This window comes from Pinus tabuliformis, chromosome X, assembly GCF_031772625.1.
Source record: "Pinus tabuliformis cultivar Carrire ecotype Pingquan chromosome X, CPIR1, whole genome shotgun sequence".
Classification (NCBI taxonomy): domain Eukaryota; kingdom Viridiplantae; phylum Streptophyta; class Pinopsida; order Pinales; family Pinaceae; genus Pinus; species Pinus tabuliformis.
Window position 1 is genome coordinate 1,020,450,823 of NC_142308.1, and position 72,089 is coordinate 1,020,522,911.

At 34.7% G+C, this 72,089-nt stretch overlaps 1 protein-coding gene across 1 annotated transcript; it reads left to right on the forward strand.

The window, feature by feature from the left end:
• The first annotated feature begins 2,392 nt into the window (after positions 1-2,392).
• Positions 2,393-28,493, forward strand: LOC149143207 (ABC transporter G family member 32-like). The gene is made up of 24 exons (XM_089449687.1): positions 2,393-3,125; positions 3,490-3,610; positions 3,742-3,830; positions 4,029-4,113; positions 4,231-4,390; positions 7,464-7,540; positions 7,626-7,682; positions 7,889-7,979; positions 8,401-8,702; positions 9,678-9,959; positions 10,163-10,476; positions 17,680-17,840; positions 17,925-18,028; positions 18,156-18,306; positions 18,386-18,517; positions 19,876-19,988; positions 20,077-20,409; positions 20,596-20,886; positions 21,939-22,022; positions 23,821-23,954; positions 24,052-24,279; positions 24,389-24,560; positions 27,181-27,435; positions 27,873-28,493. The coding sequence occupies exons 1-24, from the start codon at positions 2,761-2,763 to the stop codon at positions 28,140-28,142; spliced, it is 4,371 nt and encodes a 1,456-aa protein (XP_089305813.1). The 5' UTR covers positions 2,393-2,760; the 3' UTR covers positions 28,143-28,493.
• The last annotated feature ends 43,596 nt before the right edge of the window (positions 28,494-72,089 follow it).

Genomic DNA, 72,089 nt, shown 5'->3' on the forward strand with positions numbered 1-72,089 from the left:
ATTTTCCAGGGCCAAGATGTTAAAACACGTAGCAAAATGTCCCGACACGTATCAGATGCAAAGAAGGCCTTTGTAAGAGGTTCAACTGTGGATCCAGCTATGGTCTTAACCGCTTTCGGGATTGTCCAATGTGCTGCTTCGTTTTGGACACCTTTCAGTCATACCTTTTCCAGCTGTCTCAACAGTGTTCCAGGCACTGGTCTTGGCACTGGTCACAACACTGGTCTCGGCACTGGTCTTGGACCTCATGAAAATGAACTTATTGGTTAATTTTAACTGAGAGTTCATCTATTATTTTAGTTATCTCACCTACCTTTCCAAATATGATGTATGAGGATGAAATATGATGTATAAAGGTGGATGTATGAGGATGAGACTAAAGAAAAAAAATTGAAAAATTATATATATATATATATATATATATATATATATAATTTATTTGTATTTAAAAAAACATTGGAAAAATAGTAGGGTGAAGGAAATAATAGAGAAAATATTAAAAATTGATAAAAATGAAAAAGTGGAGAAAAATAATAAACAAAACATTAAGAATGTGAAGATGTGAAAAATAATAGAGAAAAGTTTTATGTTTTGGCTATTATTTTCCCACCTTCACTTTCACCCTTTCCTCTTTATTATTTCCCTTATAATTATCAACTCTTTATTATTTCCCTTATAATTATCAAAATAACCTTTTTGATATACCACATACCCTCCAACACAACTCATTTATCTTATTTCATATTATTTTTATTACATTTAAATAGTTTTATTTAATTACATATAGATTTATATAAAATAAATTTAACAAATTAACCAATTTATTAATTAAATGTCTAATTCTTCCCTAAATATTTAGTAACATATTTAGTTTATATAAATAGTTTAAACATCTTGCCTCAATAATTAATTAATTAATTAATAATAATACTTTAAATTTTTATCTAGTATTTCATATATATGTGATTTATATATAAGGATAATACTTATATGATGATATATTCATAAACATAATAATCAAACTCATTATTTAACTTATTATATTTTTATCTAGTATTTCATATATATGTGATTTATATATAAGGATAATACTTATATGATGATATATTCATAAACATAATAATCAAACTCATTATTTAACTTATTATATTTTTAATTGATTCTTTATAAGATTCTTTACAACATTATGGTTTTAGTTGTAATTAGATGAAGATAAATAAGCACATTAATAGATTATTTCATTATTTGAATTAATATTTATATTTTTATCCTAATAATTACCATCAATATGAATTTATTGAGTTGTAAATATAATACTTAATTTCTTTTAAATAAAAACTTAATATTTAAGAAAATAGTAAATTATTTTACCTTTAATGTTCTTATTTCATATTATTTTAATTAAATTTAAATAGTTTTATTTAATTACATATAGATTTATATAAAATAAATTTAACAAATTAACCAATTTATTAATTAAATGCTTAATTCTTCCCTAAATCTTGGTTGGGTCAAAAATAGTGTCTTGACAAGGCCTGGTTCTTCATCTTGTCTTGACGATGAACCACACTCGTTGGTTCGAAGACAAATGAATTTCGATGTGATTATCACCGAAAATCTGTCTCAAAAATTGGATATGGATCACAGAAAGCTCAATTCAAAAATTAAAACCTTTTTGATACACCACATACCCTTGCATACAACTCATTTATCTAAATTATATTAATTCCATTATAATAGACATTTAATTTTTTTTTTTCTAGTTAAGACTAACCTAAGTACCCACGGGGGATTTGAACCAGTGACCTATCGCAAGGAGTGCCTTAACAGTGCACCCATTCACCGTCAATCCAAAACCCAGTGGACATAATAGACATTTAAATTATACACAACTTTAAATTATATTAATTCAATTATAAATAATTTTAATTCAATGATAACAACAAATTTAAATTATATTAATTCATATAAATTAAGGAAAAATTAGAACCTTTCATTTTTCAACCAACCATGAGCAAAATAAAATTAATATTGCGTTGGCCTACCTTATTAATCAGGCTTGTCTTCCTTGAGATGGTCCAATGGAGAATGAAATGGTGGACCAAATGAAATGAGGTAATAATCACAGGAACAAAGCAGATATAATCCCAAAAGAAATAAAGTGAGGAAGCATTATCAAGGTGGTTGATCTAATTAATATAAATCAGCAAGCTTTCTGTACATCGTCATCACCCAACGGTATAGGTGATTACATTCAAACTCACATGTGTTTTCAAAGAAAAAATCCATGCTGTGATTTCATGGTGACATTGAAAGAAGTGTACGGAGTGCTTTCACATATTTATGGAGAGAGCAGGAAGGGTTGTGAGAGGGAGCGGCTTTTAATAGTGCCGTTGGTTTACAGATGAGATATTTGACATTAGTTGGTTGCGATAGCAAGTGAAAGGACTCAGAGGGGTAAAATCCAGAGGATTGGTTGGTGGAGAAATGCAGCTCATCTGCCATAATAAATGGCATGTATGTTTTCTTTACAGCGAGGAGTTGATCCAGTTCCACATGTGTCTGCCTGCACAGATTTATGATGAGCACAACCACTCTCATTCTCCTTGTGTTTTCAGATTGCGGTCTCTGAGAAGCCCTGCTTTCAGTCCCGTGAGGCCCCAGGGAGAAGATGATGCTGTAGAGTAGAGTACATTAGATCTGAGATTGTGTGGGGAAGAGGGTGATAATAGATATTCTGTTGTCTGCCTTCTTCACAGAATGCAGGCCTCTGGTCACAGAACGCAGGCCTCTGGAGAACTGAGGAGATCAGGGAGTATATATTCCGCTGGGCTGTGGGGATCTGGCACAAGTATTGGCAATGACATGCATGCTGTTTTTTCTATACCCTCGTCGCGCCGAGGCGAGGAGGAAGACCAGGCGCTCACTTGGGCTGCCCTTGAGAGGCTCCCCACTTACGATCGAGTTCGGAGGGGCATTATTCATAATGTTCTGGGTGAGCAAAGTGAGGTGGATGTCACCAATCTTAGCTTCCATGATCGCCAGCTATTGCTCGACAGGCTCTTCAATATGGCCGACGACAATTCTGAGCAGTTTTTGTTCAAGATGAGGGAGCGAATCGACAAGTAAGTTGTTACAGACAGTGGATCTGTTAAGCTTTTGTTAAGCTTTTGAGTGTTAGTTTAATGGTAGGTTGTAATAGTTTATTTAGATATTTATTTGTATGGTAGATTTTGGGAATTTTTAAAAATGTGACAAAATCAAATGAGAATAATAGTTTGATACAGTTTTTGTTAGTTAGATTTTCAAATATTTTTAAATTTATTATAGAATTAAATTCAGAGTAATGATGAAGTTGGATTATTGTTTGATCTCGCAATAATTAGATTTTAAAATATTTTTGAAATCTACATCAAATTAAAGTAATTTGCAATTTTTTATCAATATTCCTGTATTATTGGTTGAAAAGTCCCTGAATGCTGAATGCAGAGTAGGTCTGGGGTTGCCGAGGATCGAAGTGCGTTTTCAAGAGTTGAGTGTGGAGGCTGATGTCTATATAGGAAGCAGAGCACTGCCCACCATACCCAACTATATATTCAATATGTCAGAGGTATATACTATATACTGACCACCTATGAATCTCAACCTCCATTGTTGCTGTGATTGTTCTTGGATTATGGAATCCAGTCCATGTATTAACAGTGAATTGGCAATGGCCATGGCAATATCTTTATCAACTAGGCATTAATGAGGTCGCTTCGTATCTTCCCGGGCAGGAAGAGACGACTGTCCATTCTGGACAACGTCAGTGGCATCATCAAACCCGGCAGGTAGGGTCATCCACAGTGGAAAATTTGTGATGAAAAAATGGCCATGACATGAATTTATCCGGTGCCTGTCTGTATACGTGATTAAAGGAATAGTCATTTAATGTTTTTTCTGTATGGTACACTCGATTAAAATAATTTATTATTAAAAGCACTTTAATGTTCCTACCTGTCGACTGATTTCCATTCAATGCTTCCCAGAATGACTCTTCTCCTGGGGCCGCCTGGTTCGGGGAAATCAACTTTACTCTTGACTTTGGCTGGAAGACTCGACTCGGATCTGCGAGTAAACAATTTAAATTTCTTCTTTTAAAGTTTGTTTGAATGCTGTCTGCATTCATTGTATGAAGTTGAGTTGTCACGTTACAGTTATTGAGGTCTTCTGTTTTTGAAACCTGTGCAGATGTTAGGGAGGGTGACCTACAATGGACACGATTTACAGGAGTTCGTGCCTCAGAGAACGGCGGCCTATGTTAGCCAGCGGGATTTGCATATCGCAGAACTGACTGTCAGAGAAACTCTAGACTTCTCAGGGCGCTGCCAGGGAGTTGGTACAAGATACGGTAATTAACCAGTTATTTGACTTAAATTGAGAGGACAGGGTTTGTTATTAAATTAGACCGTGAAGGGTGAAATTTGAGTCTGCAATTTTATCTCAATATATCATGATAGTTTTTAACTAGAATTTATTGCACAAATTAAGTGTTGGTGAAGTTGGTGGCCCATAATTTTGGTGTAAATATGAAAATTTGATTCCGATTTTACTTGCGACACTTCCTTAGGCCGTAGTTTAACCAGTAAGAGGAATTGCTCAAAAAGTTATGGACATTACTGTTATATTTAGAGAAAATTTGGCAAGGATTTTTGTAAATTTGAGTTATAGTTGTTAAACTTCAAAATTTTAGGTGTTCTAGACGTTTTTGATGGTGCTAAATCCATTTCCACCATCAAAAACACGATTCAAACACTCTCTCTACAAGAATTTTTGAAATTTTTTTTGCCCATATTCCGGCCACTTTTAACTGTCCAGGCAATTCCTGCGCCTCGTTAGACGACTCCATTCTTAGTCTATGAAGAATGGTGATACTTATTGTTTAGTTTATAAAATCATTAATGCTATTAGATTATATATTGTCACTTTTAAATTTATACTTGTTTAAATCTAATTTTTGATATATACAACCCAATCACATTAATGAATCTATGACTTCATAAAAAAATTAAATTTACACCTAATAAAAAAGACTTCAAACAACTTTACCATCAAACTCTGAAATTTGGATGAATGGGGATAAAATTTGTTTGGTGGAGTTGTTAATTCCAGAATAAATTAACAAATAAATTTTTTATAAAATAATTATTTTAATAAATCTAAGAAAAATGTTTGTTTTTTAAAATAAATCTGAGAAAAAATGTGTTTTTTTAATAGATCTAAGAAAAATATAATGAGTCAGTTTCAGGATGACTTTTGCCAATGTCTACCCCATGCTATTAGCTATTTTATAATAAATCTAAGAAAAAAACAACTTTACCATCAAACTCTGAAATTTGGATGAATGGGGATAAAATTTGTTTGGTGGAGTTGTTAATTGCAGAATAAATTAACAAATAATTTTTTTATAAAATAATTATTTTAATAAATCTGAGAAAAATGTTTGTTTTTTTAAATAAATCTGAGAAAAAATGTGTTTTTTTAATAGATCTAAGAAAAATATAATGAGTCAGTTTCATGATGACTTTTGCCAATGTCTACCCCATGCTATTAGCTATTTTATAATAAATCTAAGAAAAATGTGATGAGTCAGTTTCATGATGACTTTTGCCAATGTCTACCCCATGCTGCTGATTCACTCTCATACAACTTTTGCCCATGTCTACCTACGTCATGCTGACCAATCTGGTGATACATCTATAAAACTTGGCAGGAATTAAAGTCTGTCGAGTGTACATTTGGGCATTTAGTGGCAACGAAATAATGTCTTTTTCAAGTGTAAATTTGGGTATCTGGATGTGGAATAAAGTTCATGGTTAACTTTACTTTATGAAATAAAGTTTAGTTAACTTTACTTTATATTGGGTATACACATAAAGTTAATAGTTAAGTATACTTTATACTGGTTAGTGTATAAGGATATGATGAGGGAAAATAAAGTGTAAATTTGGGTCTCTATCTGTAGGAAATAAAATTTCTCAATTGTAAATTTGGATATCTAGTTGATATGGATTAAAGTTAAAGTTAATAATTAATTCCATATTTGGATATATGATTGATATGGAATAAAGTTAATAGTTAAGAATAAAGTTCACGATTAACTTTATATTTGTTAGAGTAAAGAGATATGGTGAGAGAGGAACAAAAAGTAGAGCTACAGTAAGTTTTGGATATCTAGTGGATATAAATTAAAGTTAATAATAATTTTATTTTAGGTGAGTTATTTAATGATATTGAAGTAATAGTTTAAATTTTTTTAAATTTTGGATTTAAATATTTTTCCTATAATTTTAAACCATAAAAGTTTTATAATTTAGATGTTACAAAGTTTTTTTTTGGGTGTGAATATTTTTATATATTCAAAAATATATAATAAACCAAAAAAAATAATAATTTTATTAAAAAAATTATTATTAAATTTTTAAAGGAAAAAAATTTAAATTGTAAAATAATAATATAGATGTTCTAAATCTGAAATCAGAAATATAACATTTTATTTTAATTTTGATTTAACCAAAACTAAATTTAAATAAATTTGTTTATTATTAAAAAAAGGGAAAATCTCTAAATTGAAAGTAAGAAAAATTTAAAATTTTAAATCATAATTTTCTTGGAAACACTGCCCTACGCATGGCAAGAGTTAACGAGCCTGCCATAGGGCACTAAATGTTCGCTTAGCTGCAAGCTCGATAGCCCGATAACACACACTCGCGATGACTAGATAAATAAAAGAATGACGGTATTATCGCGCTATCGAGCTTGCAGCTTAAACAGACATTTAATGTCCTATGACAAACTCGTTAACTCTTGCCTACGCCTACCTCCTCAAAAGTTCAACTTCCCCGCCGAAAAGGAAACAATCTGTGACCTGCTTATACCGCCAGATGTGCGCTTATCATCCGTGATTCATTTACTAGCCGATGAATTAAATCCCATAAAAGTGGTAGTTGGTTGACATCCACCCAGCCGGCGTTGTCTAACGAGTTCATAAGTTGGTTCAAACACCACTTTTTTTAATAATGTTAGAATGTAAAAGTAGATTCAGTACCATTAAGAATATTCAATATTTTTAGGTGCTTATCATAAAGTTTGACCTCTATAATTAGGATTCTACTAAATTTTAGTTAATTTTTTTAAATTATACCCTCGTTTAGTTTAGGTGCACACCAAAACAAGTTTCAGCTGATAACAAATTTTAATTTAAACCATTAAAATATAAAATAGCAAACAAAAACTATTCAGCGATAAAATTTAGAATTACTTTTACTTTACATTAAATGTAGAAAAAGTGATTTCCTACCCTCTCCAACTACAGCAAGGCTCTACGGATTTTTAACTTGCTCACAACTCCTTAATGTACTCAATTTGCTTTATGAATTTGCTTCTGTAAAAACGTCTTCCAACTCGATAGTGCATTGCTGCAGACATGCTGGTGGAACTGTCGAGGAGAGAGAAGCGTGCCGGAATTATACCTGATGAGGATATTGACGTATTTATGAAGGTAAAAGACCGGGAATTATTCTCTTACTGTTACTTGATTTCACTGTAATTTCAATATGTTAATCAGATTTTTTTATTTCCATCAGGCCGCTGCTCTAGGAGATGAAAAGGCTTATCGTATTGTTACTGATTACGTCCTCAAGGTAAAATTTACCCAGTTTGGCATACAGTCATACACTCGGAAGAAACCAAAATTTCATTTAAAAAATTTCACATGGAAACCATGGAGACTTAATAAATCTTGTTGTAAAATAACCAAAATTTTTAAAGTAAACATATCAATTTCAAACAAGCTTTCAGCAAGATTGAGAGCTAAAACATTTAGTGTTACTATCTTTTGCTTCAATAGATACTGGGGCTCGATATCTGTGCTGATACGATGGTGGGAGACGATATGCTTAGAGGAATCTCAGGAGGTCAATTGAAACGTTTGACCACGGGTAAGTTTATAATTGAATTGGGAATTCTGTGAAGTTTATTTTGATGTTTTTTTTAATATTTTTATTATGTTTAATATATTATTCGGATAAGGTTGGAAAGTTTAACAAAGCATCTAATTATCGTCTATTCAATATCCGTGGATATTTTGATTTTAGATATTGAATGTGAGATTTTGTTGAATTTATATTTATATGAATTTTAAAAATATTAAATGTCGAGGTGTTACTTGGAAGACAATGGAAATCAAGTCTTTTTTGGAAAAATAATTAAACTATCAAATTAAAAAAATAGTAAGCGATTTAAAAATGACTAACTAATTTTAACTTTCTAAATTAAATTTTTGGAAATCTGAGTTACAGAGATGGATTACAACCATAGACATCAAACTTTTGGGTCCCTAACGATGAAAGTGTTCCACAGGAGAATTGCTAGTGGGTCCGGCGAGGGTTCTGTTCATGGACGATATATCTACGGGTTTAGACAGCTCCACAACTTTCCAGATTATTAGGTACCTGCGTCAATCCGTGCATGCGTTAGATGGCACCACCGTCATCTCGCTCTTGCAGCCTGCTCCCGAAACATTCGAATTGTTTGATGACATTATTCTTCTATCGGAAGGTCAAATTGTGTATCAAGGACCTCGAGAAGACGTGCTCGGCTTCTTTGAATCTCTCGGCTTTAAATGTCCAGAGAGAAAAGGCGTAGCAGATTTCTTACAGGAAGTAAGTATAGAGTTCATCTATATATAAGAATGTGATTTTTTCTATTTACATTGAGGAATTATTTAGTAAGAGGATTTATAAAAAATTACAGAATGGTATTATTTTTACAGACGTTCACAAATTATTTGGTAAGAGGATTTATAAAAGGGTTTAAATCTCATGAGTGGATTGGATTATATTGTCTGTAGATAAATTTCTGGACAAAAAGGGTCACCACATGATCACAATTCCTAGGTGAATAGTTGAAAAAAAGATTTAGAAAAGACGGAAATTTGGAAGTTATTTGTCTCTTCATAATGTAGATATTATCTGTGGTTGAAATTGTTATTATATTTTAAATATAGTTGGTTTACATTGTCATCAGGAGTAGGAATTATTATCCTATTATTTTTAAATCTAGTTTGTTTTATTAAGTTTAGTAGTATATTTAATTAGTTTATAAATTTTTAGAATTTAAGAAATAATGTTTTTTTTGAATTTATGAAAGTATAATTTGTTTGGGCCTGAAGTATGCTCTAAAACTGATTGTTTCTCATTAGTTAAGAGCTAGTCTTTCTAGGACTTAAGGAAACAGTTTAACAGCCCAAGACCCAGAGGTATCTGGCAGGAATGAAAGCCTGCCCCATTACCGACCATCAGCTGGTTATTTCAGGTGGTGTGGTTTTCCTTGAATAACAATGATGAGTCAGACTGCATTCCTGGATAGCAGGTAGAGATAATTGTCTCACTGCTGATTTGACAGCTGAATTATAATAGATTTTCCCAACTATAAAGAAAACATGATTTGTTTATTTATGAACCTAATTTGTTTATTTATAAAATGTTATTATTAAAATTGTGTGAGATAATTGAATTCCAGATTCTATACCTGAAAATTTTATTTTTTCTTCCAACATTAAAATTCGCCAGCTTAATCTAACCTAATTGAAAATAGAGCACTCAATTAAAAAACTTCCTCTGTTTCATCTTTAACAGGTAACTTCAAGGAAGGACCAGCAACAATATTGGGCTAACCTTCAAGAATCATATCGATATGTTCCCATTAATGAATTCGTTAAAGCTTTTCGCAGTTTTCATACAGGTAGGAGACTTGCAGAGGAATTGGCAGTTCCTTATGATAAAAGGGACAGTCACCCAGCAGCTCTGACAACATCAAGGTACGGTGTCGACAATGCCGAACTGTTGAGAGCAAGCTTTTGGAGAGAATTGCTTCTCATCAAGCGAAATTCATTTGTTCATATTTTCAAACTTATACAGGTAATCACTTATATTTCCTTTGCATTTTAGATTTCGAGTTCTTTTTAATCTTTAACCTTTAAGAATTGCCTATCCTCAGTTTTGTAACCCTAATTTAGACAGTGTAACCCTAATTTATACTGTAAGAGCAAAAATTCGTTATTAACCTTGAGACCTAGATGAATTAAATTCTGAAGGCGCACAATGTCTTCTTTTTGTGACAGCTCTGCTTCGTTGCAGTGTGTACAATGACGGTTTTCTTCCGAACAAAGATGCATCATACAGTGGACGGTTCAGGCCTTTACTTGGGCGCACTTTACTTCGGCATCCTCACCTGTATGTTTAATGGATTTACAGAGACTGCCATGACCATTGCGAAACTTCCCGTTTTATATAAACAGAGAGATCTGTTCTTTTACCCCTGTTGGGTATATGCGATCCCAACATGGGCATTTAGTATTCCAACTTCAGTAGTGGAATCTGGCATTTGGGTCTTCGTAACCTATTATGTCATCGGTTTCGATTCAGATGCTCAAAGGTGAGAACTATTCCATATGTGCATTTTCTAAATTTTATTCACTTTGTATTATTGTCACAGTCTACATAATTTTTTTTATAAATTCATTCACTTCGGAGTCACTGCTATCTTCACATCACTAATATTTTAAATGAGAATGACGGATTAATTATATCATTAAGATTAAGTAGACATTCTCACGATAAGGTAGTTATGATGAACTACATTATAGGTCAACTAAATCTTAATGATCCTATTAATCTGAAAGACATTCTCATTTACAATATGAATCACAAAAGTCTAAGATCTATCACTAATATTCCTTTATATAAAGAGAGTATGGCATTGAGGAATGATGCATTTTCATCCAGGGAATTTTTGTTCCAAATATTGTTTACTAAAATTTTAATTATTATTTATGTATAATCATGTTTCATAAATACTGATTTTGTTGGCTTTATGACAAATTGGCATTTTGGAAAAAGATTTGGTATATTTTTATTTTTAATTTAATAAGAGTGTAGAATTTATTATTTTGTTATTAATTTTATTCATGTAAAATGTATATGATAAAAATAACAATATATAGTACCACTATATTAGTAAATGTTAGTAAATGTGGTTGATATACGCAAAAGGGTTATATATTAATTGTTATTATCAGTGTTACACGGGGATGCGTCCCCCAGGGTTGGGTGCATGCACCCCACGCACCCGGGACAGAGGACCTCTGGGGAAACGTTCCCCACGTCCCTCTTTTGGGGAGACGCGGGGGGGCATTTCCGCAGTGTGGGGGACGCAACTCCCTAAAAGGGGGATGCATGGGCCTCCTCCCTCAAAATGGGGTATGCGTCCCCCCTTAAATTTGCTTGTAAACAATGATTGACAACAGGGAAAACCTAGTATTTGACCATATTTGCTTGTAAACAATGTTTATGACAGGGAAAACCTAGTATTTGACCATATTTCCCTACTGATGCTATGCAATTCATGGAAATGTTAAATTCTTCATCCTTTTACTTAAATTTTTAACATTACCATGAAATGACTCAGGATGTTTGAGAGTGGTTTTGACCTCATTGGATTTCATATGTAGAAAGTAGAATTTTAGATCTCACTCAAAATCTAGCAGACTTAACAGTTTTTCAGGAATTCAGGATTCGATGGAGTGCAATGTATCCATTGCATTTTTTCATGTACAAGGGTATGGAATTAGTATTTAATCAAGAGCACCAAGCCCTCTGTGTACTTTAGAGTGACTTTTAGACTCATCACTCCATTGTTTTTGAGTTTTAGTTATATCAATTTACTATTACAGTCTTTAGATTTCAGTATCTATTATAGTATATTTTGCTTAGTACTAATTAGATTCTAGAATGATAAATAATGAATTTTAATTTTAAATCAATTTAGAATCTAGAATGATGAATAATGAATTTAATTTTTTAAATCAATGTAGATTCTAGAATGGTGAATAATGAATAATGAATATGGATCAGAGTATTTCATTATTGAATCTCGTGGTTTATGGATGAATCATGTATGTATTAGTAAGGATGATGAGTATGTATCAATGTATTTCATTATTTAATTCAATTATGAATGTATCATTCTATTTATGCTTTTATTATTGAATATGAATTTGAAATATATATATATATATATATATAAAAGGTAAAAAAATTATATACCCGACGTCCCCCCTAAATTTCCCTAAAATTTGAGGGGACTCCCACACGTCCCACTTGTGCGTCTCCCCGCACCCGTGTCTCCCCGTCTCGGAGTCTTGGTGGAACATTGGTTATTATCAATTAATATTATTGTTATTATTAAATAATTAAATAATACATTAATATTAAACTATTTAATAACATTATTAATTAATAATAGTTAATTAATTCATATAATAATTTAATAATGAAGGTGTCTATATTATTCCCTGTTCCTGTGGGACTCCCTACATTGGCGAGACTGGTCACTAAGCATACCTAAAACATGGGAGGACCTAGTCTTCCACACTAGCGGAGCATGCAGAGAAGACTAAACATCACGTTTGTATTGAGGAGGCCCGTGTTATTGCTAAGGTTTCGCAGTTTCATCACCGGAAATTTAGGGAAGCCATTGAGATTGAAAAAAGGCCGAGCAATCTCAATAGAGATGACGGTTGGAAAATCAGCAGTTGCTGGATCCCTGCCCTCTCTTCCTAGTCGTTTCTTCCCCCTCGTCTTCTGGTTTGTTGTTGTTTCCTTTTTATCGTCTCTTTGATTCTTACGGTCGCTTGGTTTCTTTCACCCCTTCTCAATTAATGATTTGAACAAATTGTCTATTCATGAAATAAAAATCCTTTCTCTATCCCTAACTATTGATGAGTAAAGTTTTTTAACTAACTTGTTTTCTTTCTCCTTAGTTCCTCTTTGATTTTAGTCCTTTTAGAAATTTCCCTCATATTATTTTCCTTAAATTTATTAGATGGTCCATTATATAACTAACTTAATGGGTTAAAAAATTATCTATTATAGATGGTTATTGATCTAAAATTTAGATTTAAGTAGAAAGTTCAAGTTTACATTAGATAGCTTAATGTTGTAAGTTTATATTTAATTAATAAATTCTATTAATAAGTTACCCAAACCATTAATAATAATAATAATAATAATAATAATATAATTTATGAAATAATAATTAATTTTATAATAATATTATTATTATAGTTATATATTTAAGAATATTAAGAGTAGTAATAAATCCATACTATTACTAGTATTAATAATCCCTAGATCTATTAATAAATTACTATTAACTTATATATGTTAACATTTTACTTGATTATTATTATTAATATTTCCTAGATTAATTATTTTTTAACATAAATATAGTTAAACATTTTACTTAAATAATAAACATGACTAACATAAAAGTATTAAAATAAATATTCATATATAGCATTTCATAAAATTATCATTTTAGAGGCTAATGGCATTCATAACATTTAAAAATATTATATTAATAATATTGATATTAAACACTATTAATATATTGAATAATTATTTATCTAGTAATATTATTTTATCAAATATAATATTAGTCCATGTCCCTATCCCTTGGTCTAGTTCGGTTGGCTAGTCAAATTTAGCCGTTTCATGGTCAAATATAGCTGTTGGTCCAGTCTAGTTACCCAGTTCGATATAGCCGTTTCCTAGTCAAACCTAGCTGTTGGAAGATCTGCTCTGCCTATTTAACATGCAACCATGCTTTGATTCTTCAACTTGTCCTGACAATGAACCACACTCGTTTGTTCAAAACGCATCGACAAATGTATAATTATGTGATTTACGCCGAAAAATCTTCTCATAAAAAATTTTATTGTTTATTTTTTCATTAAATAATTAACTTTTAACTTGTTCATTATTAATTTATTACTAAAAACCCAATGGATTATAAACCCAAGGGAATAATATTTAACTTTAGGAATATCGACCCTTAGATTAATAACGGAGGGAATTGATATTATAAACCCAAGGGAATAATAAACTTAAAGGATAAAAATTATAAACCCAAGGTATATAAACCCTAAGATAAAAACTATAAACCCTAAAATAAACATGGTTGACCACGATTGATTTCCATATTGAGACAATCCTTGTTACAATGTGATGTTGGACCACGGTTGCCCATGTGCTTCACCATGATTGATTTTCATATCAAGATAATATTTGTCACAATGCGAAGTTGGACCATGGTTGATTTTCATATCAAGAAAATCTTTATCACAATACGACGTTCGATCATGGTTGAACATCAGAGTTAATCATGATGAAAAGAGATTTTAATCAATGTTGATCATGGTTGATGACATTCAATGATAGTTAATCATGGTTGATCATCATTGACCATGACTGATCATGGTCAACGATAAAATATTATAAATCCTAAGATAAATATTATAAACACTAAAATAAACATGGTTGACCATGATTGATTTTCATATTGAGACGATCTTTGTCAGAATGCATCGTTGGACCATGGTTGACCTTATTAACCATGATTGATTTTCATATCAAGACAATCTTTGCTACAATGCAACGCTCGAACATGGTTGACCATGATTGACCATGTTTGATTATATAAAACATGGTTGAATATGGAAGACCATGGTTGACCATGATTATCATATTGAGACAATGTTTGTCATAATGTGATGTTGGACCATGGTTGAGACAATGATTGATTTTCATATTGAGACAATCATTATCACAATGCAATGTTGGACCATGGTTGACCATGATTGATATTATAAACCCAAGTAGAAAAAAACCTAGGGATTAATACTAAAAAACCAAGGGACTATAAACTTAAGTGAATAATATTAAAACCTAGGAATATGAACCCTTAGATTAATAAACCAAAGGAATTGATATTATAAACCCAATGTATATAAACCCTAACACAAATATTATAAACCCTGAAATAAACATGGTTGACCATGGTTGATTTCCATATTGAGACATACCTTGTCACAATGCGATGTTGGACCATGGTTGACCATGATTGAATTTCATATCGAAACAATCTTTGTCACAATGCGCGTTGGACCATGGTTGATTTTCAAATCAAGACAATCTTTGTCACAAGGTGATGTTCGAACATTGTTGACCATGATTGGCGATGGTTGACTAGGTGTGATTTTATAAAACATGGTTAACCATGATTGACCATGGCTAACCATGGTTGATCATGATTGTCCATGCTTGACCATCATAGTTAATCATGATGAAAGATATTTTAATCAAGGTTGATCATGGTTGATGAAATTCAACCATGGTTAATCATGGTTAACCATCGTTGACCATGGCTAATCATGGTTGACCATGGCTGATTTTCATATCGAGACAATCTGTCACAATGCAACGTTCGACCATGGTTGACCATGATTCACCATTGATGACCACGTTTGATTTTATGAAACATGTTTGAACATGGTTTACCATGGTTGACCATGATTATCATATTTAGACAATGTTTGTCATAATGTGACAAACGATGATTGAGGCAATGATTTATTTTCATATTGAGACAATCATTGTCACAATGCGACGTTGGACAATGGTTGACCATGATTGACTTTATAAAATATTGTTGACCATGATTGATATTATAATCCCAAGGGAATAGTAAACCCTAGGGATTAATACTAGAAACCCAAGAGTCTATAAGCCTAAGTGAATAATATTGAACCCTAGGAATATGAATCCTTAGATTAATAAGCTCAAGGGATTGACATTATAAGCCCAAGGGATACAAATTATAAGCCCAAGGTATATAAACCCTAAAATAAATATTATACTCTAAAATAAACATAGTTTACCATGGTTGATTAAGATATTGAGACAATCCTTGTCACAATGTGATGTTGGCCATGGTTGACCATAGTAGACCATGATTGATTTTCATATTGAGACAATCTTTGTCACAATGCGATGTTGGACCATGGATGACCGTGGAGACAATCTTTGTCACAATGCGATGTTCGACCACGGATGACCATGATTGACCATGTTTGAATTTATAAAACATGGTTGACCATGATTGTTCATGGTTGACCATCATAGTTGATCATGGTTTAACATCGTTGACCATGGCTAATCATGGTTGACCATGGTTGATTTTCATATCGAGACAATCTTTGTCACAATGTGACATTCGACCATGGTTGACCATGATTGACTATGCATGACCATGTTTGATTTTATAAAACATGGTTGAACATGGTTGACCATGGTTGCCCATGGTTGACCATGATTATCATATTGAGACAATGTTTGTTATAATGCAACGTTGCACCATGCTTGAGACAATGATTGATTTTCATATTGAGACAATCATTGTCACAATGTGACATTGGACCATGATTGGCCACGATTAACTATGGTTGACCATGACTGATTTTATAAATTATGTTTGACCATGATTGAATTTATAAATCACAATGGACCATGGTCAACCATGATTGAATTTATAAATCATAGTTGACTATGGTTGAGCATGATTGATATTATAAACCCAAGGGAATAATAAACCCTAGGGATTAATACTAAAAACCCAAGGGGCTTTAAACTTAAGTGAATAATATTAAACCCTAGGAATATGAACCCTTAGATTAATAAATCTAAGGGATTGATATTATAAACCCAAGGGATAAAAATGTATAAACCCAAGGTATATAAACGCTAAAATAAACATGGTTGACCATGGTTGATTTCCATATTGAGACAATTCTTGCCGCAATGCGATATTGGACCATAGATCTTTGTCACAATGTGATGTTGGACCATGGTTGATTTTCATATCAAGACAATCTTTGTCATAATACAACATTAGAAAAAATAATTAAAATAATAATATTTTTTTTGAAAGAGAAATTAATCTCTTTCAGTGTAAAAGCAAATATAAAATTATAGTACATCTCAACCCACCGTAATATTTAAAAGTTTTTATATCAAACTCAAAAAAATTATAACAATATTCTTCTATTCATCACAGCTCAACATCTCAGTCACAAGTTTTTGAATTTGAGTAAATAAAATAACCATCATTATACTCAACAACTCCAAATAACCTCAGTCCACAACAACTAAAATAAATTATAAAACATTAAATTAACTATATAATTTCAAAAACTAAAATATCATCTAATTTCTTTATTTTTCATATTCTAAAACAATCTTAGAAATTGCAGTCTACCAATGTGCCATTAAATATTTAAACCAGCAACCAATCACAAACATTGCAAATGCCATGTGGGTTTTCTTTCTCACAGTGCGGATATTTCACTTTCCCCATACAACATTTTAGTATTAAATGCTCTTTCTAAAATGGCTCTGAAAGTGTAACCTAGGACTTGAATCCTAGTTTCCTAAACACAACCTCGAAAAGTTTTGGTCTTTTAAATTGCTGAGGTGACAGTGAAATCAAATTTAACTAAGCTCCATCAAATTTAATTAAATTAGGCTCCAGCAAATTTATTTAATTAAGCTCCATCAAATTTTGGAAAATTGTTAGATCTTCCGACTGCAGACACCACTCTCCACTTTCTCCATGTTCAATAATAAAAGAGACTTGTATAAAAAATAGGATAGATTTCTTGAAAAAAAATACTAGTTTACATAGACAACCAATGCATGTTTTTAATTACAGAATAGGTAACTTAAAGTTTTCTCTTTGCAGGTTCTTTCGTCAGTTTTTACTTGTGTTTTCGGTACACCAGATGGCCACAGGCCTCTTCAGACTGATTGCTTCCGTCGGTAGAACCATGGTAATTGCCAACACGTTTGGGTCGTTCGCAATGTTGATTGTCATGTGCCTTGGTGGATATGTGCTTTCTAGAGGTAAGAGTCCAGTTGTACAAAGTAGGTCATTCAGTAACTTAAAATCACCCATGTAAATTCAAGTTTTATGCTGGAATGCCACAGAAAGCATCAAAGGCTGGTGGATATGGGGCTACTGGATCTCTCCCTTAATGTATGCTCAGAATGCTGTTAGCGTGAATGAATTTCTGGGGCATTCGTGGCATAAGGTAACCACCTTCATATCTATAGCTTTTCCATTCATATCTATAGCTTTTCAATGTTTTATAGCTGATGACAGTAAGGAATCCATATTTGGTTAGCATATTGACTCATGTTCTGCTTTACTCACTGCAGCGTGTTGGTAATGAGACTTTAGGAGTACTATTGCTCAAATCTCGGGGTTTATTTCCATATTCGTACTGGTACTGGATTGGTGTTGGGGTTCTGTTGGGTTATGCAGTCTTATTCAACATTTTGTATACTGTGACTCTAACTTGCCTTAACCGTAAGTATAATGGCCGGGCCCAGCCTGCTTGCACTAGGGTTCGAGTACCTTTCTAAAACCTGACATCAATTTCTTGCAGCGATAGGGAAACCTCACGCAGTGGTCTCAGAAGAAGTTCTTCGGGAGAGACATGCAAATAGGACCGGGGAGACCTATATAGAGCTAACCTCGGTTTCTCTAGCAGGAGCTACTAAATCTGCTGCAACTGAAGGTACATCTCAGGAATAAAAAACTCGAAGTGTAAACCTTGAGATAATTAATATTCCTTTATTTTGTTTAATAGCGAAAAATGTTTTTTATTTACTCTAAGACCTATGAGGTTAATAGTGTGAATTTTTTTGTTTTTTTTGTTCGTTAGTTTTGTTATTTATTTACATTGTTGGGAAAATTTTTGAATTTTTTTTAAATGAATGAATGAATGAATGATTTTAATAAGTCTAGTAGGTTGAGTAGTTTATGGGATCTAGAGTATACAATTTTAACTCATTTTTATATTTTTTTTAGATGTCAGATTTTTGACTATGGGTTTTGACTAGAAAGCTAGCAATTTGATTGATCTTATCTTTGTCAAATAGATGGTACATGTTGTCATTGTTAAATAGATAGTACATGTTGTCAATTTTTAGATTGTTTTCATATTAAATGCTGATATCTTTATATGCTGCACGCTCCAGCCATTTTGTCTCTACCACACTTTTATTGCAGAAACTCTACAACACATTTATCGCAGAAAATAAAAGAAAATTATAAGAAGTATTCTATTTTTTTACATATAAATAAGTGAAACTTTCTGCATATTTAAAAATAAATAAATTATGAAAAGTTTCACAAGTTTAAAGTAAACATTTCACCCATTATTAATGACTAGAAGTGCATTAAAATCAAATTTTGTTCTAAAATATCTTATATATATTTTTTATTGTTTTGTATGCGGATATCATAATGTATAAATTTATATATATCATATGCCAGATATGATAATGTATGATCATATATATATATTATATGCATACATTATCATATATATATATATTATATATGCTAGATAGGATAATGTATGATTATTTATATATATATTTTGTTTATGAAATGAATTGTAAAATAATATAATGATGGGAAGTTTTGTTGGGGGTGATTGGATTTCTATGGATTTGTTTGATAAGATAGTTGAGATTTGAAATTAATGTTTAAATAAATAAAATTAGTCCATGATTTTGGTGATTGTAATAATGTAATTTTTATTAGAACCGTGATTTAAATAATTACTCTTTCATAATAACATAAAACAAAAATAATAATTTTTGATAACTTAAATACTTTAGTGAAACTATTTTTAATTCCTACTTTTTATCTTAATGCACTGTATTGTTATAATAAGATCGAACTTTGGTGCACGGTACTGGCTCTAACATGGCTGCTGGTGATTACACCGGCATTCTTTCCATAATTTATTTAATTTGAATTCATAATCCTTCTTAAAGATATTTCCCAACCAGATTGTAAACACACCTCTTTGTATTGAAAATTTTAGGGCATGATTTCAAAATGTGTGCTGTAATTTTGTTTCAGATGGGTACCCTGCAACTCCTGTAACAAAGGAAAAGAAGAGAGGCATGGTTCTTCCATTTAAACCGTTTACCATTTGCTTCAAGCATATCAACTATTTTGTCGACATGCCTGTGGTACGTGACAGCTAACGCCATTTACATAGAACTTGGACGTTAAAATTCGTTGTGTGAACTGAGTGGTCAACTGTTTTTCCTTCTATAGGACGTAAAGAAACAAGGCATACCAGAGGATCGGCTGCAGTTGCTGAGAGATGTTAGTGGGGCTTTCAGACCTGGTATCCTCACGGCCTTGGTCGGAGTTAGCGGAGCTGGTAAGACTACTTTGATGGACGTATTGGCCGGGAGGAAAACAGGGGGCTACATAGAGGGAAACATTAGTATATCTGGTTATCCAAAGAAGCAAGAAACATTTGCTAGGATTTCAGGCTACTGCGAACAAAACGACGTTCATTCACCTCACGTAACAGTTTATGAATCCCTCGTTTATTCCGGATGGCTTCGTCTCCCGGCCGAAGTTGATTCAGAAACCAGGAAGGTAGTGTAATATGTTCGATGATTCTAAATAGTTAAAATTATTTTCGTCTTAAATTTTGGGAATATTTTAAAATCTAAAATTAATAAGAATCCGGAAGTAAATTTAAAATAAAAAATGTTTATGAAATATTTATTTCATAATTTTCATAAGAATGACAATGATGCAGTATTATGGATCTCTTCTCAGATGTTTGTAGAGGAAGTGATGGAGCTGGTAGAGCTGACTCCTCTGAGAGGTGCTCTGGTGGGCCTTCCCGGAGTGAATGGCCTGTCTACAGAGCAGCGCAAACGGTTGACCATAGCCGTAGAGCTCGTCGCCAATCCTTCCATTATATTCATGGATGAACCAACTTCAGGATTGGATGCCCGTGCAGCAGCCATTATCATGAGAACAGTGAGGAATATCGTGGACACAGGGCGGACCATTGTTTGCACTATTCATCAACCCAGTATAGATATCTTTGAAGCCTTCGATGAGGTAGGTTTTTGCTTAGAATTTCTTATAACAGTTCTGCTAAGCTTGTGAAAAAGCGTGTATAGCTCAATTTAATTGCACCAAGAGGTTGATTTAATTAGATGACCACTGCGTTATGACAGAAGAACAGGAATTTTAGATTGTTCAGATTGTTTTTTAGTTTCGTTAGGTGTAGTTGAATTTAGTTCGATTGTATATTTTTAAAATGTTTCGAATTTGATGAATAGGAATGAAGTTTATCGTTCAATCTTACTTGAGCTTACTTTGTATATTAGATTCAAAAATATTTTCAATCAAGATAAGAATAAATTTAGGAGTTTTCTATAATGCGATTTTTTTGGAGATTTAGGTGATGGAATCCGGCGGAAAAAATTGAGGATAAATTTTGATTTGTATTATTTAAAATGGTTTTTTAACTGTATATTTGGATTCAGCACCTTGAAAAACCCCGGGACGCTTTGATTATGCAGAAACTAGCTATCAAACTTGCAATTCCAATAAATTGCTGCCTGATTTTGACTGGAAAAACCCCACGGGAAAAGCTTCCAAAAAATCGCATTATAAACAACGGCATAATTTTAACTTTAAATGTTTTATTTGTTTTTAATGTGAGAGAAGAATTAGAATCTTTGAATGCTCAGATTTTCTGCATTTTTGTTAAATATAGCTAAATTTATTTTGATTATGTATTTTTAAAATGTTTTGAAATTTAATAAATAGGAGTGAAGTCTATTATTTGAGATTGCCCTTCAGATTTGGAAATATTCTCAATATATACTATCAAAAAAATTACCTTTAGATGCTTCACCTGTTCTTAATGTGTCTATTAGATTCGGAAATATTCCCAATATATGCGATCAAAAAGGTACCTTTAGCTGCTTCAACTGTTCTTAATTTGTTAAAATCTTGAAACCAATTCTTAAAAAGCTGAGAGGTATAAGAGCCATCATGCACCTCAATGATTTTTATACCTCTCAGCATTGCACTGATTAGAGATTTGATCTCAGCATCAGAGATATGACCTGCTAGTTACTAACTACAGCAATGTAATGCAGTTGTTTTTAATGAAACGAGGGGGACAGTTGATCTACGCAGGGCCACTGGGTCAAAATTCCCACAAACTGGTGGAGTACCTTTCGGTGAGATTCCAAAATATACTTTAAAAATTCATTCCGTTTTACTTATTTCAATGAGAGATCACTTGAATTGAGTAGAGTAGAATACTTCTGGTTGATGTCAATGAGAGATTTTATATTCATATTTTTGTTTCGTTTATTCTAGAGATATTTTAATTTGCAAATTATCTAATGCATAATTGTTTAATGATAATAGCATGGTTAAATGAAAGTTTATTTGATTGATAAACCAATTAAATAAATTGGGCGAAGTGTTTAAATCTACATATTAAATTAAATATTTAATAATACATCATTAAATATATTTTATTTTTCAGTTTTTTTAATTGAAATAAATACATTTATAGTGGGTGATGTCACAAGTGAAACCAGAACTTTCACCAGGAAGATATCTATCATATCTATTTTTGTTTTAATTTATTTTTCATTTTTTTTAATTAAATAAATATATTTATAGTTGGTGGACATATGTCACAACAGAAATTAGAACTAGGGCTTGATGTATCCCTTAAAACTGTTTTAGTTTGGTTAAGAGCTAGTCTTTCTAGGAGGTAAGGAAACAGGTTAAAGACCCAGACCCAGAGGCATCTGGCAGGAGTGAAAGTCTGCCCCCAGCCAGAGATAGTTGTCCTCATTACTGGTATTGACAACTGAGTTATGATAGGTTTTCCTCACTGCTGGTTTTGACAACTGAGTTATGATGGGTTTTCCAACATATAAAAAAGAAAAACAAGTACTTTCACCATCAAGATATCTATCATGTCTATCTTTCTTTTAATCTCACTGTTTAAGTAGGTATATCCAAGGATAATTATTGGTTTGAGAAAAACATAGTAAAGAGGAAAATGAAACTAAACCTAGATCGGATAACAGGGATGATAAAACTTCTCGACAGCAAGTCCAAATTGGTTTGATAAAAAAAAAAAAAAATTAAACGAGAAAAGAAATTAAAACCTAGATCAGATAATAGGGAATGATAAACTTTCTTCCACAACCAACTTCAAGAGCACAGCTTCCTAATCCTTAGTATCTTGGACCATCGCAGATGACTGGTCGTTCTCAATCAGATTAATGAGATTGGATGGTGAGCTACTAGCTACCATAGTAGTGGAGGCCTCCTTTTTGCTACTGTTATCCTGTTCATACACCTGCCTTGCTGTGATGTGGTTGCCTAATACCCTTTTACAGGGTTTTGAACTTGCCTTCAAACACTCTAAATCATTTGCTTGATGTCCTGCTACTCCTGCTTTTCCCTATTTTGTAAGGCTTAATGAATCATGACATTCATTAATCAATACATTTCTACTATCCCGAAATATTTGGTATCCTTTGTACAAAGAGGGTGCTTCACCCAGTCCTTTAAAATCATAACTTTCATTAGCCAATATTTGGTGTCTAGTGTGCAGGAGTGGCTTCCTCAATCCAGTCTCAGTCCAGTCTTACACTTCACCATTTCTTCAATTACTCCAAGCCTCACTCTTGCACTTCACTATTTCTTCAATTACTCCAAGCCTCCACTCCCAGCAGCACCTGTTTTAACTGCTTAAACCGTCTGGAGCTACAGGTTCCCCATGCGGGCCACCATAAAAATTATAGCTTTTCATTCAGTGTTTCCATTGTTATATGATGAAAACTTAACCGAAATTGTTTGTTAATAATATTATTTCATTAAACATTCATTAAATTGATCTACCTGCATAAAATTTCATTAAATTGATCTACCTTCTTAAAATTTCATTATCTCACGATTAGCTGAACGAATGTGATCTCTGAAACTTGATAAAACAAATATTATGTGCAGAAAGTTGAGGGAGTACCCCCTATAAAAGACGGGTATAACCCTGCTACGTGGATGTTGGAAGTGACCGCCATGTCCGAGGAACGCCGCCTGGGGGTCGACTTTGCTGAGATTTATCAGTCATCAGAATTGTATAAGTATGTACAGAGGTCGTTTCGTTTGATCAACATATCTATTACATCAAGTTTCTATGGTTAGGTCATCTTATTTGCTTCCAATGATTTTCTGTCACAGACGAAACATGGAGGTGGTAGACAATTTGAGCAAGCCCGTTGCAGGCTCAACTGATCTTCATTTCCCAACAAAATATTCTCTGCCTTCCTTGGAGCAGTGCAGGGCCTGCCTATGGAAGCAACATTGGTCTTACTGGCGGAATCCTCATTACACTGCAGTGAGATTCTTCTTCACAACTATTATCTCGCTGATGTTCGGTACTATCTGCTGGAATTTTGGACCCAAGAGGTTAGTTGGGTTTTATTTGATCCTATTTCATGACTTTTCGGCACACAGTTCTTCACAGGGCTCAACTTAACTGACAATACTGCATAACCTAATGTTATTGATGACACAGGAGTAAACAGCAGGATATTCTAAACGCTATGGGATCAATGTATGCTGCTGTTCTCTTCTTGGGAGTAACCAATTCGTCCTCTGTGCAACCCGTTGTTTCAGTTGAAAGAACGGTGGTGTACCGTGAAAGGGCTGCTGGAATGTATTCGGCGCTTCCATACGCTTTTGCTCAGGTGAACAATTACTCTGCTCTTTTTACGTCGTTGAACAGAGAGATGAATGGAGATCTTTGTTAGGGGAGCCATGTTGAAAAAATAAAAATATGGTTTAGAAATTTTATCTTTGTAAAGTAATTTATGTTATTTTTTTATTAGGATGGAAAAATAAATAATAATTATAAATTAGGATGGAAAAATAAATAATAATTATAAATTATAGTTTTTATTTTACAAGGTGAAAAAATATATAATTTTTTTTTTTTCATTATAAATTAGATAAATTATGACAAGTTGGGAAAATTACACTTATTTAGAAATAACTTCAAACTTTATTTAAAAAATTATAAAATAAAAATATGTTTTTAATAATAAATATGGTTTTAATAATAAAATAAAAAGAAATTATATAACTATAGAAAAATGAGATTAACTTAACTATATAACTTATTATTAAAAAAACATAATTTTAATAATAGAATTAAAATAAAATTATTTAGATCCATTAATAGATATGAAAATTATACTAATTCAGACTTAATTTCCAATTTAATATTTTAATAAAATTATATAAAAATAAAATGCAAAATATCTTTTATATTAGGAATATACATGTTTTGATTTTTGAAAAATTATTTATATTTAATAATTAAATCATGATGATAAAGATAACTATTTGCCTTTGCAACTATCTATGATAAATTAGTTAAACCAGCTTTAATAAAATTAATAATTAAAAACATGTGTTTTTCATAAAAAGTTATTAGTACACATCCATAAAGATTGGAATACAAATTGATAAAGACCAGAATATATAGACTCTATAATGATGATATTTTCAAAATCAAATTTAATTTTTCTTAATCAATTTAGATTTATTTATAAAATTAAAAAGATATAATTTTAATTAAAGCATAAATTAGTTAAACAAATTTTAATGCATTATTTGTATAGTTTTAATAAATTTAATAGTTAAAAACATGTGATTCTTCATAAAAAGTTATCGATACAAATTCATAAAGATTAGAATAAACTCTAATAATGATATTTTCAAAATAAAATTATTTTTTTCTAAATCAATTCAGATTTGTTTTTAAAATTAAAAATATTAAAATATTTTAAAATAATGTAATTTTTAATTAACCCATTTTAATCAATTCAGATTTATTCTTAAAATTAAAAATATTAAAAAAATTTAAAAAAATATATTTTTAATTAAGACATATTTTATAAAATAATTAATTAGTTTATTAATCACAAATTATAAATTTAAAATATATATAGTTTATTTTAATCCATTTAAATTTATAATTTTTTAAAAACATATATTTTTAACTATTTAAATTTAAATTTATTAAAATATATATTAAAATCTTCACAGCGGAAGCCTGGAGCTATCTTGAACCTTTTAACAAAAATATATATTAGAATTAAATATTAAAGTTAATCGTAATTTTTTAAAGTTTTAAAAATTATTATTTACAATTATTATTATTTATAATAATAAATTTAATTTAAAATTGTAATTAAACAAAGGCTATATAATATCTAGTAACTGTAGTTTAGCTTAACTATATTTTAATTAAATTAAAAAATAATAAAGATAAATATTTTATTATAAAGATAAAACGATTAATAAATTGTTGTATTGTTTAGTGTCATCGCAAATAATTAAGAAATATGATTAACTAATATTATTTATATTAACATATTTACACTTTAATATATATGTTTAATGTATATATATTTGTGTTTTATCTTTTAGTAATATATATAATTTATTAAAATATATTTTTAATATAATAATGGGGTAGTTTAATTGGTGCTTGAAGTAATGTGGAATTTGTGAAAATTTAGAGATCCAAGGTTCAAATCCCCTTGGTTGTGACAGAGGAGGGTTGTTGCGTCCTAGTGTTATTGACTCAGATTAAGCACCCTCTTAATAATAATAAGTTATTTTAAATTGAAATTGTTAACTAATAGAAATGAAAATTACTAAAAAGCTCACAATAAGACCAATCACTTTATAAATAAATAAATTTAAATAATAATAAAAAATAACAAAAAATAAATTACTAATATTAAACTATACATAATTTTTTTTTGGCTAAAAACAAATTAATATACAAATCAAAATAAAACTGAACAAGAAATACCATAACTACCTACAATTGTTAACTAATAGAAATGGAAATTACTAAAAAGCTCACAATAAGACCAATCACTTTATAAATAAATAAATTTAAATAATAATAAAAAATAACAAAAAATAAATTACTAATATTAAACTATACATAATTTTTTTTTGGCTAAAAACAAACTAATATACAAATCAAAATAAAACTGAACAAGAAATACCATAACTACCTACAACAAATATCATAAATTATATACAAAAATTAATGTAACATTCTATTTTTTCTTATATAAAAATATATCTACCTCATTTTTATCTCTTTCTAAATTTAAATTATATCTTTAAACTAAAAAATTCTTAAACATTAAACGCACTAATAACACATATCATTATGTATCTTTCTATTGAAGCTATGTAAATTACAGATATTTTGCTTTATTAATACTTTTGCTCATAGCCCATTCTAATTTCTAAAGATATTTTCATAACATGAGAACTCAGGTGGCAATTGAACTTCCGTATGTACTGGTCCAAACCGCCATCTACACTTTGATCTTCTACTCCATGGCCGCCTTTGAGTGGACGGCAACCAAATTCTTATGGTATTTCTTTTTCACGTATTTCACACTCTTGTATTTCACATTCTTTGGAATGATGAACGTCGCAATCACTCCCAATCACAACGTTGCTGCTATTGCTGCTGCCCCCTTCTTTATGCTGTGGAATCTCTTCTCAGGTTTTATGATTCCTCACCGGGTAAGCTTATCCATCTTTTCAATAGTATTTAGTTCCAATTTTCCTTAATTTGCATTATATTATTCACTAGATTTTAAAAAAGAAGATTTATCATATAAATAATTTTAGTGTTGATGTTTGGACTATCTACTGGGGTTCATTTATTGATATTTGATATTTGGAATCATAGAGTATGAACCGTATTGAATGGTTTGAAACTTCCAAATTAAAATCATTTATAGATGAATGATACTGGATGGTTTGAAATTTTTACATTTGAAACTTCCACATTACCATCAATTTTTACATTTGAAACTTCCACATTAAAACTATTTATGTGATAAATCCGAAAAAAAAAACTCATCATTCAAACTCATTCAACCCAGAGAAATTTCAGAGAAACTTCAGTTCTCTAAACAACAAAAATAGTAATGTGGCGGGTGCAATTAATATGACAGATGATTCCCCTGTGGTGGAGATGGTATTATTGGGCGAACCCTGTAGCCTGGTCACTGTATGGCCTTCTGACTTCTCAATATGGAAATCTGGATACAAGTTTAAGAATGACAGACGGGACGCGGCAGACGGTGAAGCATTTCCTAAGAGATTATTTTGGATACCATGAAGACTTTGTAAAAGTTGCAGGTGTCGCATTGCCGGGTTTTTGCATTCTATTTGGCTTCGTTTTCGCCCTTGGAATCAAGCATCTCAACTTCCAAAGGCGATAAACGCTGGATGATCAGTGTGGTAGCAGTACAGCGGCACCTGTATATAAGTGAAGATATTCCTTACCACAAGTACTAGAACGCCATGATAAAGCAGAGAAGCTACATTGCCCATTCATTCTGTTTTGTTCTGGTTTAAAATAAATTCATCAAATCATAAACATAACTGTGGTTCATCATGAATATAAATTCATGATGATTTGTAATCAGGTTTCTCATTACAAGTAATATTTCTTATGTAATTTTTTTAATATTTTTTAAATTTGATACAGGTTGTAGGCCTCATGCTAATTATAACAATTCTCCTGTCACCAGTATTCCAGAATAATGATTACTGATGAGATTTTATGATCATGACTGGTCCAGAGTAATGATTCAATTTAGTCATCATCATAAATGAGCAAAGAGTAACTTCAGATTATGGAAAACCAGAACTGAATAAATTTTAATATTGCCATACTTTGATGGGACAATTATCTATAGAGATGAATCCCTGCTATATCATAAATACTTTGAAGTCTGTAATAATTAGTCACAGGATATTTGGTAGAATTTTCAGATTTAATAATTTTTTTTTTATTAACGGTTAAAAGACCCTTACTCGAGTAAAAGTTTAATAATTAGTGTAAAAGTGTAACAGTTTCAAAATAATATGTAGACTTAAATGGAAGCAGGGAAACAGAGATGAATCCCTGCTATATCATAAATACTTTAAAGTCTGTAATAATTAGTCACAGGATATTTGGTAGAATTTTCAGATTTAATATTTTTTTTTTATTAACTGTTAAAAGACCCTTACTCGAGTAAAAGTTTAATAATTAGTGTAAAAGTGTAACAATTTCAAAATAATATGTATAGTTAAATGGAAGCAGGGAAACATGATTTTTACTCGAGTAAAAGTTTAATAATTAGTGTAAAAGTGTACCAATTTCAAAATAATATGTATAGTTAAATGGAAGCTGGGAAACATGATTTTTTTTAATTATTAGTTTTTAAATATATTTTAAAAATGTAAATGATTTTATATAGATTTAGATCATTTAATTTTTTATTTATTAATCAAATTAATTTTTAAAATAGTATTTTTTTGATAAGGTAGATTAATTATTATCAATTAAGATCTGTGTAATTTTTAATTTATCATTTTTTTAACTAAAATTTATTGTAAATTTTGGAGGATACAAAATTAATTGTAAGAGAGATAGATATAAGTAAATTGGAATTATATTCAATTAAATAAAAATAATTTTGTAAATATTACTATTATTAGTATCATTTTTCTATGTTACATAGTATTTATATTTATTAGTAAATATAATATAGTTATGAGAATCACTTAATTATTTTTCTATGGTAGAGAGATTGTTATTTTTATTTGTATAATTATATTTGGCTAACATATTATTATTGTTGTAGTTATTTGTTACAAGTATGTGGTTTGTTTTTCAAGGGAACATGTTGGTGTCAACATTACTCAAGTCGCAAAATCTCCCTTATATTAGGTTCTAGAGGTGCTTCTCAACTCATTAAATTGAATAAGCAAGGATGTTAATGTGACTAGTGTTTTCATGCATTGTCAAAATGTGACATAAAAGTAATGGTTTGGTCAAGATTGCTTTTGCTTTGGCTATGAACCATGGCTTAAGTGACAAGATATTTTTGCTACTTTCAATTTTTAGGTATAAGATAGGTCTTGCATTCCGCATAGTTGCGAAATATTTGCTTTAGAAGCCCTTTGTTATGATATATTGAGGCCCCATGCATGGCCAACTAATTATACAATCAATGTGTTGTAGGGTCTAAGCCCCTAGTTGATGGCTTTAAACAATTTTTTTATTTATTAAAGACACATCCTTGGTTACACGAAACTTGATATCTTGCTCATATGTTACATGGTCTAGAGTACTTCCCAAGGGTGTGTGTCAAGCCCTTGTGTATGGACTTGTATCCATATAGATAGAATTTAGGATCTATCCCTCTTAATTACAATCTTAAAGCATGTCTTGGTCCACTAGACTCCTTAGTGCTTCAAATCTTGGAATAGAGTCAATGTTGCATGCTTAAATCAACTCCTTTCGAAGGTTTTGTGTCATGGTTCAGTGACTAGTGTTTTTCCAGCCATAAAAGTTTTATCTAAGGCCTAACATTATATAGTTTTAAGCCTTAAATGATGTTGTGGGCAAGAGGCCTCATGGTACACTAAATCTTAAAACTAGGACTTGTGTAAGGCCTAAAAAACATTGTCTTGGTTAGGTTAGCATTCATCGATGTGCTAAACTTTGGAATTGGGCTCTTATCCCATTCTTGGGCCAAAGATTTCGTAAGAAAGCATGTCTTGTGGTATACATTTGTATTCATAGCCCGTGTGTCATAGAGTTGGATGTGTTGTGGTGTAAGCTCTAGGATTTGCGCCTTGAAGCATGTGATGGATAAGAACACACTACATTAGCATGCAAAACCATGGAATAACATCATTATCAACCCAAAGGCTAACATCATTATTCCATCTAGATGGGTTGCCTAATGCTCTTGGGTTGATTGTCATGGCCATATTCCTTTTGTTAGGCACTTCACTGCAAAATCTGTTGCTTTTCAACCTCAAAGCATGTTTTCATTGGGGATATACTTAAATAATGGACTAGACCTTATAATTAGGCCCTTGTCCCACTCATATGCGCACTACATGTCCAAAACTGACTGAAACCACCCAGTGACACATGATAACAATGTTATCAGTCCAACTTGACCCAAAACTATTTCTTTTTAGGTTCGTCTCCTTAAATTTAACATAACTTTTTATTTTTGGCAGTTTTCTTGGGTTCTAAACTTCTGAGGTTGTTTTGAGGGCATAGACAACATTTTTAGGGAAAATAGAGAGATTGGAAAAATGTGAGACCAATTTATCAATATTTTCTAGCCTCCTCGTGGAGATTTTTAAAATGAGGTGTGATGATAGTCCAGCGGAGATGGTATGCTACAATTATGACCCTGAAAAGTTGGAGGTCTGAATTACTCATTTATACAAACGTTGTGTACATAGTACTTGTACTTTATAAATACATATCTATTCATTAATTCAGTAAGCTCACTAGAGAATCATAATTGGCACAACGACAAAGCTAAATATTCAATCTCAACCCAGAACTTTACCTACACTGACCAGAACATACTAGGCATTTTGTCAAACACATTGTGAACATGTGGTCTACAGTTTATAAATGCATATCTGAACATAGTGGTTTGATAATTATCTGAGAATCATCAAGAAGGTCTAATGCCTTTTCATAATTGTTGCAATAACATTTATTAGGTCATGCATTCAAGAACCATTTAATTACCGATTAAAACATGTTAAGAGCCATAACTAGAATCTGTCATGAAACCATGCTTATAACCCAACATATAACTAGAATAATAACCATGATAGGAGAACCAACAAAGCCACATAATAATAAGTATAAATACTCTTTAAGCACAAGAGGAAAAGAACTATTATTAACATATGCAAAAGCCAACCATGTCAGGGACTTCCACGCACCATTCAAACATAGATCGGGTTGAACTAAATCTCTCTTTTAGCAAATCACCCATGTGCCATATTCCAAGCATGAATGTGAGATCTCATGGAATAAACCAAGCAAAACTAAACCAGAGATTTTAGAGGCCAAACCACCTCAACCCTCAACCAGTGATTCCACTTCATGGTCAGACATCACTAACCATCACCATATCGGTCTCTATCCAAGTTGTCAAGGGCTCCAGAGAATTTATTCCAACCCAGATCTAGGACTAGTGACTCAACCCACAAATGCGGTAGGGCTCGAGAGCGTTTGTCCAACCAAGGCTCCAGGACTAGCAACTCAACCCACCAAGGGTTCTTGAATGTTTTTCCAACCAAGGCTTCCAAGACTAGTAACTCAACCCAAGTTGTTCCAGGGCTTCCAGAGCATTTTTCCAACCAAGGCTCTAGGAACTAATAATTCAACCCACAACCATAAGGAACATGAACACCAATCATAAAACAAATGGGAAAACCCACAACACCATGACTATCTAGGAAATGGCAAGGCTACGAAAATCTACTGTCAATCCAAGCAATCCTCCATGCCAATGAAAATTCATAGTCAAATAACCACATGCATATGCCATGCATGTCAAACATGGCAAGAAAATAATACATGCAATTCGGTATTTACAATCAAAACCCGTTGTAGTTGTTGATCCCGATGTTCCTTTGTGCTTTCCTGCTCTTTTTTTTTTTCTTGCTCCAAATCCAAAATATGTCACAATGCTCCAAGAGCGCTCCAAGAAAACTATGTGTGTGTGCAAGAGTATGAGAGAGAATAGAATAGAGCTCCAACCTAAACTAACAAAAATTCGTGAGTCAATCCTCAAAAACCTTTTTATCATTGATGCCTTTATTCTTCTTTCAATTTTTCTCACATGCAATTCTATGATCTGTCACTTTCATTTTCTCATATTTTCTAATATTTCATAAATAAAATGTCAATTAATTCCCCTTTGCGTTTGTCAATTTCCATAGTCATTTATTAGTCACAAGTGATCCCCATCACTATGTTTTTGCTCACATTTAGCTTGGAATACGTGTCCCATGACTTTGGTCTTATTTTGCCTTTATTAACTTTATTACATGGGTTTTTAACCACGACTGTTACACTATAATTGGGCATAGTCATACTCAAGTGTGAAAAAGCATGGTCGCCAAATGAAGTACATTGTAGATCCATGAATAATATAAAATGTATAAATCATGACTACAAATATGATACATAGCAGATCCATGAAAAATATAGATCATAGCCACGAGTAAATACAAAAGTGGATCTATGTCTCAATATACATTAAGATAATAATTGGAATTGTAAGGTGTACACATTGATTCTCAAAAGTACTAATTTCTTATAGGTACAAGTTAGGTGGTACTATCTATACAACTCAAACAACAACATAAAGAGGAAATGTTGCTAAAACCCAAATTCTTCTATCCAAATCCATCAAAGGTACAAATATACACCTTGTGAATAAATGACTTGAAGTCAAACGTAGGAGAAATTGTTTGATTATAGGTCACTGATAAATACCATTAACAAACACAAGATAACCCATTGATAATGTGAATGGACATCAAGGTGGCTAGTACATTCTAGCAAGTGAGAAGATGTTGTCATTGAACACTTGTAGAATATATCAATCAAGGGACATTAATGTATTCCCATTGTCAATAGTGAGGGACCTTGCCACTAATCACCGTGTTGACGGTGCTGGACACACCAACATTCAGTGGATCTCTCCGGTATGAAGTTCCAACTAGACCTCACACCGTTCGGTGTAGGAGTCCCATTTGGTACGATGACCCGGTTTCCATTATCTTAAACATATGCCTTAGATTTTTCTTGTCAGCACATGAGAGTGGTATATTTAGTCTTCAAACAACGAAGTTAGTGTCTCTGGCGAGTGCTTAGTGTCGCTTGTGTCAAAGTTCTTTCACTGCGGAGAGAGAGGGTGATAGTGAGTCTCAAGTCAAAAGGGAATAGTCCCAACTCAGGTAGAGATACACAACACAATAGGATCTGCACAGCTTTTGGCGGAGTAGTCCAAACGGATGCGACATTCAAAAACACAAAGTGAACAGATAACACATACAACACCCAACATAGTAGTCCAAATGAATGCGATGGTCGTTATAACAAGTTTACAAGAATGAATTTGTCTAGTGTTCGACGGAGTAGTCCACATGGGCGAGACAACGATAACAACTAATACAACACATTTCCAACAGCGTATGCAATAAAACAACCGAAGTAGTTCAACTATCTTAGTACAAGTTAAAGCAACATGCATTACAAACGTCCAAAGAATAGTCTTACAAACGAATATAGTACATGTGTGAAAACGTGCTGGCCTGTGACAGGGTTCTGAGTTAAGAGAAAGTTCCAAGACACATTTGTACACCATACATCACTAACCCCGATAGCGGGGCGTTGGAGCCACTGCTCGCTCCTCAAAGAAACAGCTACAGACTCTCAAGGCTATTTGAGAGGAGCCAAGGTGAAAAGTTCTTTGCATGTACAAATGAGTGGTATATATAGCCAAGGGTGAAACTGATCCTTGTGACTCTTCGATTTCCCTCATGAATGTTTGACTTACATGACTCTTTAACTTCATTTGTGGGTCTTTTGGACTTGCACATTACATTACATTGATTACACAAGTATGACCCAAAATAGTGATGTGGCCGAGGCGATTCATGAAACAACTTGCATGACACTGCTGGTATGCACATGCTGGCTGTGCTGTTCGTGTCGAGCTACTGTGTTGGTGAGTGACGAGTGTGCTTGTGGTGTACCATAGCTTCACCTCCGCATGGAAAAGTGCATAGAGTCTTCAATGGTCTTGGTGTTCGCTTGATGGTTCATGCAGGTGCACGTATCCTTTGCTTTCTACTTGGTATGCTTCGTGTGTTTGTCCAAACACGCGAAAGTATTCTAGCATGCGCTCCTTGTTCATTGCATTCATCATCGCGCCATGTATCATCCATGTACCTGTCTCTACAATCACTCATGACGAGATGACATCAAATCCAAAAATCCCCTAGTTTACCATGATGCATCATCTTTTGTTTTCAGTGTAGGTGACCGGGAGAGAGGACAAGGCTCTGAAACTGCGCTGAGCACATTTCAGGCCAGGATGTAAGGCTTTGGGGCACTGTTGGGAAAAATTGTGCAGAGGTCACGAAGAGGCTGGGTTGAGCAATTCAGGACAACAATGACATTTGCGGGATTTGACTCAATTGGGAGGCAGAACTATGCAATTTTTCTGGGAAAGGTAGTGCGGGAAGTAGGAGGCGCTGGCAGTGAAAACTACGTAGATTTTCAGAGGAGGTCGAGATCGGGCTACGGGAGCTTGGTGGCCAGAACTGCACAGATTTGGGAGGTAGTCATGCAGGACATGTCTGTGTAGTTTCCGGGCTGAGCGGGGTGCTGGGTAGCGAGTGGACTGTCCATGAAAAATGCGCAATTTTCAGGAGGAGTGGCAAGCAAGCCGACAGGGGACTGACTGTCAAAACTGCGAATTTCCAGAGACATTGCAATGACAGACAACATGTTCCTGTCCCTCATGTATGCACAATTTCTTCACGCAGTGCAGGCAGGCAGGCTGGCAACTTCTGCACAATTTTGAGGACGAGTGCAACCTTGGGTCACTGCGTAAGTCAAACTTTCCAGTTGACCAATGGGAGGCTTGATGGATAGGCTTGTGGGAAGCGCAGATTGAGATAACATCTTAGGCAACTTCTGCGCTATTCTAGGTAATAATAAGGCAGGTTGATTCCAGGATTTTCACAGTGCAGACTACTTGGAAGGCAACCTCAAGCTTTGCACAGTTTTCAGAAACAATGCTTAGCCACTAAGGGCTGAGACTGCGCAGTGCAGCTAAGTGGAGGTTCGGCTGATGGAGGGGTGGTCTGGTTGACAGATCTTTGGCAAAATGGTTAAGTGCGTGAGCTTGTGAACTCGTGTATACATGAACTTGTGAACACACACTCAACATGACTCGACGACAAAACACCTCCAACCAACAAGACAATAGATGCTCAGTGTCATTGACTAAAAGGTGACAACGACAAGTGCAACACTTGGGATAGACCTTCGGACAACCATGACGACATTTGCACGATAATGCTTACAACATTGTGTGTGAGTGTGATTGGTGTTTACATAGTCGAAACAACTCATGCACACAAAGGGACACCTTTGATATCACCAGAACAAGGTCGCAAGCATGAAATAGAAATCAACACGTTGAAGACGACAGTTGGTCAAACAAGAAAAAATGAAGCAAGACATGTAGAGGAAACACATGAAATCGCGTTTTGTTTGCACACATGCATGTTACTAAGTACATGGTGATATGATAATGACAAGCAGTTCTGAAAACTCAACTAAGGGATGTACTTCGAAAGGTGTTCTTTACTTATCATACTTACCCTCAAGATGATCATGCATCCAACAAGGTTTGCATGTGGTCCTTATATTTTGCCATCACTTAGTCTCTTGGTCCTTCTCCTCAACTCCTTGGGAGTGATCTTAGCTTGTCAAATTTTCTTGTAATCACTGAAATATAGATCATCACAGTTTCAGTGGGCAGTGACTGCTGTTGGAATGAGGCCATGCAATTTCTGCATGCAAGACATACATGACAACTTAGACAACACTGCACAGTTTTGAGGCACATGACATTGCTGCGGGATGTGGGTCATGGGAGGACACCTCTGTGCAGTTTCTGGATGCAAGACATTGTTGCAGGATGGGTTCTGGGAGGATAAAACTACACAGTTTCAAGTTGCAAGGAAGACTGAGCAGCTGAGGGACAATACTACGTAGTTTTTGGAGACAATGGGTTACGATTGGGGGGAGGACAATGGAGGAAACCACTGCACAGTTTTGGATGTCAAGGGATGCTGGGGTCTCTATGCACTACGGGGTTCCAACAGGCAAGGGATGAACCTTGATGGTTGCAGAAGAAAAGTGCACAATTCCAGGAGACTGGATGAGGCTAAGTTGCTTGGGAAATTGGCTAAGTGTGAGATCAGTGAAACATATGTAAATATTGATAAGACTACACTGTGATCGCACACAAACACTTAGGGATGCAACATATACCATCCAAAATGTATCAAACATACTCTTCTTGATGCAACAACCTTTGTGACAAGAGTGTGTGAAGTGAGTGTGAAAAATGTCTATGTGATGATAGCAACTCATGTGCACATGCTTTCCATTGAAGAAAAACAACATTCCTTTTGCATGAAAAACAACAATCCTTATGCCCAAAGATGACACATGCTGCATAAGATGATAACATGAACAACTCTTAAGATCAAGGAGGGGAAGCTTGAGATCATCAACTTACCAACAAGTGACCAAGGATGATTGATCATAGGATCCAAGGCAGGCTCCAAAATTTGCATGCAAGCCTAAATTTTGGAGGGTGGTTGTAGTTGCTACAACATTGGCGACACATTGGTAGAACTCCAACTCTCTGTATGGACCTTATTTCGTGAAAAGCGAGTCTAACCCTTCTGGAAGGAATATTTGATTCTTTGATCGTGATGGTTTCCACACTACCTTGTGTGAAATATGTAGTCCCTACCATTCTCTTGATCGGTCAACACACATTCCAAGCGAAGTCAACTTAGTTGTTTCGATTGCGGATGAGGGGTATATTGATGCACAAGTAATATAACTATCAGAGTTTAAGTTTCATCTCTGGCATTTCTTCGCTGCCAACAGGCCTGGACAGTACCTCGATAGAGTCACCCATAAACACAAGCATCGCTCCGCTGCCAGCGAGCCCGTCAATACCACAACGGAGTTACTTGTATCACCTCTCTATGCAGGAAGGCTTTCTCTTCTTTTGCCTTATTCATTTTTCATTTTTCATTTTTTTTTTTTGTCCAAGAACTCTACATAGGAACTTATTTATTTCAGAGGCAGAAGAGGGATCCCGATTTATTGAGAGCATAAGAGGTTGTTCCTTCAGATAAGTATGTTACATATACGTTTGACATACTTGTTAAGGTTTTTCCCTCACCTTACTCTTCTTGAATGAGCTGACAAAGGTTAACCCAAAAGAACCGATTAGAGTAGGAAGTATTAGTTAACAGTGCAAGCGTTGTGTTTTCACCAAGACTCACTCTGAACAAAACATATTTTCCATCAAGGCATCATCCACTGAAGACAAAAAGCTCTTCAGAAAGAGAGAGGACAACATATAACAAAATGTTGATAGTTGTACAAGTCCTTTTAGATTTGCTTGATTTGTCTCGGAGCCAAACACAGTTTCATGAGAGGCTAACCTACGGGTAAAAGCAAACAAAAAAAGCAAAAGAAAAAAGTAGAAGTAAAGCGAAAGTAAAACCAATTAAGCAAAGCAAGCAAGCAAGCAAACCAAACCAAGTAAGCAAGAAAAGAAAACATGTAAACCAGGAAGCAAAACAAAGAAAGAAAGCAAACACTACTCCTACTCCTATGCTAAACAGTGCATGGGCCTACTAATGCGAAGTGATATTTCCAATGCAACCACCGACGTATTAGCTAGTCCATGTTGCCGAAGGCATGGTAAACAAGAAATATATGCATGTAAACTAGTGAACAAGAAAGATAGAACAACAAAGATCAACATGCATAGAGTTCTAAAACATCCACATAAAAGAAAAGAGTGAATGCACAAAACAAACATTCTGCAGACGTACCATGGTGTTGTGACGTATTGCGTGCAGATCGTATACATACACACTCTTTGGGAGGTGACATACGAGCGAACATGAGAAAGACAAACAACTTATGCTTTTCAAGCGTGCTTGTTGTGTAAGATTCCTCCAAGGCATGAGCGATGGGATCAAGTAATTCAGGGGGAGGAAGTGAACTATGTGTATTAGATTGATCTTCAATGCGACGCAGAGAGTGATGAGGATCCTTGGGTATTTCAATTTTTTTTTGATCGGAAGTGGAGCTAACCTCAGGACAACGAGGGCCTGACATAACCATCAGCTCAGGTTGAAGTGTTTCGTCAATAGTTAGATCATCACAGACCAGTGGCTTAGAAAGATTGACAGCTAGTGAATCAACGTCCTGATCAAAGGAATATGTACAAAGATCATGAAAACCACGCTAAAAAAATTCGGGATGTTCGTCGACATCCTCATGTTTTGATGAATCACGCAGAAGGGTAGATGAGAAACAAGGAAGTTGACCCTCTGTGTTTTCAAAAATGGTAGATGATAGATGGGACAAATTTTTAGAAGAAGACATGTCGTCTCTGCGACGTAATGACAGGCTGACATCTGGTGTGTCCTGTGAATGATCAAAAGTAGAAACATACAGAGATGAGTTTTCACAGGGAAAATCAAAAGTGGAAAAATCAGAAGAGATACCAGGATAAAGTGGATGAGGCGCAGATGGAAGGGAGTCATCCTTCATCGCGGGTTCTTCTTTAGATTTCCGCACACACTCATCATGAATGATAGTGCAGGTTGGTTGCACAACACCAACTCCGTCGACAACTTGGTCCTCGTGAAAACAAGATGTGGAGTCTAGAACGGGAGAACACAACACAGTATAATCCAGAGGATCAGCATAACGTCGGGACAGAGGTTGAGGTAACAATTCCACATGACAACCAGCGGTCTTGCAAGCCAAATCTATGCAAATATCAAGAGCCTGTGGGGTAGGAGGATGTGATAGTTCAATAGATGTGCGCAAACCTTCTCCCACCTCGCACTGCAAAGCTAGTGTTGTTTGATGAGAAGAGGATGGGCAATCACTTGTGAAAGTGACTTTGTCTGTCTTTTTTATTTAGCATCTCTAACACTGAGGTCTACTGGGATGTATTCGAATGATTAAGAATTGTAGTTTTTCAGATATGTAAAGAGGATAGTTAAATCTTCCATCAATGAATTCCCAATCAATTTCATATTCAGGAAATTAGTATGAAAGATTACAAAAGCGTGTGTGAAATTTCTCAATGGAATCATCAGGTGCTTTCCGTAATTCGAGAATTTTTTTATTGAGCACTTTATAGTGAAACTTATGGAAAGAATCAGATAACTATCTAATAAAGTGACCAAATGAGTGAATAGATTTTTCGGGCAAAGTGACAAGCCATTGCAATGGGTTCCCACAGAGCGTGAATGAAAGCAACGTGCACATTATGCAACTCTCATGGGTTTCGAGTCTTTTACATATATTGGCAAAGGAAAGACTACGCATCTGCCAAACTACTCTACCTTCACCTTCATATGTGTATTGTGACAAGTCATTCTAGAAATCCTCCGGGATTTCAAAGTCATTTCCATAGGACATACATAACGGAGGACGAAGTGTAACATAAGACATGATAGATGTGGGAAGATTCAACACAGATTTTGAGGAATCGGCTTGTCATCTGGCCCTCTTTCTAGCGCCAGAAATGTTGACGGTGCTGGACCCGCCAACATTCAAGGGACCTCCCGGGTATGAAGTCCCAACTAGGCCTCACACTGTTTGGTGTAGGAGTCCCATCTGGTACGATGGTCCGATTGCCATTATCTTAAATATATGCCTTAGCACTTGCTTGTTAGCGCATGAGAGTGGTATACTTAGTCTTCAAACAACGAGGTTCGTGTGCCTGGTGAGTGCTTAGTGTCACTTGTGTCAAAGTTCTTTCACTGCAGAGAGAGAGGGTGATAGTGAGTCTCAAGTCGAAAGGGAATAGTCCCAACTCAGGTAGAGACACATAACACAACATGATTTTCACAGCGTTCGGCAGAGTAGCCCACACAGATGCAGCAGTCACAAACACAAAGTGAACAGATAACACGTACAACACCCATCGGAGTAGTCCACATGAGTGCGACGCTCGTTATAACAAGTTTACAAGAATGAATCTGTCTAGTGCCCGACATAGTAGTCCACACGAGTGAGATAATGATAACCACTGATACAACACATTTCCAACAGCATATGTACTAAAACAACTGAAATAGTTCAACTATCTTAGTACAAGTTAAAACAACATGCATTACAAGCATTCAAAGAATAGTCTTACAAATGAATACAATACATGTGTGAAAACGTGCTGGCCTGTGATAGGATTCCGAGTTAAGCAAAATTTCCAAGACATATCCGTACACCATACATCACTAACCCTGATAGCAGGGTGTTGGAGCCACTGTTCGATCCTCAAAGAAATGACCACAGACTCTGAAGGCTATGTGGGAGGAGCCAAGGTGAAAAGTCCTTTGTATGTACAAATGAGGGGTATATATTGCCAAGGGTGAAACTGACCCTTGTAACTCATCGACTTCTCTTAGATTGTTCGAATTACATGACTCTTTAACTTCATTCGTGAGTCTCTTGGAATTCCATGTTACATTACATTGATTACACAAGTATGACCCAAAATAGTGATGTGGCCGAGGCGACTCACAACACAACTCGACTTGACACTGCTGGTATCCACATGTTCGCTATGTCGTTCGTGTCGATCTGCTGTGCTACTGAGTGATGAGTGTGCTCGTGGTGTACCATAGCTTCACCTCCGCATGATAAAGTGCGCAGAGTCTTCAATGGTCTTGGTGTTTTCTTGATGGTTCATGCATGTGCACATGTCTCCTTGCTTGCTACTTGGTATGCTTCGTGTGTTCGTCCAACCGCGAGCAAGTCTTCTAGCATGTGCTCCTTGTTCATCTCGTTATTCATCACGCCATTTCTCATCCTTGTACCTGTCTCTGTAGTCACTCATGATGAGACGACATCAAATCCAGAAATCCCCTAGTCTACCATGATGCATCATCTTTCGTTTTCGGTGCATCACATTTCAGGTTGGGATGCGAGGCTTCGAGGCATTGTTGGGAAAAACTGCACAAAGGTCACTGAGAGGCTGGGTTGAGTAGTTTGGGACAACAATTACATCTATGGGACCTAGCTTAGCTGGGAGGAAGAACTATGCAATTTTTCCAGGGAAGGTAGTAGGGAGCACTCGTAGTGAAAACTACACAAATTTCCAGAGGAGGTCGGGATTGGGCTGCAGGATCTTACTGGCTAGAACTGCACAGATCTGGGAGGCAGTCATGCAGGACATGTCTGCGCAGTTTCCGCGCTGAGTGGGGTGTCGAGCAACAGGTGGGTTGTCCATGAAAACTGCACAATTTTCAGGAGGAGTGGCAAGCAAGCTGGCGGGGGGACTAACTGACAAAACTACACAATTTCTAGAGACAATGCGGTGACGGGCAGCGAGTGTCTGTCCGTCATAGATTTACAATTTCTTCAGGTAGTGTAGGAAGACAGGCTGATAGCTTCTGTGCAATTTTGATGATGAGTGCAGCCTTGGGTCACTGCTCAAGTCAAACTTTCCAGTTGACTAGTGGGTGGCTTGATGTCCAGGGTTGCGGGAAGCGTAGACTAAGATAACTTCTTGGGAAACTTCTGTGATGTTCTGGGTAACAGTCATCCAGGTTGATTGTAGGATTTGCACAGTGAAAACTACAGGAAGGTAGCCTCAATCTTTGTGAAGTTCTGGGCAAAAATGCTTAGTCACTGAGGGTTGAGACTGCACAATGCAGCTCAATGGAGGTCTGATTGATGGAGGGTGGTCTGGATGATGGAGGGTGATCCGGATGATGGAGGGTGATCCGGTTGATAGATCTTAGACAAAATGGTTCTGTGTGAGTGAGTGAATTCATGTATACATGACCTTGTGAACACACACTCAACATGACTCGACGACAAGACATCTCAAACCAACAAGACAACATATGCTTAGTGTGACTGACTAAAGGGTGAGAGTGACAAGTGCGACACTTGGGATAGACTTTCAAACGACCATGAAAACAATTGCATGACAATGCTTACACATTCCGTGTGAGTGCGACGGGTGTTTACATAGTCAAAACAACTCATGCACACAAAGACAAACCTTCGATGTCACTAGAACAAGGTCGCAAGCATGACATAGCAATCAACACGCTGAAGACGACAGTTGGTCAAACAAGCGAAAATGAAGCAAGACATGTAGAGGAAACACATGAAATGACCTTTTGTTTGCACACATGCATGTTACTGAAGACATGATGATATGATAATAAGAAGAAGTTCTGCAAACTCAACTAAGAGATGTACTTCGAAAGGTGTTCTTTACTTACCATACTTACTCTCAAGATGATCATGCATCTGATGGAGTTTTCATGCGGTCCTGATCTTTTGCCATCACTTAGTCTCTTTGTCCTTCTCCTAAACTCCTTGGGAGTGATCTTAGCTTGTCACTTTTTTCCTGTAATCACTGAAAGATAGATCAATGCGGTTTTAGCAAGCAATGGCTGCTGCCAAAATGAGGCCCTAGGAGGCTTATCTGTGCAATTTATGCATGCAAGACAGACATGACAGCTTGGAAAACACTGCATAATTTTGAGGCACAAGACACTGCTATGGGATGGGGGTCTTGGGAGGACATCTCTGCGTAGTTTTTGAGTGCAGTGCATCCTGGGCAACTAAGAGGTAATACCATGCAGTTTCTGGATGAAAGGCACGCAGTTTCAGGTTCCAAGGCAGACTGAGGGACAATACTGTGCAATTTCTGGAGACTGTGGGTTCCGGTCGGGGGAATGACACTGGAGGAAACCACTGCGCAGTTTTGGATGCCAAGGGATGTTGGGGTCTCTATGCACTGCGAGGTTCTAGTAGGCAAGGGAGGAACCTTGATGGTTGCCGAAGCAAAGTTCATAGTTCTAGGAGACTAGATGAGGCTAAGTTGCTTGAGAAATTAGCTAAGTGTAAGATCAATGAAACATATGTAAACATCGATAAGACTAGACTATGATCACACACAAACACTTAGTGATGCAACATAGGCCATCCAGAATGTATAAAACGTACTCTTCTTGATGCAACAACCTTCGTGCCAAGAGTGAGTGAATTGCGTGTGAAACATGTTTCTGTGACGATAGCAACTCATGCGCATATGCTTTCCCTTGAAGCAAAACAACATTCCCTTTGCATGAAAAAAAACAATCCCTATGCCCAAATATGACATATGTTGCATAAAGATGAGAACCTGAACAACTCTTAAGATCAAGGACGGGAAGCGTGAGATCATCAACTTACTAACAAGTTACCAAGGATGATTGATCGCAGGATCCAAGGTAGGCTCCCAAATTTGCATGCGAGCCAAAATTCTAGAGGGTGGTTGTAGTCGCTACAACAAACATCATTGGAAATTTAATCTATTTTGGTTATGATATTTTGTATTATTCACTTGAGAAGGAATATAAAAAATCACAAAGTGAATAGGACTCGTCATTGGGAGTCCAAGAGACCTTTTGGAAGATGAATCTGAAGGTCATAAATCATGCATTTATGTGTATCATATTAATGAGTTATAACACACTTATCTCCATTCTGTGTGTTCTAATAGTGGTATCAAATCCATGAATTTTCAGGCCTTCGTCAACTCAAGCGCTCCTTACGTAGCTTGGGCAATCTTCACCGGTTGATGAGTGTTTTTTCAACATTTTGATCCCTTTTTTCTCCTCTTGCATGCAGGTATATATTCAAATCCCTCATGTCAATTTGTAGCATTCTCTCCAAACCCTAGAATGTGATCTTTACAAAATATTTTCATTCCAAGGGGTTGACTTGGGTCACAAATCTACTAAGGAGCTCGAGTTGGTGGGAATCCAAGGTTGTTGATTACATGAAATCATGAATACCATTGAACCATTCATGGATTACCAATCTATGATATGTTTGTAAATATATTACCATCCTCAATGAAAATTTATGCAATTTTTCAACTTTATTCAACTAGGTATCTCATTTGAAACTCACATCCTTGATTCCATAACTTAGGTTTTCAATCCTTGTTTTTTTTAGTGGCTTGATTACCCCTATGACTTAAATGTGATTGTAGGGTATGTCTCCTTTTTTGCATTAGAAAGGAAATAATATGAATTTTCTTTCTCAAAACCTCAATATCAACTTATGTCTAACTAATCTACCTTATTCCAAAACAAATTCACAATGCTCATGTGCATTGTGCATGAATAATTTATGTTTATTCATGGCATATGACGACCTACCATATCCGTCCTTTAATACATTCTTGTTCACCTTGTGTCAACTCCTAAGTAATTCCCCACATTTTGCATTTATAAGCTAGGTGTTTTAATCACCTCAATTTGGGTATAGTTGGCGAGTCTATCTATGGGTGTACCAAGTGTTCATGTGATCCAAGCTTTTGAATCCTTGGGGTACTTTTCATATTTTGGGGCTTCAAGTGGTCATTATTTTGGCATTGGAAGAACTATACCTTTTGGTCAATCAACTCCAAAATAAAGAATAATCGTAACTTGCATATAGTCTTTTTGTAAGTTTACTTGAAATTAAGTTGAATTGGCATTGCAAACAGGTGGATTTTCGTTAGAAGTTGACACCCTCTATTCCTTGAGTTTGAATTATCGAGTCAGAATGTTAAAGGGAGGAGTTGTAAGAACCCCTTAAGTTAGCCTTTAAATGGTTGAAATTAATGAATTATTAAAGTTAATGAATACTCTCATACTCTATATTATCAACAATATGGTCACAATAGACAAAGAAACTCTCACTAATGTTCTAACATGTTTACAAGATTTGCATGAAAAAAAATCAAATTTCTCAATTTGAATTACAATCCCAACTAGATGAAAGAAGGCAAAATAATCAATATTCTAAACTAGCCTTGTTTAGAACAATCATCTTTCCTAATTTGAGAATGATTTCTATTGACAACCAACACATAATCAAATATGTGATGCCACTTCAAAAGCATATTCAAATGAGGATGTCGTTTTTCATAAACAAGTTATTCTTGCACTTTCTAGGCTCATAATAAAACCTTGGGAAGAAATCATCAACAAGAAGTACAAAAAAAGTTTTGGATATGAAATGGAAGTGTCCTTTCACATTTCATATTATTCCAAACCACTCAAGTTTCAAGGGTTAGTTTACTTCAAGAAAATTCATCTTCACCTACTTTGATTCAAGATTAGATTCTTAAATGCTAACAATGTTATTGAGTTCCTCGCATGGAGGATTAGTGTTTTAATCTTCATCATTGTGAGCATTATGGAAATAAAAGGAATCCTCTAGACAGATGTTCCACGTGTAAGAAACCTGCAGAAATATTCACTATGGGTGGATCACTTCTTGGCAATGGTAATCAACAAACAAGAAGATATACTAGTCATATCGAAAAATTCATTCTCAAGTACTGACACAGCTTGCGCTGGAAATATTTTTGTCTTCTTTCTTTGTCTCTAATGGGGGGAATAATATCAATGGTTGGAAATCAGGCTTCAAGTTTCAAAGTCTTATCAATTGAGTGGTAGCAAGTGAGCCTAAGTCATAGTTGTAGCCAGAGTCTTAAGCCAAATTCATGGCTAAAGTCAAAGTCAGAGCCATGTTCCATGACTGTGAGTTCGTTTGTGGTATTCCTTAAACCACCTTTCATTCAAATACTAAAATCTTCTATTAGACATTGGTTTCTAGTCATCTTTAAACCACCATTTTAGAGAACTTCCAATTAGCGAAAGGAATTAAGTTCTAGCTAATTAGGAAATGTTTCAGAAATTGTTGAGACTTGCAAGGAAGTTCTAGAGTTTTTGGTCGAGCTTCAACTGTTTCTAGCCATTTAGTTTGTGGTCATCTAAAAACCTCTATATTCATAGTGTACATTCAGTAATTGGTGGCTACCCATTTCTAGATTTTAGAGATCTACTTGGACTCACATACTCCCCTTTGGATTTGGGGGGGAATGTTGGAGACCTAATCCATTAGGGTTAGTTATTTTGTATAATTCACTTGTGAAGAAATAAAAAAAGTTAGAAGTGAATATGAACTATCAACATGAATCCAAGAGATATCTTAGAAGATGAATCAAAAGGTTATAAATCATGTATTTATATGTGTATCATATTAACGAAATATGACACATGCTTACCTCTATTTCGTCATATTCCAACAACTACAAGCCCCAAATGTATTATAAAATCAAGGCCCATTCATAGAGAAAATGAGTTGGTGTTGATGGGAAGAGATATGGTAGAAAGAGACACCGAGGCATCCCCTATCATCCAACATGAGTGAACATAAAAAAAGTGATGCAAAGGTCTTAGAAAAAGGATTTAAGAGCAGCAGTGAATACATCTCTCGCATGAACCAAGTCAAAATAGTGCACAAAAAACACCCTTTGAGTAACAACCATTAGTGAAAGTTGTTCATAGATTTGAGAAATTTAAGCAATGATGAAAATGGAAATCAAGGTACAACATGAATCCAATATGTGTGAATAAAGGTATTGTCATCGAATAAATGGGAAACCACTTAGTCAATCACTGTTAATGAAATTTCATTTGTTAAGAAACCATAATGCTATTGATTCTAGGTCTATCTCTCATAGCAATGTGTCATAAATTATAACAGATGATATAATAATGAGAAGTCAATGAGGACCTTCCACACTAATATGATTAAATAATATTTATAATAATGTAATGAATAATAACTTTACAACAAGGCCGACTGACATGAACAATCAAGAATTTTGAGGAATAGTTGTCATATGCAAAATACAACCCTTGAATATAGGCACATAATTGTGACTTGGACAAAATTTGATATGATAAGGAATAATGATATAATTATGTAATGTAATAGGAATTAACATATTCTCCATAACGATTGAAAGAGTGCCAACTGAGGACTAAAATTCAAAAACCATGTTTTGGCTCTTAAGACAATACTCAAACCCAAATTGTCAAGAAAAATACTCAAAACTTAGTGCTTTGTTTAAGCGTGATACAATTGAATGTTGCAACTAAAAAAGACAAAGATCTTAATTCCCCACCTCTGTCCCTCTCTTTTTCTTAAAATATTTCATTTGTGTGTCTTTTTCATACTAAAAAACCTAAAAAGGAATAAATGGATGGCATAATATAGTGGAAAAAATGAATATCATAGGGAATGCAACTTAATTCCAAGCACAAAGAGCATAGTTATCGAAGATGTGATGTGTAGGATATGGACACTCATTAGTATGTTCCCTCCAATGATAGGGTTTCAAATGTAAAAACAATAGATACAAAGGAAAGTGGTTTAAGAGAATGCGTAAGTGGTAAATGAAAAATGACAAGTTGGAGTGGGCCTTAGGCTCAAGAGTGAAATTAGTGGTACGCAATACAACAATGAAAATAAAAACATAAATGTGGGATCCCCACTAAAGAATCACTAGAGAAAGAATGGGAAGAAGTCATGCAATTTCGACATGGGCACCAAAATGGTAGGCAAGGTGCTAACTAGGGTACCCATGAATGTTAGGCACCAGTACAAAAGTTATGGCATGCAATAGAGTAGAGGGGATAATGTCACAACCTAGCGAGCTCAAACCTAAGACATAATGTCAGTAAAAGGATGGTTAATAATGAAAGGAAAAACCTATCACTCTATGCTAGATTGAAACACATACCTCATGGTTCAATGAAGATTCTCATAAAATGTATTGAAGAAGATGGCTCCAAAGTCATATATACTTGATCAACAAAACTAATGTAGAATTTTAAAATACAATATAAACCTCCAATAACAACTTGTGCTTTGTAATGTAAAACTTTGAAAATAAAACCTTAAAAATACAATATGATATAAATTATTAGGTAGCATTGTTGCTTGCACATAATACTTCTTCAAGTAGGGCTCCTTATGAGGCTTAGACTAGGGATTCCTTTTGAAATCAATGAACTCATAGGCCCATGTCAATGACATGCATCTCACCATGAAAGGGCCATGCCGCATAAGTTTGAATTTTTATGCTCACAATATATCATGGTGTTGTGAATGAACCCAAACCAAGTCGATTTTATGCTAAACTCGAGGATTAACACATCAATCATATGAAAATGCATGTGCCATTTAGAAATTTCATGAGTTATTGTAGCTCCTTGATGATGACTGCCAAAACATGGTAAGGATATGAGATATTTGTCTTTGGTATTGATTAGAACAAAAAAAATTGGTGGAAATTTCCAAAAGGGTGATCCTAGATACAATCAAGATCAGGCGTAACATTTCACTAGATGTCTTGGAAAATGCATCTCAAAAGTATTTGAAAGGAGCACTATAAAGTTTGAATCTTTTGGAAAAAATATTTTCTCCAATAAACATGCAATCAAAAGTACTAAACTTTAGGAAGATATTAAGAGGTATATTCTTTGAAAGGTTCACCAAATCACCCCCTGTTAGTTTTTGGTATGTTATATGCTTAGAGCAGTTTACTTATTTTTCTTCTTATTAGCCACAGATTAACAATCACATATACATTAAGTAAAGTGCAGATAGAACATTAAATGATCAACAGAAAACAAGCCAAGACAAGAGCCACAAGATGTGGCGGTTAGCCAGGGATAAACCCTAATGTGGGGAAAACCTTTGATCAAATCTTCTTTTATCTTCAATAGTTTAGCAGAGAGAAATAGTACAAAATCTGAATTTTGTAATTTTATATCAGCAGCAACAAACCCTAGATAAGCAAAGTTAAACTTGGTCAAACTAGCTGAAATTGACCTCTAAAATACTTGGTCAATTTCCGGTCAAGTTGTCCTCGAATAGCCTGAAGAAACAACCCTTGAAAAACCCCAAAAGTTCAGTCAATTTGCAGATTTATGAAGTCAACTTGCAGCCCTAAACTAGGGCAGTCAACATCGGTCAAACCAGAGGTCAGGTCACCTCGATTTTTGTGCCAAAAATTGCGGCCTGCCTAGGAGAGGCAACCACACCCAATCCACACTTATAGAAGGTCAATGCTTGGTCAACGTTGGTCAAAGAGATGACCTGCTGCCCTAGCATCCTTCTTTCTGCGTCTTCCTTGCCCTAGGACATCTTCCTTTCAGCGACACTTGTGAGAGAGAGAGGCTCCTTTTATGCGTAGGAGAGAGAGAGAGAGAAGATGAGTGAATTGAATTATCCAAATGAGGAGAATTCTCCTTGTATTTATATGCAAACGTTGAGGTTGAATAGACATGATTGTTGGGCTTCTGAGCCTACATAGTTTTGCTGGCCGACCTTGACAATTTGTCCATAATGAAAATAAATTCATATCTCCATAAATACTTATCGGAATCGGATGATCTTTAGATCAATCCTACACCTCTCGTTGAGAGGAATATAGGAAAAATATCAGAAGGCATAAATAAGGTGATCCACATGGAGTTTGGCCCTAGTTTCTAATTTTAACACTCGCTCTCAACTAGGGAGAACTTCATTTGCAATCCATCAGATCGTCATTGCTATCCATCCATAAAATGCACTGTCCTGTACAACTTGACCCCACTCTACTATGCTTTGCTCTGCTATGCATTTCTCGAACTATGAAGAAGAAGAAATGATCAAGGATGTATCATACCATCCTCCACTGACCCGAAGTCAGTCTCAGAGTGTGAACCACTCTCACTGAACCCAGTCAGTATCATTGATCCCAGATCAATGGAGGTCATCCTAGCATAGGGAGTACAGTAGATACAGCGATGCTTCCATCGATAGTACTACTATGGTCCCTATCCTCATTTCCCTGCTCATTGATCAGATGAGGGGTACTTCCCATTAGTCCTAGACTGCATGGGTAGGATGCCTCGACAGGAGAACTAATCATCCTGTCCACCAGAGAACGAATCATCCTGTCTAGTGGATGCCACGGAGAACTAATCATCCTACTCCACAGTTGCCACGGAGAATGAATCATCCTGGCCCACAAGAGAACTAATCATCTTGTTCCACAGTTGCCACGGGGTGTCACAAGGGAAGGTTGAACCTTTACCCTGTACATAGTGCACCACCAGGGGATGGTGAGTCGCCCTGTGGTCACATGTCGCTCCAAGAAGTACTCCGCACCCACCTGGAGCTCCCAGAGCTCAATACATCATACTCGAACCTCATAAGAGGGTCTCTGAACGACACCAAGTCGTTCTCGAAAATTCATGAATTTGACTTTTCCTAGAGGCTTTGTTAAAATGTTGGCGACCTGTTCATCTGTACCGATATGTTGGAGCCTTATTGCTCCTCGCTGCACCATATCTCGAATATAGTGGTACCTGATATCGATATGCTTGGAGCGATCATGAAATACAAGATTCTCTGATAAACGGATCCCACTCTAGTTGTCACACAGAATCACGGTGGTATCCAATGTAAATCCAAACAGCTCACTGAAGAGCTTTCGCAACTAGATTGCCTCACAAGAGGCCATGCTAGCAGCAATGTACTTTGCCTCGACGGTGCTCAAAGCCACCGACTTCTGCTTCCTACTCATCCATGATATTGAGGCAGATCCCAAAGAGAAACAACACCCAAAAGTGCTCTTTCGGTCCAGTACATTGCCTGCCCAATCAGAATCAGTATACCCAAGTAGTCTCACATCTCCAGCAGTGTATCTCAACCCATGAGTGATTGTGTCACAAAGATATCTCAACAGATTCTTGGCACCGATCCAGTGTGAGTGGTGAGGCTCAACCATATGTTGACTGCAAAGCATATATTCAGACGGGAGTTCACCAAGAACATTAATGCTTCGACGAGTTGACGATACTCAGTAGCATTTCGTAAAACAGGTCCGGAAGCACTATCGCTTAACTTCTTGAAGTCGAGCTCCATCGGGGTAGTTACGGGCTTGCAGTCCACCATGCCGAATCTCTCCAATATATTCACCACATATTTTCCTTGAGATAGGAAAATCTCCCCTGGTTTCTTCAAGACTTCCAGTCCTAGGAAATAGTGCATAATTCCTAGATCTTTCATCTCGAACTCAGAATCCAGCTCCCTCTTACATTCGTGAATGAGAGGGTCTGCACCTGTTAGAAAGAGGTCGTAAACATATAGCACCAGTATGAGAGCCTTTTCATCTATAACGTTAAAGTAAAGGTTAGGGTCGGCTTCACTCCTAGTGAATCCCAACATCATCAAGTAGCTATCGATCCTCTCATACCATGCTCGGGGTGCTTGCTTTAGCCCATAGACGGCCTTCTTCAATCTGCACACATGAGATTATTGATCATAAATCTCAAATCCTTCGGGTTGCTCCACATAGACCTCATCTTTGATCGAACCATGTAAGAATGCAGTCTTGACATCCATCTGATGTAGGTTCCATCCTTGCGAAGCAGCAAGGGCTATGATCGAGAGGATGGTGGTATATCGGGCAACAGGTGCAAATATCTCGTCATAGTCTATACCTTCCTTTTGGGAGAAGCCACGAGCGACAAAACAAGCCTTATACTTTTCTGCACTTCCATCAACTGCATGCTTTATCTTGTAAAGCCATTTTGAAGTGACAACTACTCTGTCCTGGGTTCTGGGACCACATCCAAACATTGTTTTTCATAATGGACTCATATTCCTCGGTCATAACATCCTTCCATACTTGAATCTTGACGGAATCTGTGAATGAAGAAGGCTCATTTTGGATGATTGTGCTCATGATGGTCAAGTATCCCTGATACCTGTTCGACTTCTTACTTTCACGGAAGGTTCCTCGGGGTGTAATGTGTCCTTCGGCATCATCAAGTGTCCCCCTAAGCCATGAAGGCCTCTTCCTAGAAGAGGAAGGCTCTTGCGGAGGAGGATCAATAGGATCCAAAGGTTCTTCCACATCGGGCATCGTCTCATCTTCTTTTTCCTTTGGTTCCCCGGTGTCAACTTCTTTAGATCCCCTTAAATTAGGAAGATTGTCTACCTTGCTAAGAGCCATATCTTCGTCAAAGGTGACATCATGACTAATCTCGACTTCCCTTTGACTAGCTACATAGATTCTATAGCCCTTAGTATTTTCGCTATAGTCCACGAAGATTCCTTTCTTTCCAGATGCACCCAATTTATTCCTTTTTTCTTTAGGCACATGAAAATATATAGGGCTTCCAAAAATTCTAAAATGAGATACGTCAGGTTTCCTACCAATGAACATTTATTCGGGAGTCTTGGAACCCAATGCTTGATTAGGGCATCGGTTTGTACATATACGACGGTCTTTGCAAATTCAACCCATAGAAACTTCGGAAGTCTTTGATCATGGAGCATAGCACAGACAACTTCCACAATTGTATGATTCTTCCTTTCCGCCACACCATTATGTTCATGAGTGTATGGTGTAGTAGTCTCCCTCTTACTGTCAGCCTCTTTGTAAAAGTCATGAAACTCATTGGATTATATTCAGTCCCATTATTAGTCCTTAAGATCTTGATCTTCTTTTCGGTTTGATTCTCGATCAAGGCTTTGAAGTGCCGAAACCAGGAGAACACTTCATCCTTCTTTTTCAAGAAGTATATCCAAGTCTTACGAGAATAATCATCTGTAAAAGTGAGGTAATAGAAATATCCTCCCAAGGAGTTCACAGGCATCATACTAGATATGTTTGAGTGAACCAACTGTAATATATCGGAGGTCTTGCTTTGGCTTGAGGGGAATGGTCCCCTTTTGAGCTTCCCTTCGACACATCCTGGACATACACCTTCTTGCTCTAATCTGAACTTGGGCATCCCAGTCACCATTTTTCTTAGATCGGGTAGAGCTTTATAATGAAGGTGAGCAAACCTCCGATGCCATAGTTTGGACTACAGAGATGTGTCACAAGACATGACACCTAGCGGACTTCCACCGACCTGATATAATGAATCAACTCGAAACCCAAGAGTAAAAGCATCTTTAAAGTTATTTTTCCATACATGTACCTTTCCATCGTTGAAGGCCACCTTGTAGCCTTTGTCTTCCATTGCCGAAATGGACACCAAGTTCTTTTTTGAGATCATGTACATATAATACATCTTGTAAGTGGATGGTATTACCCTGATTCAATTGAAGAGTGACATTTCCTATGCCTTTCACAGGATATTTTGAATTATCTCCAAAAACAATTTCCAGGTTGGTTTCCTTCTCTATCCAATTATAGAGAGCTTCTTCGTAACCAGTGAAGTGCCTTGAGGCACCATTATCAATAAGCCAATTTCCTAGCGAGTCCGAGAGAGCAATAGTAGATAGAGCTGCTGGTAGATAATATTAATCTTGCTTATTATTAACAATGTTATATTCATACCTTGAATTTGTTGCCTTCTTGAATGGTTGTCCTCTTCCTTGATTTCCGGCACTTCTTTTACCTCTGCCATTTGACCTGCGATTCCTTTGATTGCCTTGAGAGGGATTTTGATCATCATCCCGGTGTGAGTCCCTTTTATCAGTGCACTCCCTTGCATAGTGACCCGTTTTATTGCAATTGTAACATCGTCATTTTCTTCCACCCTTTGGTCCAACCTTTCCTTTGAATTTAGCCCCGGAATTGTTTCTTCTTTTAGTATGAGAAGAAAAGGCAGAGGGATGACCTTTAAGTATGGCCATTTCTTGCTCTTCCATCCTTGTTTCTTTTTGAATGCATATGGCCATTAATTCCTCAAATCCAGGAATTACGTTATTGTTGAGAAGAGTAGTCCTAAATATATACCATTTAGATGGCAGTCCTCCAAGATTTGTGAGTGTCATTTCCCTGTCAGGAATTACTTCCCCAATAGATAGGAGATCATTCTTGATCTCTGTGATCCTTAAGAAATATGGTTGCATACTCTCATCTTTTCCCTTCTTAATTTCCTTCAGCTTATTTCTAAGAAACAAGACTTGATTTGCATCATTAACTTTAAATAAACTCACCAGTCTATTATAGATTTCTTTGGAGGTGTTCAGCTCAAAAACATAGGCCACCAAGTGCTTGTCGATAGAGTTCCGGATGATCTTCCTTGCTTTGACTTCTCCCTTGGTCCATTTGTTCCTAGCAGCAGCGGATGCATTTGATAGAGGCTTAACAATCCCGCCTCTCACATGGTCCAACACTTCCTTCTTTTCTAATGTTAAATCGAGAGGCATCTTCCATCCGTGATAGTCATACTTCTCACGGAGTTTGTTTTCAACAGGGAAGTGTGTTGAGGACCCCATGATTTCTTTTTAAGATAGCCTTGCCAACCTTCTATTCGGTGATTTCTCTTGCTCTTGCTCTTTCTTGGGCTTTGTCTTCACCTCAGCTCTGATACCATGTTAAATTATGGTATGTTCTATGCTTAGAATAGTTTATTTATTTTTCTTCTTATTAGCCACAGATTAACAATCACACATACATTAAGTAAAGTGCAGATAAAACATTAAATTATCAACAAAAAAAAGCCAAGACAAGAGACACAAGATGTGGCGGCTAGCCAGGGACAAAACCTATTGCGGGGAAACCCTTTGATCAAATCTTCTTTTATCTTCAATAGTTTAGCAGAGAGAAATAGTACAAAATCTGAATTCTATAATTTTATATCAGCAGGAGCAAACCCTAGATCAACAAAGTCAAACTTGGTCAAACTAGCTGAAATTGACCTCTAAAATACTTGGTCAAATTGTCCTCGATCAGCCTGAAGAAATAGCCATTAAACAACCCCAAAAGTTTAGTCAATTTGCAGATTTCTGAAGTCAACTTGCAGCCCTAAACTAGGGCAGTCAACACTGGTCAAACCAGAGTTCAGATCACCTCGATTTTCGTGCCAAAAATTACGGCCTGCCTAGGAGAGGCAACCACACCCAATCCGCACTCCTGGAAGGTCAACACTGGTCAAGAGATGACCTGCTGCCCTAGCCTTATTCTTTCTGCATCTTCCTTGCCCTGGGACGTCTTCCTTTCAGCCACACGTGTGTGAGAGAGAGAGGCTCCCTTTATGCGTAGGAGAGAGAGAGAAGATGAGTGAATTGAATTGTCCAAATGAGGAGAATGCTCCTTGTATTTATATGCAGACGTTGAGGTTGAATAGACATGACTGTTGGGCTTCTGAGCGTACATAAGTTTGCTGGCCGACCTTGACAATTTGTTCATAATCAAAATAAATTCATATATCCATAAATATTTATCGGAATCAAATGATTTTTAAATCAATCCTACACCTCTCGATGAGAGGAATCTAGGAAAAATATCAGAAGCCATAAATAAGGTGATCCACATGGAGTTTGGCCCTAGTTTCCAATTTTAACACCCCCGCACCCTATACGCATAACATATTAACATGGGGTATTGGTACCACTTGATATCTATACATGAAATAAGGATTTGTGTGCCAACCTTTAATTGAACCAATATGGGAGAAAAGAATGATCAATTACACATATCTTCTCATGGTTTATCAAATGAAGTCATGGCTTCAATGATAGCTTCATCAAAAGGCAATTCAACATCCAATAAATCATATGAATTGGGACGGTTGATGGCCTAGATGAGAAAAGTGAATTGATCATATTGCATATAATGATGGAGCTTCTAATCAGGGATGGCTTAGACTACTTAAATATTAGTGATTTTCATGCTAATTTTGAAAAGTGTTGATGCAACATCAACCCCCTTTTATTTAGCTTATTTTTGACGCTATAAATTTTTTCATATATTAAGTATGGATATTTTATTTTAAATATTAATGATTCTCATGTGAATTTTGAAAAGAATTTATGCAACATCAACCTTTTTTTTTCGAATCATATTTTTGACACTTCAAATTTTTTTTTTTTTTTATGTCCTAAGTATGTAATTTTTTTTTTAAATGTTGATTATTTAACCATTTTTCAAGTTGTTTTATTCATCCTAAGAAGTTTATTTTTTAAAGGTTTTCCAAATTTGTGTTTTTTGTAACAATTATTTTAATTCTCTTTGCAAAGTTAAAAATAATAATAAAATTAATATTTTGAAGTTAATTTTTTTATATATTTATATATGTTAATTAATATTTCAATACACATAAAATAATTGTTAATAAAAAATAAAAATTTTACACACTTGACAGAAAATACACATTTCGCATATAGATATAATTAAAATAATACATATTTCATGACTTTTTTTTGCTAAAAATAACATGTTAAATAAAAAAATTGAATAGAAAAGTTAAAAAATTACAAAACTTACGAAATTTTAATGAATTTTATATCCAAAGATGATGATATTTAAGTTTCTTTTTTTTTTCAAAAAATAATGATTCACATTAAATTAAATTATATATATATATATAAAGGTTGAACATACAATTAAAAAAATCAAAACGTCCAATAAAGAAAAAAGAAAAAAGAAATAAATTAAAAAAACATTCAAATAAAAAATAACTAAACAGAAAGCATATATATATATATAAAATAAAATGAAATTAAAAAAAAAAAAAAATTAAAATAAATTTGAAATAAAAAATAGAAAAGTAATGTTTTCGCTAGCCAAGGTTGAAAGGCCGCCGGACAGCCAATGGAGCAATGTTCAATGCCACTCTGCTTGCCGTTCAATGACCTTTTGACCAAGGCTAGTGGATCATTTTTTTCTAATGTTTTTTTTTTTTTCAAGTTTTTAAAAATTTGTTTAAATGTTTTTATTATTATATATTTTAAATGTTTTTGTTTGCTTTCAACTTAATATTTATTACGCTTTAAATAAAATTTTAATTGTTTTTAATTTGTTTAATTATCCAATTTACTTTTATTTATTTATTTTTTATTTTGTTTGTTTAAATTTTTATTTATTTATTCTTAAATTATGTTTTTAAAGAAATATTTTATTGTTTTTCATTTATTTTTCAATTTTTTTTTATATGTTAATTTTGGTTTTTGAAATATTTTTTATGCTTAATTTTTTTCTTTGTGTTTTTTTATATAATTTTTTATTTTTATTTTTGTTTTATTTTATTTATTCATGAAGGGTCCGTGTTGATCTTCGACTAGCAATCTGAACCCATTATGTGTCAATTTGATAGTTGATTTGACAATTTTTGTTTTGTTTTTTCACGAAAACAAAAACAATTAACTTTCATTAATAGACAAAAGTAGTTACATTTTGCAATTGTTCTCCTCAATGTCCAGAATAATGCATAAAGATACTCTTGACAAAGAAAGAGATTGGATCTATAGGAGGAATCTACCATCACAAAAAAGCTTACAAAAATCCAGAGGCTCACAGGGATCAAGTCCATTTGGAGGAGGCTGATAATATATACAAAAAGGCTTACTACAAAATCTTGCTTGTCTGAAAACCTAAGAGCAGAATAACTAAGATACCTCTACCTAATAAGAAACGTTCTATAGACATACAAAAAGCAACGAGAGACAACGAAAACCAGTGAGGGAAGGATTGACTCCTCCGTTAGAAAGTGAATGCTCCAGAAATGGAAACAAAGCCATTGCCAAAAAAATTATAACAAATTTCTCCAGACAAAATTGATCTACCTCTTTTGCAAAGAAATTCAACCACAAAATTCTACGCTCTATAAATGTGGATGAAGGAGATGTAATTAATTTCATTATTGTTTTTTAAGTTTTCATTGCAATGGGTTGAGTTCACCTTCACTATGTGTCAATTTGATGGTCGATTTTTAAAATTTTGTTGCAATGTGTCAAGTCGTTTTAGGTTAAGATTTTAAAGTAACTATACTTTTAACCTTTAAAAAAGAAATTATTCTTTCATTCAGGTGTTCATTTTTTATTTTATTTTTTAATCATGTAATTTTTCCATAATGCCATGGTTGAAATATGTTGAAAACTTGAGGTTTTTTGTAGTCATGATATTTAGTTTTAATTCCATGGTTGAAAATTTGTCAAAATTTAAATGCTTTTCACAGTCATGATATTTTATCTTTAATCCTATGGTTGAAAACAATTATAATGATTTTATCTTTCAACGCCATGGCTTAAATTTGTTGGATTTATTTATTTATTTTTATTTATTTATTTATTTATTCTTTTTTAATTAATTTATTTTTAATTTTAATTTTTATTTATTTTTAATTTTATTTTTTAATTTTTAATTTTATTTTTAATTTTTTAATTTTTTTAATTTTTAATTTTTAATTTATTTAATTTATTTATTTATTTAATTTTATTTATTTATTTATTTATTTTTTTCAGAAACGTGATATTTTATCTTTAACACCATGCTTGAAAATTGCTGGAATTTTAAGGTTTTTCGGAGTTATGATATTTTATTTTTAATTCCATGGCTAAAAATTGTTGGAATTTTAAGGCTTTTCAAAGATGTGATATTTTATCTTTAACGATGTTAGCCTCCCCCCTCCATGCTATGACCGAGGGGTGGACTAGTTCGATGGAAATTTTGTTGGAAATACTGAGGAGCGGGAGGGGGGGAGGGGCGCGACGCGGTGTGAATCAATATTTCACTTTTTTTTTTTACAATGTAGTATCAAAACAATTAAACAATAAAATCACATAGAAGGAACACAAGATATATATGAATAATATATTTATATTACAAAAGAAGCTACAACTTCTAGATTTACCGGCTACAACTTGAAGGGATACAACCCCAAGATTTACCAGCTCCCACTAGAAGGAGGTGACAATCTCTTGAAGGAAGCAACAACTTCCTTGCCTAACACCACCTTGCCATCCTATAGAATAAAATATAAAGCAAAATATTCTTGGGCTCCCGTACTAGGGACAATGACCCAAATACAACAAGTTACAATCATTGTTATCTTTGCCTAAACATATTCAACTTTCAATATTTCTCTAATAATTTTTCCACAGTCATTTTGTCCTGTAATGTAACAATTTAAATCTAGTGCATACCTCCAAATAACTTCTTTAGATGAGCCAAGTATGACTTCAAGGTCTGCTCAAGAATGCCTTAAATACCTTCTTAAGAATAACTCCAAGAATGACTTCAACGTATACTTTATAGCTCTTCAAGATAACTTTCCAAACTTCCATGAAAATGTAGTCAATATTTACTTCAGAACCACTTCAAAATCTGCTCTAGAAATGGTGTCTATGCCACAAACAAGGTCTAAAGAACAACTTAGGTTATGCTCAAAGTATCTTTAGTTTTCTTACAAACTATGATTTTTCCTCCCTTAAACTTCCATCTAATAATGTTTGAATAAGTTCAGAGAACGATCTTCAAAAGAAGCTTCAAGTCTGCCCTAACGAGGGCTCAATTCACCTTGGAGAACTATCTTAAAACAAGCCTGAATTCTGCTTCAATTATAGGTCCAAAAATGGGCCTTAGGCAGCCTAAAATGGGCCTCAAAAGGTTTCCTTAAACATGTTTGAAGGTTGCTTAGAATTGCCCTAAACATGGCCGAACTTTTGTTCTCAGGCAACCTGAAACAATGCCTTAGAGGGAGGTTGAAAATTAACTACATGGTGGGCTAAAAAGGATTATAAAATGATCTTACAATAAATCAAGGAGTGCCTCAAAAAATCTTGAGTTTTGGCCTCAAGATAAACTCATATTAGAGCTTTAGATCATGTGAAATTTGACTCCAAAGCAAAGACAAAAATTTGTTCAATAATGCTTCAAAAAAAGAGGAAATCTTACTAGACTTATTAAAGTTTGAGCCAAGCTTCAGAACATTCCACCACAACAAATGACTAATATCCAAGATTTGTCGGCCTTCTTCAGATGTATCCTTTTAGGGCTTAACCTATTTATAGAACATAATATCTTTTCTTAATTCAATGTCACTTCCTTGCTCATTTGGATTCCATGAGTTGGATATATATATGGTTTTTAGAGGAGCCCTTAACTAGGGCCGACTTGAGAAAAATAATGGTTTTCTTTTGAAAATACATGACTGTATTAAGGCTGACCTAAAGGAGATGAACTAGCCTACTTAGAGGAGGAACAAAGTTACCAAATTAATGAGAACCGTGACCTCAAAATAAGAACTCTAGCCAAAAAAACCCAAAAAAAACAAAAAAACAACCCAAAATGAAAAGTGTTGATGTTGGAACAACACTTTTTTGTTTTGTTGTCTTTTTATTTCTTTCTTTTCCAGGATAAATGTTGTTTTTCCACAATATTGGAGTCTAGGTTAGAATCTTACAATCCAAGTATCACAACAAACCACTTTGCACAATGGGACAATATATAATAATAACTCTACTAGTGCACAAATATTTACAACCTTTTACAATTTTTACAACAACTTAACTTCGTTATATTAATTAACTGATAATACAAAAATCTATGGCTCTCGTACTAAGGATAATGACCCACATACATCCACTAGTACAAGAATACAAGAACAAGATACGCTAATGATCTAGCCGATGTAGTGCACAATCACAAATTCTTTGGTGTATTCTGAACATGTTGTGGGTTCTTCGCTTCTATTCTGCAGCACTGCCTCTATCAATGCACCAACTCCTTTATGCCACTGAGCTAGGTTCTCTAATATGTTGGAAAATCATAAAGGCAGAAAGATTTTATTATACCTGATAATTACTCGTGATTTTCTTGATTTCTTATTAGGTTTCTTTGTATATTGTTTCTTTTAGTTCATCAAGCACTTACCAAAGCAATAACACATAAATCAATGGACACCAGATATAGGCACACAGACATGAAAAACCATTCTCTAGGGAAAAACCCAGTCAATAACTCTTCCTTCCATAGTTTTTCTGAGATATTCCAAAACTCTAGACCTTGACACAAACTTTCCTCCACACCAAGTTAACCTTCTTCTTCCTTTGCAGATCATCCTACTTGACCTGCAGCAAGAACAACAGTAGCAACACTTCTTGAACCCAACAACTTTAACCTTTCTTTGGAGACTTCGATCTTCACCAGAAAACTTCGATCTTCACTTAGAGACTTCGATATTAGCCCAATACAATTTCCTAAGGCAACAACACCCAACAACAACAACTTCGATCTATAGCATCAACAACAGGCTACGACATCAATAAGAGAACTTTGATCTTCCAAACTAGGGCACGAGAGATAGAGATAGACGCATCAAAACTTCGATTTTCCTTCCTTCCTTCTCCTATACCAAACTCACACTCCTTTCTCTTCCTTCCTCTATTTCACACTTTTTCCTAGCTTCAAGGAGATATCGAACTTGCTTGAGTTTTTTTCCTGCAAATGGAATTCGAACTGCTTCATATATAGCTTTTGGGTGAGATCAAATAACCTTCCTTGAGGCTAACTTGATCATCTTAAGATCGACTTGGTGTGGATGTAAAATAATTCATATTTGACTCAATACTTAAACTTTTTAAATGATTCAAAATCGCAAGAAGGGTATCTTTAGAAGTACAATGACTCTATTGGCTCATAATAAATCCTAGAAGTCCTCAATGGGGACTTTGACCTAGAACATGATGACCCAAGCATGAAACCCATGCTTTAATAAGTCATAATAATAATAATAAAATTATTTTCTTTATTCTTTTGACAAGTACATTACATGATGACTCAAATACATTAATGAAGACCGAACCTACTTACATTTTCCAACACTCCCTCTTAACTAGGGAGGTATTCATCATAAACAAGTACAAAGAAGATCTCAACTATATGAACCATGAAGAATTTTAGGCACCACAATGCCATGGACTAGATTCTTGACCAAGGCAATCTATCCATTGGTCTCTCCACAATTTAGGCACCACAATGCCATGGACTAGATTCCCGAACAAGGCAATCTATCCAAGTGGGACTAGGATGGACTCAAGCTTTCAACCTCTCTAGGTAATCATGCTTACTTTCTAACCATCAACCCAGGGATCCAGGTGTGTATCTGAAATCAGATCTCTATGACCAACACCATCTTTCCAACTTCGGGACCTAGACATCAACACAAAGTTCCGACCATATGTCCTCCTGGGAAATGCTTCACTCACAATGCCTCAACACTCCTTGATCCAACGGATCAAGGGCAACAATTCTCTTTGGATAAAAATGAGCGGTAACCAGCATGCTATCAAAACCTTCGAGAGATTTACCTGTACAAACACAACCCCAATCAATAATATACTTTCACATATTCATAAATAAACACAAACCTTCAGGGTTTTCTTGATGTTGCTTCTCAACATGGTAGGACTATCAACCAAATATTTGACAAAAGATACTTTAATTTTCAAATTTACATACAACAACATATCTTTCAAACTTCATTCTCCAATAAAAAATATTCTCTCCCTCTCAACCGGGGAGATTTTCTCTATCCAGGATCCCTCTTAATCTCAGGGAGATCTCTTCTATCTAGGCTCTCTCTTAACCCAGGGATATCAACTTCTTCTTTTCGACATCGGAGAAAGTATCATGGCCTCCATCCATCTCATCAGAGTTATTATCATCATCATTCAAATAAACTTTACTTGCAGTTGTCTTCACCATCTTGAAGATTATATACTTGCACAACTTAGATACAAGTACAACCAAATTTGTAGAGGCATGAAGTTAGTCATATAACAATCACAAAATAATTTCAACTTAATATATACCCAAACAAGAGATACATACTCTTCAACATTTTGCTAGGGACTTTGTTACAAACTCTAGACTACTTCATCAAGGCTTATTTCATAAAAACTTTCATTACATCTAGGGTTTCAACATTTCTTTCAGAGGTATGCCATACCCTACTACAACATATAGAAAACTATAGAAACAAATCAAATATATAACTACAAATCAACTTTCAGAATTCATATGTTAGACTTCCTACTAGGGTTTCATACAAACTCTAGATTTCATATATAAGCTTTTAACAACTAACAACCAATCACAACTCAATCAACAATATGACTAGCATCCATTAGGGTTAGCTACAAAACCTAGATTTTATTATTTCAACAATCACCATATAGATTCATAGATTCCAGATTGTCATATCACACATACTAGAGAATTTAACTATTACTAGGGTTTACCTGCCAAACCTTAGATTTTCCAAACAACATCATCCTAGAATATCACAATTAGACAAGGGCTTATATTAAACCTTTAAGACTTACGACCAATAATAATTAGGTTAGCACACATATCTAGGAATTCATTATCAATCATAAGCATAAAATATGTCAGACAACATGTTAGACATATACATGCTTAGACGAAGCTAGGGTTTCAACCAATGGACACATACACACACATAGGGATTTATTCCTAGGATCTTACTTTAAATACATAACAAAGTTTTTTCTTATAGACCCAACCAACCCCTAAGTATCTAGGGTTTCAATAACATATCAAACCCTACTTTACTAGAACTTCAAAGGTTTGGGATTTTAGACATCATTCCAACCCTAACAAGTTAGGGTTTTCATGATCATACCAAAACCCCAAACATGAAATCATCAACAAAAAGTTCAAATAACATTTCCAAATAACCCCAAGTATTTTTAGGGTTTCAAACATTAACATTATCATACCCTTAGGTCAGGGTTTTCCAGAGAACCTGCCTAGGGTTCTATACAAACAATCAAGGATGTAAAGATGGTAGATTTATCAAATGATGAATAACCCAAAACAAAAATCATTATGATTCAATATAGCTAGGCATAACAATGTTAGTAATAGATTTTCAAATGAATAAGCATTTATTATAAGGAATTCAATGTTTTGTAGTTTAAGGCATACATTTGTTCCTTGACAAACCTTGTCTTGGAGGGATCTCTTCCATACTCCTTGAGGATATAGCAGATGTTTTCCTAATCAAGACAATAGAGGGAGAATGGTGATTAGTATTTAAAATAATCAAAACTTAAATAAGTACATGAAACCATAAATTGAAAGGAAATGAGATACTTATATTTGGGAGTTGTTGGGTGCTCCCTTCAAAGCTTGAGGGATACCTATAAACTTACAAAAACAAAAGAAAATGTCTTTTCCAAAAACATGTTAAAACCTATAAATTCTAAATATAAAAATACAAAATAAAATATCTAAGACTAGAAGTAAAGGACTTAGTAGTGTAAGTCCCTTATATGAGATTCTTTGGGTTTGTCTTTCTTTAGGTATTCTTCTTCAACGACATTGGCTTGATGTCTTTCTCTCTTATTATTTCTTGGATTTCCAGGACAATCACTCCTATAATGATCCTTTTGATGACATTGGTAGCATTCTACTTTGGACATGTGTACCTTCCTCTTCGGTCCTATTTATTTCTTGAAGTTTTCTTTGTGATGAGCAGCGTAGGAATTTGGAACTCCATCAGGATTGGAAACTAAAGAGATCCTTAATTCTTCTTGACTGCAAGCAGTCCACAGTTCTTCAAAAGTGGGAGCTTCCTTCCAACTGTCAAGTCCTGCAATTAGTGGCAATCCTAATATTGCAGTAATCACGAGCTCTTTGTCTGGAATAATTTCATCAATGGCCAAAAGATTATCTCTGATTCTTGCTATATTCACAAAGGAGGCCATTGTATCTAATTTAGTCATCTTTGTAGTCCTTAATTCATTCTTTAGGCTTGCTGTTTGACCAATGTTCTTAATAGTGAATAACTTTGACAAAGCCTTATACATTTCTTGAGCATGGTTAATGTTGGATAGGAATGGGACAAGGTTGTCTTTTATTCTTTCTACCATTAGATTCATGGCCACTAATTCCAAATCTCCGAACTTTACTTTATCAGCATAACTGGAGTCTTCTGTAGGTTTCTTTACTTTCCATTTTACGAAGTCTAGTACCTTGTTGTTTTCAAGAATAAGGTCAATCATTTTCTTCCAAGCCCTGTAGTTTGAGGTTCCTTCAAGTTTGTTCTCTCCCTTGATTGTGTTAGACATCTTCCTTGAATATAGTAGACTTCTTCCCTGAAATAATCCTTTTGAATGATCCCTTGATCAAGTGCTTGAGACTACCTTTTTGCTTCTTTCTTCACCAAAGCTATGAAACCATGTTAGAAAATCAGAAATGAAAAAATATTTTCTTATACTTGATAATTACTTGTGATGTTCTTGATTTCTTATTAGGTTTCTTTATATCTTCTTTCTTTTAGTTCATTAAGAAATTACCAAAACAAAAACACATAAATTAATGGACACTAGATATAGGCACACAACCAGGGAAAAACCCTTCTCTAGGGGAAAACCCAGTCAGTAATTCTTCCTTCAATAGTTTTCCTGAGATATTCCAAAACTCTAGACCTTGACACAAACTTTCCTCCACACCAAGTCAACCTTCTTCTTCCTTTCTAGATAATCCTACTTGACTTGGAAGCAACAACAACAGTAGAAACACTTTTTTAACCCAAAAAGTTTGACCTTACTTTGGAGACTTTGATTTTCACTAGAAAACTTCTATCTTCACTTAAAGACTTCGATCTTGGCCCAATACAACTTCCTGAGGCAGAAACACCCAACAATAACAACTTTGATCTATAGCAGCAACAACATGCAACAATTGACTACGACATTAACAAGGGAACTTTGATCTTCCAAACTAGGGCATGAGAGAGAAACATAATTACCGATCAAACGAGAACTATTACCTCAAAAATGGTACTCGAGCCAAAAAAATGCCAAAAAGACATGAAAAAACAACCCAAAAATAAAAAGTATTGATTCTATATCACAATTATTTTTTTTCAAAGTAAATTTTCAATATTTTTTGAAAATAACAATAAAAAACAATAAAATCCATTTTGTTTGGTGCAAAAAACACTTTGAAATCGAAAAGTGTTGATGCCAGAATAACGCATTTTTTTCAACATTTTTTAATAATGACATTAAAAATAAAATATCATGACTCTGAAAAACTTTAAATTTCCAACGATTTTCAAGCACGACATTAATGATAAAATATCACGTCTTTGCAAAAACTTAAAATTCCAACGATTTTTAAGCATGCCATTAAATTTAAAATATCACTTCTTTGAAAAACCTTAAAATTCCAACAATTTTCAAGCATGGTGCTAAGAAAAAATATTTATAACTGTTTTCAACCATAACATTAAAGATAAAGTATCACAACTTAGAAAAACATTAAAATCTTGACAATTTTTCAACCATGGAAATAAACCAAAGATTATGACTAGAAAACAATCAACCATGGAATTAAAACCAAATATTATGACTACAAAACAATCTTAAGTTTTCAAAATATTTCAAGCATGACATTATGAAAAAAATTTATGACTAAAAAAACTTAAAAAATGAACCCCTGAATGAAAGAGTTATTATACCAATAGTAATTTTTTTAAATGTTAAATGTATAATGATTTTAAAATCTTAGCTTAAGACAACTTGAGACATTGCAAAAAAATTTAGAAATCAACTATTAAATTGACACGTAGTGTAGGTGAGCTCAACCCATTGTAATGAAAACTTAAAGACCAACCATGAATTAACACATTGTGGGGCAGACTCGATTTATTATAACGAAAAAATTTAAAATCAACTATTAAATTGCACATAATGGGATTGGGTTGTCAGACAAGAATCGACACATACCATATATATGTATATATATATAAGAAAACAAAAATTCAAATATTGAAAAAAACAATAAAAAACACAAAAATACAAAAGAAAATAAAAATTCAAATATTGAAAAAAACAGTAAAAAAAACATAGAATACAAAAGAAAACAAAAATTCAAATATTGAAAAAAAATAAAAATAAAAAATAATAACAAGTAATAAAACATAAAAAAACATAACAAAAATAATCAAATAATCAAATATATAATAATGGCGTTTAAAAAAACTATAAAATGTAAAACAAATTAATCATAACATGTAAAATTAAAAAAAAAAAAAAAAAAAAAAAAATACAAAAAAAGAGTAAAATAAAATAAAAACCAAATAAAAAATAATAAAAGAAAAATTAAGAATTACAAAAGGGAAAAAATTACAAAAATAAAATACAACATTAAAAAAATTAAAAACTTAAAAAAAAAAATTCCCCCTTTCACCCCAAGGCCCAACCAGCCAAGGATGTAAATATAAAAATAAAAAATAAAAAATAAAATATTCAGAATTAACTTGTAAAAATGAAATTTTTAATAAAAAATAAATAAATAAAACAAAAAATAAATTAAAAAATATAAAACGAAAAACAAAAAAATTAAAAAATATATATAGTTTAAAAAAAAAAAACGATTTTTTAAGTTAAAAATAAAAAAACATCATTAAAGGGTTAAATAATTACCAAAAAATAAAATTAAGTACATAAAAATTAAAAAAAAAAATTCAAAGCAATGAAAAGAAAATAAATTTAAAATTAAAATAAAAAAATAAAAAACATAAAAAATATATATATATATATATATATATATATATATATATATATATATATATATTATAAAATTTAAATTACAACATAACATAAAATAAAAAGTAATTAAATTTTAAAAAATAAAAATAAATTATAAAAAATTAAAAACAAAATAAAATTCAATTTTTTTTTTTTTTATAAAAATTTAAAAACAAAATAAAATTCAAAACAATTAAAAAAATTAAAATTAAAAATAAAATTAAAAAATATTTAAATTAAATATATATATATATAAACAATTTTAAAAAAATTACCCCCTCCCTGCCCAACCCCAACCCCAACCTCACCCCCTCACTCCCCCTCACCTTTCCTACCCCAGCGCCCCCCCCCCCCCCCCCTCCTCTCCACCCGCTCTGTCACGCCCCCAGGTCTACGGTAGTCTTCCAACCGTGCCCGGCGAGGTGCGGCACCACCGTACACTTTCTTTTTAACAATACTCATGCACATGGACTACGCCTTTCCACATTAACATACTTAATTCATCTTCTCAATTAAGTAAAATGCATTAATCTTCATACATGTTCATAATTAAACCGAGAACATAACAATTGCACACAATTATAGAGGGAGGGGCAACTCCCGAACAAGTCCGCCCGAAATAATATATTATGAAAGATTTCAATAATACATCATATAAGTGTGCCTGGCAAAATCCAAGGCCAACACTTAGAAATATTTACAATGAGGCAAGACAGCCTTTACAACCATGTACCAACCTCCTTTGGTAGGAGCGTGCTCACCCGAGCCACTAGAACTCCTCCAAATCAGTTCTGCACAAAACTGCCTTAATACCGTGTACCGTCGTCCTACAAACAGCTCCTTGGTAAATCTGCGCACTTATCTCTTGGACGCATGAGATATGCGCACTTCTGCGCCTTCTCTTTACCCTTAGCTCGAATGTAGAGAGAGAGCGAATTCGTTGATGCCAAATGAGGCTCTGCGCACTTGTATTTATACGCTAGCCTGCCATAAGGTGAAGGGGTGTCAGCTTTAAAGCCGACCCCCTAATTTAGCTTTACAAGCCCCTGCCTTAACATTTTTGTAGGTCGGCCCTTGCCCATGGCAAGCCTCCCCTACGCCAAGTATAAGGCTTCGGCCTCCCTTTACATTTCGCATTATTTGTTAAGTGCTTCCCCAATGATCGTCGCATTGTTGTCGCACTGTTCGTCGCATTGCTGTTCACTGTTCGTCGCATTGCTGTTTTATTGTTCACGGGTCGCCCGCCCGTCGTGCACGGGTCGCCCACAGGTCGCTCGCCCGGGTCGCCCACCCGTCGTGCACGGGTCGCCCACGGGTCGCCCGGTCATCATGTGGATGTGTCCACTCTTGTCAGCTCGCCGCGCCTGTCCGTCGGGTCGTCGTGCACGCCTGCGCCCGCACCAGCTCGCCGCACCGTCTGCCGGGTCGTCGTGCCCGTCCGCGCCCGCACCAGCTCGTCGTGCTGTCCGCCGGGTCGTCGTGCCTGCCCGCGCCCGCACCAGCTCGTCGCGCTGTCCGCCAGGTCGTCGTGCCCGCCCGCGCCCGCACCAGCTCGTCGCGCTGTCCGCCGGGTCGTCTTGCACGCTCGCGCCGGCACCAGCTCGTCGCACTGTCCACCGGGTCGTCGTGCACGCCCGCGCCCGCACCAGCTCGTCGCACTGTCCGCCGGGTCGTCGTGCACGCCCGCGCCCGCACCAGCTCGTCGCACTGTCCGCCGGGTCGTCGTGCACGCCCGCGCCCGCACCATCAACTCGTCGGGTGACCGCACCCGGTGTTGGCTCGTCGGGTGAACGTGTCCGCCCATCGTGCACGGGGCACCCGCCCGTCGTGCAAGGGCGCCCACCCACCGTCGTGCGCGCCTACCCGAGTTGTGCCCACTGCTCAACCACCGTGTGAAGGGGAGTTTTCCCATCGCACTCCTGCCCGGACCGCGAGGTCCTTACACGCTCCCTCCAGCCATCCTTACCCTCCCCACCCACCCGGGACCCCAGCCAGCGGCCAAGAGGCCGTACGCTGATTCTGAAAACCAGCATGCGGCCTCTTGGCCACTGGTTGGGGTTCCGGGCGGGTGGGGAGGGGGTGGGGTTGCACTTTGTCACCACCCCTACCCGCCTGGCCCCCCCAGCCAGTGGCCAAGCTGCCGCAGGCTGGGGGCCCGGGCGGGCAGGGAGGGGTGGGTGAGGAGGGCTAGGGGGTGAGGATGGGGGTAGGAGAGAGGAAGGGAAGGGATGGGGGGAGGCAGTGGGAACGACGGGAACAGGAGGAGGGGAGGAGGGGGGCTAGGGTGAGGGAAGGGAGGAGGAGCGGGGTGGGGTTGGGTTTGCACGAAGTGAGGAGGTAATTTTTTTAAAATTGTTTTTTTTTTTTTTAATATATATATATATATATATATATATATTTTTTTTTTTAATTTTTTTTCTTAAATGTTTTTAATATATATATTTTTTATAACTTATTTCTTTATTTTCTTAATTTTCTTTTATGTTATTTCTTAATTTTGTTTTGTTCTTTTTTTTTTTTAATGTTTTTTTGGTTATTTTATTTTAATTTTCTTTTATGTTATATCTTTATTTTTATAATTTTAGTTTCAAAAACTAATTCTTAAATTTTTGTTTTATTTTGCTTATTTAATTTAAATATTTTTTTATTTTTTTATTTTAACTGATTTTTTTTTCTTAATTTTATTTTATTTTAAATTTTTTTGGTAATTATTTTAAGTAGTAGTAGTTGTTTTTTTTTTAATGAGGCTTTTATTTTTTATTTGTTTTTTAACTTAAAAAATGTTTAGTTTAATTTGTTTTTCTTTAAATTATATATATATATATATATATATATATATATATTAAAAATATTCATTCATTTATTTATTTTTTGTTGTTTTTCATTAATTTTTTATTTTTATTTTTACGAGTTAATTTTGTTTTTTGTTTTTGGTTTGTTTTTGTTTTTTTTTTTCACATTTTTATAGGTTTTTTTGTTTTAATATATTATTTTTTATTTGATATTTTTGTTATGTTTTTTATTTTTATTTTTATGTTTTATTACTAGCTTGGAAATCACCAACATATAAAAAAAAAATTATCTACACTTAATTCATTAGAAAATTTAAAGTGTAAAAACTAAGCCCTCTAAACAAAAAGGGTTGATGCTCATCAACACTTTTCAAAATCAAGATGAAAATCACTAACAAAAAAAATGTTCAGATTTGATACATAAAAAGAATTTAAAGTGTAAAAGATAAGCCCTCTAAAAAAATGTGTTGATGTTGCATCAACACTTTTCAAGATCAACATGAAAATCACTAACATTTAAAAAAATGTGTTGATACTGCAACAACACTTTTCAAAATTAGCATGAAAATCACTAACATTAAAAAAATTGTTTATACTTGATACGTAAAAAAAATTAAAGTGGCAAAAATATGCTCCAAAAAAAAGGTGTATTCTGAATCACCATTTTTCAAAATCGAGTGTTTTTTTGCTACCTCAAAAAAATGGGTACTAGGTCATTTTCTCGTTTGATCGGTAACTATGTTGAGAGAGATAGATGCACAAAAACTTCGATTTTCCTTCCTTCCTTCTCCTAGACCAAACTCATACTCCTTTCTCTTCCTTCCTCTATTTCATAATTTTTCCCAGCTTCAAGGAGATATTGAACTTGCTTGAGTTTATTTTCCTCCAAATGGAATTTGAACTGCTTCATATATAGCATTTAGGTGAGGTTGAAAAGCCTTCCTTGAGGCTGACTTGATCATCTTAAGGCCAGCTTGGTGTGGAGGTAACATAATTCATATTTGACTCAATGCTTAACCTTTTTACATGATTCAAAATCCCAATAAGGGTATCTTTAAAAATACAATGACTCTATTGACTCAGAATAAATCCTAGAAGTCCTCAATGGGGACTTTTACCTAAAACATGATGACCCAAGCATAAAACCCATGCTTTAATAAGTGATAATAATAATAATAATTATTATTTTCTTTATTCTTTTGACAAGTACATTACATGATGACTCAAATACATTAATGAAGACCGAACCTAGTTACATTTTCCAACATAATATTCCCTCTAGTTGAACGTAAGTCCATCTACAACCAATACATAAGGTCTTCACACTCACTAGCTACTCCTTCTTCCTTCAAGGACACAACCCTTTGAGTCTTCTTTCCCACTGTTTCTCCTCAGATACTTAGGGACTTCTTCCCACTATTCTCTTCCCGCATTGCTCCAATGAAGAAAAACATAGGGCAGGGCCACCTATCACTGTCAAAAGTCCCTTCTCCAACAATGAACTTGGGCTATACAAAACTGCTCCTCTGGCTGATTAGATC

Bases quoted from the DNA above. Each gene is read 5' to 3' on its own strand.
- LOC149143207 (XM_089449687.1), top strand. From the start codon at position 2,761: ATGCAGGCCTCTGGTCACAGAACGCAGGCCTCTGGAGAACTGAGGAGA. The intron at 20,887-21,938 runs GTAGGTTTTTGC...AATGTAATGCAG, and splicing joins TCTTTGAAGCCTTCGATGAG to TTGTTTTTAATGAAACGAGG. The intron at 27,436-27,872 runs GTAAGCTTATCC...TTAATATGACAG, and splicing joins GTTTTATGATTCCTCACCGG to ATGATTCCCCTGTGGTGGAG.